The sequence below is a fragment of the Diceros bicornis genome, unplaced genomic scaffold (assembly GCF_020826845.1).
Source record: "Diceros bicornis minor isolate mBicDic1 unplaced genomic scaffold, mDicBic1.mat.cur scaffold_77_ctg1, whole genome shotgun sequence".
Lineage (NCBI taxonomy): Eukaryota > Metazoa > Chordata > Mammalia > Perissodactyla > Rhinocerotidae > Diceros > Diceros bicornis.
In genome coordinates, this window is record NW_026691656.1 from 2,469,384 (window position 1) to 2,541,472 (window position 72,089).

The following is a 72,089-nucleotide window of genomic DNA, read 5'->3' on the forward strand; positions in this document are numbered from 1 at the left end:
CTTTGATTACATAAGGCCCAGTGTCTACAAGGAAGGGGACTTGGTAGTCAGTGGGTTTTCCCCTTTTATACATTGTCCCAGGATTCAGAAATGCAACAGAAATTTCTTTGTGATTCGTCCAAGCAAAGATGTCACATTTTAGCTGTAAGTTCATGTGTGTGTGTGAATCCCTCAGACAGTTATGAAAGTTGAATATAAAAGCTGTGTTGAGAATCTCCCATAAACTGTGAATCATCAGCTCCTTTTTTTCCTTTAATAATTATTTGTGGCTTCCTTTCTTTTTCCCTTCTGGAATATTTTCCTTCCAAACAGAAGACAGAAATAAGCATCTTTTATTTTCTCCTGCCTTGGAATAATCTCCATTAGTGATTAATTTCTGAAAGCCTAAAGGATGCAAGTTGCAGGCAAAAAAAACCCAAGATCCCACTGCGGTTATCCTCATGCCATCCTGCTCCTGACCCACGAAGTGGGAGGGGAGAGAATCCTTGCGCACACCATATCTTGGCTAGAAGTTAGTGCTAAGAGCAAGTCTCATCAAATTATATAGATTATTCAAAAATGAACTTTTTATTGAGATGATATTCATTTTTCTTCAAAATGCGTTTACTAAGTATCCTTTATGGTCTAAAACAATTTGGAGTATTCTCTGAAAAAGATGTGTTGTTTTCCAGTTTAATGAGATATAATTGAAGTTCATCACTGTATAAATTTAAGGTGTACAGCATAATGGTTTGACTTGGATATTTGGCAAAATGATGACCACAATAAGTTTAGTTAGCATCTGTCTTCTCATATAAATATAATAAAAAGAAAAAACAAAAAAAAGAAAAGATATTTCTTTCCTTGTGATGAGAACTCAGGTTTTATCTCTTAACAACTTTATTTGTACTATAGAGCAGTGTTAACTATAGTCATGGTGTACATTATTTCCCTAGTACTTATGAAAGATCAAGTGTTTAACATATATATATGATGAAATTTTCTAGATGTCTTTTTATTAATTGCTAGGCTAATGATACTGTGGTCAGAGAATGCATTGTGTATAATTTCAATGTTCAAAAGCTTACTTGAGGGCCCAGTGCATGGTTAAATGTACGTATATTCTTTGGTGTTCATAGAATACTACCGTTATTGACATTTTTATGTAAATATCTGTTAAGCTTAAGTCTTCCATAACTTTGCATATTTTCTTCATCTTTAATTTGACCAGAGGTTGTGTTAAATCTCCAAATCTGGTTGTTCATATATGTACTTATGCACATGGATCTATAAATAATAGCTTTTTTTCACTTTGGGGGGTATGTATATTGACTGTTAGCACTCAATCTTCTCTTCCTTTCACCACATATGGTCACCACATATGTCAGATATGACATATGGTCACCACCTTTGATATTTCACATGTTTTTTGCTTTGAACTCGGATTTTATCTGATATTAACGAGGATACCCCTGCTTTCTTTTTGTTCATATTTAAATAGAATATCATTTCTATCTACTTTAATCTCTTCTGTGTTTTGCTTCAAATATTGGAAAGTATGTAGTTGGATCCTGTGGTAGGTGGAATGTGCCCCCAAAGGTGACCAAGTACTAATCCTTCGAATCTGTGAATATGTTACCTCACATAGATAGGAGACTTTGCAAGTGTGATAAAGTCAAGGATCTTCAGATGAGGAGATAATCCTGAATTATCTGGATGGGTCCGATATAATCACAAGGGTCTTTACAAGTGAAAGAATAAGTCAAGAATGTCAGAGTCAGAGAAGGAGTTATGACAACGGAAACAGAGATTGAAGTGATATGAGGCTGTTACCTAGGCATGGGAGCAGCCTCTAGAAGCTAGAAAATGCAAAGAAATGGACTCTTGTCTAGAGCCTCCAGAAGGAATGCAGTCCTGCTGACACATTGATTTTCACCAGTGAGACTCATTTTAGATTTCTGACCTCCCAAAGTATAAGATAATAAATTTGTCTTGTTTTAGGCCTCTAAATCGGTGGTAGTTTCGCAGAGTAGCAATAGGAAATTAATAAAAGTCCTATTTGTAATGCAATCTGGGTTTTCTGTGTGACTCAGAATTACAGTATCTCAACATTTTGGTTTTTAAAGCTGTATTCAACAATGAAAATAATATTTTAATATTAGAGCAACAAATGCCTATGTTCTACTCTGCAATCTTCTGGAATTGCATGCTGTACCTTGTCAATTAATTTGTTTGAAAATTAAAGTTGGACTGAACTTAGATGTGCAAGAGAGGAATCAACCCAAAGATAAGCTCTAAAGCTCACTGCCTATGATGGTTTTCTAATCTGTAAAGAAATAGATGAAAAGCCGCAAGTTTGCCTTGCTCCTTGGACTCTGAATTGTTTTTAATCTTTTAAAAAAACATAGAGTCATAAATTGCTTCTTCCTCTTTATTTTCTCCCTAAGACTATCTCCTTATTTATGATGGTGCATTTCCCTGCTTCTGCTAGTGTGTGTTTCCTAAGTCTGTGAGGCAGGCAGTTTTAGAAAGATATATTGCAAGAGTTTTGATGACACAATTCTATATTCGACTTGCCCTTCCTCCAAGCTTTTCTTATGCACTTCCCTGACCTAGCTAGTTTCTTTGTATGGATCATGAACTTTTGCTTCATCTCATTATACCAGCACTTGGCCATGACCAACCTCATGTTGTTGGCCTGCATGAAGTAGCGCTTGACTAGTAAACAAATATGTAAATTGGTCCTTTCCACTTAAGCACCCTTCCAACTAACTCATTTTAGGACATTGGTCTATGTCTTTTGAGTGCAGAGCGGTAGTACTGGATCTTCCAAGGTTTTGGGAACAGCATGTACATGTGCTTTGGATTCCAATGTCATGAAGAGACAGTAATTGCTCTGGAATGTAAAAGTTGCTTGAGTCAAAATGCCATGCTTTTCCTCCTTTTTTTCCCACAGTAGTTACTCCTAAAGTGCATGACTTGATCATTATTTCTAATACTATGGCTTTGGTACAGACTGAACTACAAAAATTATCGTTATGTCCTGGTCTTTGTTTTTGCCTTCAAGGAGATCAACAGGAGCCCCCAGCTGCTCTCCAACCTGTCTCTGGGTTTCCATGTCTACAATTCCTTTCACAGTGATGTCAGCACCTTGGAGAGCACCATGAGGTAGTCATTGGGTGGGGGCCAGAAGATCCCTAATTACACCAGCCAGGCACAGAACAAGGATGTGGCTGTCACTGCAGGGACCACACCAGCATTCTCTGCCCAGATTGGGACACTGCTGGAGCTCTACAAATACCACAGGTATGAGCATGTTGGGGGCATGGATCTGGAGGGATTGAAGTTTTCCTCCTTGGTGAAATTCTGTGGCCACTCAAGTGGAAAAGAATAAAGTGCGTTTGAATATCTCCTTAATAGGAAAATACCTACCACAGATAGTTCTTGATATGGTGGATTCATTATTTTGGTGTGTGAAGCTGAGAAGGGATGAAGTAGCCTGAGGCTACCATCATTGGCTAAAGCAGACCACAGTAGCTTCTGGAAATGTAGTTGTCCAAATTCCCTCAAAGGAGTGGAAGCTGAATATTCTGAAATAACCACACCTTAATTATTTATCTTCTCGTTAGTAAAATTTTATATGTAAACATGTACTTAAAAACCATGTTAGTTGGGCAAAAATCTTGAACAGACATTTCTGCAAAGAAGATATACAGATGGCAAACAGACACATGAAAAGATGTTCAAAATCATTAACTATCAAGGAAATGCAAATCAAAACTAGCATGAGATATCACCTCCCGCCCGTCAGAACGGCTATAATAACAAGACAGGAAACAACATGTATTGGAGAAGATGTGGAGAGAAGGGAACTCTCATACACTGCTGGTGGGAGTGCAAACTGGTGCAGCCACTATGGAAAACAGTATTGAGATTGCTCCAAAAAATCAAGGATAGAACTAACATATGATCCAGCTATTCCACTGCTGGGTATTTATCCAAAGAACTTGAAAACACCATAGAGGCAGAGTTTGGATTGGTGTTTACCAGAGGGGAAGGTGGAAGGGAGGCGGGCGAAAGGGATAATTCGGCACAAGTGTGCGGTGATGGGTTGTAATTAGTATTTGGGTGGTGAACATGATGTAATCTATGCAGAAATAGAAATATAATGATGTACACCTGAAATTTATGCCATGTTATAAACCAATGTTACTGCAATAAAAAATTTTTTAAAAATGAAAAAATAAAAAAATTTTACACTCTTCAAATGCTTTACGAATAGTCACAAATTTAATCCTAATAAAAGGCAATGAAAAGGTACCATTATTATGGGAATTTTTAGAGATATAGAAACTAAGATGGATAGAGGTTATGTAACCTTCTCAAGATCTTGAAGCTAGTCATATTAGAGTCAGGATTTGAATCCAGGCAGTCTGGCTTCAAAGCCAAGCTTACACTCAATCACTTCTACCATCAGATAATACTGCTTCACATTCACAGTGTTATGGCCAAGAATATAAGTTTAGCTACCTGATCATACGAATTTTCTGAAATTCTGCTTATGTTGCTTCCAGAGAACTCAATACAGAACCTTTTAACTCTTTTGATTCAGATAACCTATGGAGATATTGATCCTGTACTGAAAGGTAAGGACTAGATTTCCTCTCTATCAGATGGCTTCCAAGGACATATCTTTAGTCTTCGGAAGGGTCTCGCTGTTGATACATTTTGGCTGGACCTGGGTGGGAAATTTAGTGTCAGTTGATATAAAAAGTGAGCAGTTCCTCTGGGTACTTAGAAGAGAGGTGACTATGAACGGTGCCTGCCTGTTACTAAGATACCTGTGACCAAGAGGACGTACACTTCAAAAGATTGGACCTTCATTGCCAGAATCATAGGCTCATCAGCCAATACGTTTATCATGGATGCTGACACAAGTATATTAATAAGTGTGAGCATTGCAGGAAACTATTATTTAACCACTCAGAAGGTGTGGATCACTACATGCACTATGGGATTCTACTTTTATTCCACTTCACCACTTTTTAGATACTTACCATGGGAGTCTTTCCTTTGCACACCAGAACTTTGAGATATCTGGATTTAAACACTCTCTATGGACAGTTAGCCCCTCTAAATACCAAGAAGACTTTTTCTTTACCAAATTATGGCTTGAAATTTTTAACTCCTCATTTGCAGAACCTGAATGTGGTAAATTTTGGAGTGTCCGCTCAATGCCTCCCTGGATTCTCTGCCAAAGGACAAATTAGACACGACCATGTCTGGATCCAGCTACTACATCTATCATGCTGTGGATGTGGTGGCCTGAGCCCTCCATGAAATGCTTTTGATAAAAGCAGAAGTGGTGTCCATAATGGATGCAGGCCAGCTCATGTTTCTCCCTTAGCAGGTAAAATTTCTCCCTTAAATGTGATCCCATTATTGTTTTTTTAGGAGCCGAGAGTTATTTTATTTGGATATAGAATTGTGATTGTGATATTGTGACAGATCAGCAGTGACTTGAGCATAATGAATTTCTGTTCTTTCTTTACAGGTTGCAAGTAAACCTCTAATAATTGTAGGGGCTAATTAGCAACAGTGTCAACTCTTTTAACTAGAAATAATCAATTAAAAACTTTCTCTGTGAGAGGTAAGTTTGTAAGATAAAACTTGATGACAATTCATCCCAGAGAATTTAAAAATTCAGGGATTTGCAAAATCTACTTCTGGCCCTATCCCATGATATCTTAAATGCCACTGGGGATAGGACAATTTATTTGAACTTCCTGCATTTTTCTAGAAAGGCTACTGATAGCTAAATGAGTATTTCCTCATTGAAATTTAAAATGACTTTTGGAAGCAAGGAGATTGATCCCCTTTTTACAGATGAGAACCCCAATACGTTGAAATATATTTTATTTATTTATTTATTTATTTATTTATTTATTTATTTATTTATTTATTTATTTATTTTTTATTGGTTTATAACATTGTAAAAATTTCAGGTGTACATCATTGTACTTCTATTTCTGCATGGACTACATCATGCTCACCACCAAAATACTAATTACAACCCATCACCACACACATGTACCAAATTATCCCCTCCACCCTCCTCCCTCCCTCCTTCCCCTCTGGTAACCACCAATCCAATCTCTGTCCCTATGTGTTTGTTTATTGTTGTTATTATCTACTACTTAATGAAGGAAATCATACGGTATTTGACCTTCTCCCTCTGACTTATTTCACTTTCATTATACCCTCAATGTCCATCCATGTTGTCACAAATGGCTGGATTTCATCGTTTCTTATGGCTGAGTAGTATTCCATTGTGTATATATAGCACAGCTTCTTTATCCATTCGTCCCTTGATGGGCACTTAGGTTGCTTCCAAGTCTTGGTTATTGTGAATAATGCTGCAATGAACACAGGGGTGCAAGTACCTTTGCAAATTGGTGTTTTCAAGTTCTTTGGATAAATACCCAACAGTGGAATAGCTGGATCATATGGTAGTTCTATCCTTGATTTTTTGAGGAATCTCCATACTGTTTTCCATAGTGGCTGCACCAGTTTGCACTCCCACCAGCAGTGTATGAGAGTTCCCTTTTCTCCACATCCTCTCCAACACATATTGTTTCCTGTCTTGTTAATGATAGCCATTCTGACGGGCGTGAGGTGATATCTCATTGTAGTTTTAATTTGCATTTCCCTGATACTTAGTGATTTTAAACATCTTTTCATGTGTCTGTGGGCCATCTGTATATATTCTTTGGAGAAATGTCTGTTCAGGTCTTTTGCCCATTTTTTAATTGGGTTGTTAGTTTTTTTGTTGTTGAGATGCATGAGTTCTTTATATATTTTGGAGATTAAGCCCTTATCAGATGTATGCATTTACAATTGCAACAAAAAGAATAAAATACCTAGGAATATACTTAACCAAAGAGGTGAAAGATCTGTACACCGAAAACTATAAAATATTTCTGAAAGAAATTGAAGAAGACACAAAGAAATGGAAAGATATTCCGTGCTCTTGGAGTGGAAGAATTAACATAGTTAAGATGTCCATACTTCATAAAGCCATCTATAGATTCAATGTAATCCCTATCAAAGTTCCAACAACATTTTTCACAGAAATAGAACAAAGAATCCTAAAATTTATATGGAACAACAAAAGACCCCGAATAGCTAAAGGAATCTTGAGAAAAAAGAACAAAGCTGGAGGTATCACACTCCCTGATTTCAAAATATACTACAAAGCTATAGTAACCAAAACAGCATGGTACTGGCACAAAAACAGACACACAGATAAATGGAATAGAATTGAAAGCACAGAAATAAACCCACACATCTATGGACAGCTAATCTTTGACAAAGGAGCCAAGAACATACAATGGGGAAAAGAAAGTCTCTTCAACAAATGGTGTTGGGAAAACTGGATAGCCACATGCAAAAAAAATGAAAGTAGACCTTTATCTTACACCATGCACAAAAATTAACTCCAAATGGATTAAAGACTTGAATGTAAGACCTGAAACTATGAAACTTCTAGAAGAAAACATAGGCAGCACGCTCTTCCACATCGGTCTTAGCAACATCTTTTCAAACACCACATCTGACTGGGCAAGAGGAACAATAGAAAAAATAAACAAATGGGACTACATCAAACTAAAAAGCTTCTGCACAGCAAAGGAAACCATCAACAAAACGAAAAGACAACCTAACAATTGGGAGAAGATATTTGAAATATATTTTAATTTCCCCAAGACCTTTTCAATTCTACTTAGATGAACCTAGACTTTTATAAATCCAAAACCTATGCATAATGTGTCTTGAAATACTTGCTCTTATGTACAAGGAAGTGAATGTGATGTCAGATCTAAATACACACATTTTATTGTGAATATACATTTATTTATGAATATAGAACTTTATATATATTTATGTAGTATATAAATATTAGTTATACATTTATATATAAATTATATCAATTAATGTATGCATATTCTTTACTAGTAGCTTTTATATCTTCTCTCTCATTTAATAAATTATTTTGTTCAACGTTAGTAAGGAGCAAGCTTTCTTTCTTTGTCTCTTCTTGACTTCAAGGAAACTCCCTAGCACCCCTAAAGCAAACATCATTCCTCAAGGTGCTCAGGTTTAGCTCTACAGCACTCCCTGGACATGGAATCTTCAGGAATGGTTTAAACAAATCACCATGTGCTCTCTGAGGGCAGACAAGAATGCCTTCTTCCTTAAGCATGCAGAATAGTAAACACTCCCCAAATTGAACGTATTCAGAAGATGACTAATATAGAGGGGAAAAAATCTAATTGCTGGGCAACTGAGTATCCCTACCAGTTCGTATCTGAGTTTTCTGTCCTCACTTTCCATGCTCATTTCATTTCAGAACTATGTCTCCCTTTCAGCTCCACCCATTCCTAAAAAACACCCAATTTAAAAACAGCACTGGAGCTCATGTGACATTTGATGAGAAAAGAAACTCTGTGTCATAGCATGAAATTCTGAACTATGTCATTTTCCTAAAGGTCTTGGACTTCAGGTGAAAGTAAGGGTGTTTGTTCCCCAGGATCCACGTGGTCCAGATTTCGTCATACATGAGGAGTTGATAGACTGGGCCGTCGGATTCAAAAAGGTTGCAGAAAACTCAATCTTGGATTAATTCTTCCTCTACATCACAAGATAGAGACCGTATATGAAAATAATGGTGAAATTATTTAACTCATAACAAAATTCTCATTTATTGATATAATTTTTCTTACTGTCCAAGAGATATTGAAAGTACACTTTTAATTAAGGAGAAATTCCCAAATTTTGAAATGCTTTCTATGCTACTGCAGGACAGTGAAGCTACCAATTTAGTAGGAGGAGCTGATAAAAAATTGATGATTTAAATTCCCACTTAAGTTGAAAAAGTGTCAATCTCATTGCTTGCAAATTCATTGCTGTCCATGCGTTGTGCCTTGAAGACATAACAGATGCTGACCCTCAAGACTTTTGATGACTTGTAGATACAATTCAAATTGTCTTTGGCCATCTGGTTTTCTTCCAGAAAACAGAATTTATTCTATTTAACTAGAATCAAAAGAATTGACATTAAGGTTTTTTTTTAATATTTAAATATTTTATTAATATTCCTTATATTTCCATCTCTTCATCCCACCTTTATACATTCTTGTAGAAAAATTCACCATCAGAAAAAAAGATTCCTTTTGCTCTTCCAGGAACTACATTCTTCCTCTTCATCAGATTTCCCTTTAAAACTCAGTCCTGTAAGTCGTCCCTCAAGATGCTATATTTATTATATCATTCAAGCCCGTCCCTGTGTCTTTGGTGTATAATCTACCTGATATTAAATATATTACTAAATAAATTCAATAATTGCAATTTGTACTAATCAAACAATTCTCATGTTAATGTATTGTATGAATTTAAATATTATTTATTATTAAAGTAAAATCTGCTTATAGCTCAAAAAAGTAATACAGAAATACCATATTCAGAATCACATTTGGCAATAACAAATATGATTCATGATCAGACGCCCCATTTGCTTAAAAGAAACAAGCGTCCTAGTCATTGAGATGGAAAATGTTTTAAATCATTATGTATCATCATGTTGGGAATTGTTTTCTGCAGATTGACCTCGATTTTATTTTGCTTTCCCTGGGTGCATCAATCATGTCACATCTTAGAGGTGATCTTTAAGAGAGTTTTTGAGATAATTTAAATAATATTATCAATTATTCAATATTATAAAATAATAAAATATTATCCAATTATATAGTATTGTTCAGTATTATCAATAATTCTCTTCTTTCAAACTCCTCCCTATGGGTGTAGCATGTTCTGTCAGCCAGGATTCAGGAAAATCCCTCAGGAAGAGAGCTACCTGCTGCTTTGACTGTATATTGTGCGGAGAGAGAGAAAAATGTAATCAGACAGGTATGAACTGGCAAAATTACACAATCACTTTCTCTCAGGTCTTCTTTGTCTCCAAATAAAATGTAAAGGGTCTGGGATTAACCAATAGCATCTCATTTATTCTTTATTTTCTATTATTTCATTCACTCATTCAATACATTCATTTAGGTAATCAATACATCATTTCCATGTTAGGAGTTACCTTGATCTGGCTTCTTTATACTCACATTGATAGGTTCTGCTGAAGCAGCTCTTCTCAAGGGAATACAGCGCTTAAACTACATGTTGTGTTAGGCAAACACTTAAGGATTCCGTAGCACCATATACTAATCTTGATCACAGAATAACACACATGGTATTAAGATGTAAGTAAGTGTGGGTGTCTTTAGGACATGCTTCCTATTCATATCTTTACACCCAAGGTGACGAGCACTGTGTCTTACAAATAGTAGGTGTGCAAAAACCGGAACTAAAAATTCAATAAATGAATGGATATATTATATTATTATTGCTCTGGTAGAAGATATAAACAGTGAACCGAGCATGCAAACTTGATAAGATAAAGGGTCTGCTTTCCAAGAAATCATAGTGAGGTACATGTGAAAAAAGAATAGCAGGGCAATTTGAAAAGTGCCATAATAAATGTAGTTAGAAGTTAGCAGAGTCAACAAGAATAGATAGCCTTACTTGGATGAATCAGATAATTCTTCATGGAAAGCTGATGTTTGAGTTGAGTTTTTAAAAACATATGGGGATTTGTCAGTTCAAGATGAAAAGGGATTCTTGGCAATAGAAATTTGGACAACAAAAGTTATGCAAGATGAATAAGTTCTGGCAACCTACGGTCCAACATGGGCCTATAGTTAACAATAATGTATTGTAGAGTTAAAAATTTACTAGGAGGGTAGATTTATGTTAAGTGTTCCTACCTCAAAAGGAAAAAAGTATTTTCAAAAAGGAGGTTAAAATAAAAAAATAAAGAGGACAGGAGGAAGCATTTGGAGGTGATGAATAGGTTTAAGGACTTGATTGTAGTGATAGATTCACGGGTGTATATTATCTCCAAACACATTAAGTTGTGTACATTAAGTATGTACACCTATTTGTATGTCTGTCATACCTCATTAAAGTGTTTTTAAAATGTTTTTATGTGGTATATGCAGACATATGGAATAAGACTAGTATGGCTGGAATGAGATGATAAAAGACTGATCGTGGATGATGATGGAATAAGTAAATAATGAAAAAAAAAGCCCATCATATTTAAAGTACAATATTCCAGTCTTAACAAACAAAACAGCAAGGAATTCATACGTACTAATTACCAAAGTTATCTCTTGACATTGCTAAATGTTCTGTCCAGTAAAATAATACATGAAATAACATATTACAGAAATAAATAAGGGCTGGGGGAGAGAGCATGTTTACAAATTATGTTTGTTGTTAGAATGCATCTGGCTATAAATGAAAAAGAAAACAAACTAAATGTGTCTTTTAAAAAATATTTATTATATCCCATAAAAAATTCCAGAGTAATTTACTATGATGATTCTTTGTGCCAGAAAAAATAAAAACACAGTGTTGTATTATAAAGATGGAGAGGGAAATATGTTTTGTTCCATTTGTTATTTACTTAATGAATATTGTCATAAATATCACTTTTCAAAAATAAAAAAAAGTGAAACAATTAAAAAAAATGGCCAAAGATAGAATGACTCCAGGATTAGAGAATTCAGCAGCTCAAAACTATAATCAAGCACAGATGATATTCTCATATTTTGTTCTATCATCTTGGGTTCCCAGCTTTCTCTTCAGGCTGGGCTTCTTGTGTTCTCAAAGGCTGAGCTGTTTAAAGTATTATATCATAGTAATCGAACAGAAAGATGAAAAAGAGTGGGCATCTACTCCCCCTGACTTTGTAAGAGTAACTCCAAAACACATCCTGCAAGTGGGGCCAATTATAATTGATTTAGAGCTGTCAGCCTCCCCTCAATCACACGGCCTCATGGAAGAAGTTGAATGTCAAAGCACAACTGAGCTGCTGGTAGAAAGGGGATAGATGGGTCATGAAGAGGCAACCAGTGGAATCTGCTTCAACGTTTACTTACATAATGCAAAAAATATTTTAAATTAGAATGCAAAAATGTCTAATCAATTAATGGGATCCAAAGTAACGTATCAGGCCGGCCCTGAGGTGTAGTGGTTAAAATTCAGCATGCACCACTTTGGTGGCCCGGGTTCATGGGTTCAAATTACAGGCATAGACCTACACCGCATATCAAACATGCTGTGGTGGCCACTCACATACAAAATAGAGGAAGACTGGCACAGATGTTAGCTCAAGGCTAATCTTCCTCAATCAAAAGATAAATAAATAAATGAATAAATGATTAACTAAATAAATAAAAGATGAAATTAATGTATCAATAGTAATGATTTTCCCACTTATCAATAGTAAAGTGATAGATAATGCAGTATTAAAGTCTCATTTCTCACTCTCAAAAACACAAAAACGTAATGCACAAAATACATTAGTTAGAATGTGTTCAGCTCAAAGTGATAGAGAACCTTATAGTGGCCTTAAATCATGACATTTGTTATTTATGTTACAAGAATTTCAGAAATAGACAGATGAAAATCTTTTTTTTTTTCTATCAACCTTTTGATAACAAAGACTCAGGCTCCATATAACTTTTGCTTCAATATGCTTAGTGTGTTGGATTTTATTTTTACAAGTGTCTGCCACTGCTCATCATCCACAGGGTAAAGAAAGAGGAAGAGTGAGCTATAGCATCCTATTAGATACAGGTTTTATTTAGTGCAAGAAAGAGACCATACAATAGGATTGTCATTGATTTAGGCCCATGGCGCATAGCTGACAAGTGAGGTGGAGCACACTCTGGCAAAAATTAGCTTAGATCTGCCACAATTGGCTTAAGTCACTCAAAATTGGGGTTCTAATAGCTAGGTATAATGGAGGAAGTGTACTTCTAGGTAGTTGCTGTGTTATGCGAAGCATAGTTTTAATTTTTGCTAAAAATGTGTTTGGGAAATGCAAAAGAAAATGAATACATTTAGCGCCACTAAATTTCCCAAATGGAATGTCTGAATATTACAAGTCTGTATCCTTTTCTAAATAATCTTTAGCTTTAACGCAATTCAAACCACTTTATCAATGGAATTTACTTTGAAAGTTAAGAATTTTACTACATTTTTTATCAAACAAAAATTGAGTTAGAAAAATTGAGAAACAAGATTTATATAGAAAAGTGAGTCAAAAAGAAAAGCTGTAATTATGGTAATTGCATTGTTCTAATATTATTTGTAGAAATAGGGACGAGAAAATAATGCCCACTTTCAACAATAAGAATGGCTGCTTCATGCCCTGAGGTCAGAGATGAGTAGTTGTGGCAGAGACCCTATGGCCCACAAAGCCTAAAATATTTGTTCTCTGTCAGTTTACAGTAAAAGTTTGCCAAATACAAATTCATAGGCCAGGGCGTAGCCCTTGAATGATGGCTGATGGGCATGCCTGCATATGTGTTGCAGCTGCCTCATCCTCAGCTGAGATGACTTGTTCCCATGTGTTCTTCTTGCATCACAGTGCTCCCCAGAGCGATTGAGATCTAGGTGAGCACAGTGGTAAAGCACTTGATGTCCCTGATGCCCTGCCTTCCTTTCCCTGCCTCACTTTCCCGGTACCTCACTGGTGTGTTGCAAAATCCCCACCACCTAAAATATTCGCCCTTAAACCCTTAAGTTTATGGAAACATCCAACTAACACAAGACCCAAACTTGGAACTTCTGGAGGTGGATTATCACCTACTTGAAACTAAAAGCATTCTGGATAGAACGGAACTCTTTAATGTGAATATTATTAACGTCAGTCTCTGCAACTTTGTGTCTCAAAACCAAATAAGGTGTGGGCGATGGGCCCTATAATGCCAATGAGACTTTTGTTTTTTGTCTTGGGAATGTGGAAGAGTGGCTGACTGAAACACCAAGACTTTCCTTTGCTTTTCAAATAGAGATCAATGTATAGGGCGTCCAGGAAACCAGTATGCAAACAATGAGAGAAATTGCAGCCTACTGAAAGTTGTGACATTTCTGGCATTTGAAGATTCTTTAGGGAAGACTCTGGCTTGTACAGCTCCTTGCTTCTCTGTTGTCACAGCAGTGGTCCTTGGGGTCTTTGTGAAGCACCGAGACACTCCTGTAATCAAGGCCAAGAGTTGGACTTTCAGCTACATCCTTCTCATCTCCCTCACCCTCTGCTTTCTCTGCTCCTTACACTTCATCGGCTGACCCAACACAACCACCTACATTATTCAACAAATCACATTTAGATTTGTTTTTACTGTGGCTGTTTCCACTGTCTTCGCCACAACCATTACTGTTGTGGTGGCATCCAAGGTCACTGCACCAGGGAGAGCGATGTGGCAGTGGTTGGTGTCAGGGGCACCTAACTTCATCATTCCCATCTGCTCCTTTATCCAGCTGTGTCTCTGTGTGATCTTGCTGGAACCTCTCCTTCTTCATTGACACAGTTGCACACTCTGAACACAGCCACATCCTCATCATGTGCAACAAGGGCTCAGTCACTGCCTTCTACTGTGTCTTGGGATACCTGTGATCCTTGGCCCTGGGCAGCTTCACTGTGGCTTTCCTGGCCTGGAACCTGCCTGACAGCTTTAATGAAGCCAAGTTCCTGACTTTCAGCATGCTGGTGTTCTGCAGTGTCTGGGACACTTTCCTCCCTGCCTGCCACTGCACCAAGGGCAAGGTCATGGTGGCCGTGGAAAGCCTCTCCATCTTGGCCTCAAGTGTGGGGTTATTAGGCTACATTTTTGCCCCCAAGTGCTACATTATCTTCCTAAGGCCAGAAAGAAACCCATCAAGAGGGTTAAGGAATACAACTGGTTCAGGTGAAAATAATCAACATATATATTTTTTTCACTAGAATTTGCATATACCTGAAAAATAAACTACCAAATTTTTGCAAGCAGACTTTAAGTACCACGTAAAGGGCCGGCCCTGTGGCTTAGTGGTTAAGTGTGTGGGCTCTGCTACTGGTGGCCCGGGTTCGAATCCCGGGCGTGCACCGACGCACGGCCTGTCAGGCCATGCTGAGGCCGCATCCCACATACAGCAATCAGAAGCATGTGCAACTATCACATACAACTATCTACTGGGGCTTTGGGGAAAAAAAAAAAGGAGGAGGATTGGCAATAGATGCTAGCTCAGAGCCGGTCTTCCTCAGCAAACAGAGGAGCATTTGCATGAATGTTAGCTCAGGGTTGATCTTCCTCACACACACACACACACACAAAAATAGTACAAAGTAAATTTACCTTAGATCTCCAATTAATTTATTGCTTTACTTTCTTTCAGTTTTGTACAATGATTCTCGGCATTCAAATGCACAAATACACAAATATGAATATCACCTCAGATTAATTTTCCTCTAAAATTATCTTTGGTAGATTGCATAAATGTCCACACATGAATTCTCTCCCTCTATCTGTGTGTTTTGGTAGAAACCTGCCACTTTGACTCTGTGTGGACTTGGCCTTTTAACTTGTTTTCGTCAATTGGACACTAGTAAATGACAACAACACATCTTTAAGAATATATATTAAGAATAACTTTACTAATTTTACGATCATGGATATTCTCCTGTATTGTCATCCAGCACTGTTATGCACTGAGTATTTCTACTTTTAATTTTAGCCCTATAATCCATTTGGAGTGATTTACTTGTGAATAATGTTAGTCGATGGTCCAGTGTTTTATTTTGCAAAGGGATATCTTATTGTCTATAAAACAATTACTGTATCATTTTAAAAGTTGATTATAAATAGAGTGAATCTGAATGATGTTTGGAAAATGGATATTATTTTCATTCATAATTGTAGTATATCTCTCCATTTCTTCAGAGCTTTTATGTCCTGTGGTAAATCTCTATAATCTTCTTCATTTATCTTACATAACTTATAAATTATATAACCACATATGGCATCATGTTGCATAAATCCAATTATTTCAAATATTTTATTTCTCCTAAGACTAGAATAATTACTTATATGTTTAAAATAGTTCTTGATAATAAAATGATATTTTTATATGGTTATCTAGTATCTTTTCACATTAGTAAACTTATTTAAAATTCTAAATTTTATAAGTTATTTCCCACTAAAATAATAGATTTTTCTCTTTTTCTTTCATATTATTTACCTTATTCTTTCTATTCTCATTTTTAAATGACTGGGCTCTCTGGTGCCACACTGAATCACAATAATGTTTGCCAGGAGCATTTTCCTCTTCTGAAGTGTAGCATAAACACCAGATAAATTCTTTGTCAGGGCAAAGCAGTCATCTAAGAGAGAGAAAACAAAAACGTGAAAGGGAACCATTTCTACCTGGAAGTCAACAGACTTCCCTCTCTTGGTTATTTAATGCTAGATATGTTATGACAATGTACTCACTGAGAATTAGAGGATCTCACTCTAGTTCCAGGAATTAATCTTGGTCAAATAGTTTAACCTCTTTAGACTTTCTTCATCCTTATTATGAAGAGCTTGAAAAGTGTTTATGAGTTTTAATGTCCTATGATTCCAAGGTATCCTTTACCCAGATACACCTGACAAAGAACAGAGTGAATTTTCAGTTATCTACTTTTCCATCAACATTATCACTTAGGGAAGAAGAATGCCCCTGAGCTAACATCTGAGCCAATTCTTCTCTAATTTTTCTCTGTGGGATGCACCACTCCTCAAGAATGGCTTGAGGAGTGGTGCATTAAGTGTCTGGTGGTACATAGGCATGTGCCCGGAATCAGAACTAGTGAACCCCGGGCCACGAAAGCAGAACACGGGAACTTGACCACTACGCAACTTGGCCAGGCCCCAATATTATTTTTGTCTGAGGAAATGGATGTATGGAAACACTTAACTATGGTTTGTAAATAGATACTTCATAGGGGAGTTTTGTCTGCAAGAATGCAAAGAGAGGGTACATAGTTGCAATATGTCTTTGTACGTAAATATCTAGATGGAAACTTAACGTGGCTGCGCCAACGAAGGACATGACAACATGATACATCTAGAACTAATACATCTACACATACAAAAAAGAAAAAAAACCCACTATGTATTCAATCGGGATACATAGCATTAGGCTAGACTTGTTCAAAGACATTGAAACACTGACCCCAAATTCTCACTTCCTCCACCCTACAAGGGATCCAGGTTTGGGTCATTCCGGCGACCCAGAAGTCCCAGGTCCAGCTGTTGCCCAACCTGGAGGGCCTCACAAAGTCCCTTGACTTGTCATCATGAGGTTAAGGGTAGGAGTGTGCTAGACTTCGGACTAGGGGGATAGGTATGGAGACATTGGATCTCAAAAAGTTAGCAGTTGTCCTAGCATCTTTTCGATGGACTAGATGCTGGACTTCCTGGTGGTTCAGAGTCAGGCCGTCAGTGGAGCACTTGTGGCTGCACCAGAAGTGAACCAAGACGTGCACTGGAAGTGGACCGAAATCAGCAACAGAAGGTGAACACAGGCTTGCAAGTGGGAAGTGGAACGTGGCTCCCACCAGGATGAATTGTGTGGGAAGTGGTAGCATCTTAATGTAGAATGTGTGTGTGCCAGCAGTTGGCAGGAAACTGGAGTGGTGGGTTTGATGTAAGGGCTGAGTGGAGGGGATTTTTGAGGCCTGGGGGGACCAAATCAACCCATAACAGTAGCCTTGTCTCAAGTCAGAGGAGGTGGGTTTCAGTGTGGTAAGTCATAATTTGATGTGGTGGTTGCAAAACGTAGAAGCCCTTGCCTCTGCCAGAGTCTCATGTCTGTGTGTATTGGATGCATTTTGCAATTCCCAACTCAGTAGTCATGTATACTTTAATATTTTTATCTTAAGAATATATTTTACTTGACCCAGTATGTCAAGAAATATTATGGTCTCAATGTATAATCAGTATAAACATTATTATTGAGATGTTCTATATTCACTTTTGTCGTACAAATTTTTTTTAAATCCATGCATATTTTACACTCATAACATATCTGAATTTAGACTAACCATATTTTAAATGCTCAATAATGACATATGACCAGTGGCTACCAGATTGGCTAACAAAATAATTAATAAATATTATGTTTTTGGAGCTGTTTTAGATTTATGGAAAAATTGAGATGAGAGTATAGAGTCCCCGTATACTCTTCCTCCCTGCACACACGCACGGTTTCCATTATTATTAACATCATGCATTAGCGTGGTATATTAGCTATAATTCAGGAACCAAGATTGATACATTATTATTAACCAAGAACTATAGTTTACGTTAGGGTTCACTCTTTGTCTTGTACATTCTGTGGGTTTTGGGAAAGTATCCTGTGCCCACCGTTAGAGTATCATACAGAATAATCATTTTCCTGCCATAAAAATGCACTGTGCTCCAGGGCCAGTAGATGTATAGATGTGGCCCTTGTCATTGATGTTTGGGGTGATGGGAACATAGGTGTTTTCCAGCATGTATCCTCCACTTTAGGATGAAAAAATAAAGGAATTTCCCACATAGTCCCATGTTCTCACAACAGCATAAATAGTGGAGGAAACTAATCCTGAAGGTGTGGAAGTGGATCATCACACCATATTGATTCCTGGAATTAACAAGGTTAAAAGAACTGAGGAAGAGGAAAGGAGGAAGATTTTTAAGAATAAAAAATGTAGCTTTATTTCTGCATTGATCTCGAGCTATGGATATGGAATTTTCTGAATTCAGCATGACTATTGCTTCCCCAGGCAGGGACTCACGTGCTTATGGTGTTTCTGCACTCATGATTGGTGTGCAGTCCTGCATTGGTCACACATGGAATGTTCAGTGGCTGCCCTGGGCCCTGGGTGTATGAAGCTGTCCCTCCCTATCTTGGACTTTGGAGGGAGAGATGCTGGAACGTTCTTGGCTAAGGCTTGACTGACATGGATACTTTCTGAACCTTTCACCTTACACTTGATATCACATCCTCTGATGCAGTTATTTTGCAGCATCACAAATGGCATTCATGTGGATGGCTTCTTGACAAAGGTTTGGGACCCCATCTGCCCAAGAAGAGGTGGTCCCTGAAGCCTTGTTATCCATGGACCTGGATGAAATCATAGTGCCTAAGGCTGGAAAGGATGTTCCTCAAACATGTTTTCCAAGTGGTGTTTTTCACCTGGACACAAGACCTCAGATGCAGAGCCCCTGGGCAGAGAGGGGTCTGGATCTCACCAGGGGAGAGGAAGAGACTGCTGAAAGGAGTCAGAGAGCATTAGAATTGCTTTTCCAGTCCACAAAAACCACATATACACATGTGTGTGTCTGTGTGTGTGTGTATGTGTTACTATACTAAACATGTGTAGATATCTCCTTAGGCTGCATGTTCCACCTCTGCTTCTGCTGTCTCAGACCTCACACAGAAACAGGGCTTTGCAGAGGCTTCTAAGATGTTCCTTTTGATTTTCTTCTTCTTGTTCCTGCAGTTTCCTCTCTTTGTCTGTTGTTTGGCTTATCCTGACTGCTTTTTGTGAAAAGAACCCAGTGCATACAAGGATGGAAATGTGGTTATTGGTGGGTTTTTCCCCTTGTATACGTATTTCTTACACAGAGGGATCAAGAAGCCTAGCAAAGATGTCACTTTGCAGTGGTAAGTGCCTCTTTATTTATATTCTGCTTGATTATTATGATGAATGATGCCTATGGGATCGGTGGAGGGATAGACCAAGGCACTGTGCATCACCTGTCCTGTCTTTCTCCGGCATCCCCACCTTCCCAGAATCGTCCATTATTATCTGTATCACTTTCCGCTGACTTGTTGCTTCCTTCAAAGAAGAGAACACTGTTTTTATATTTTCCAGTTTTCTTCCTTTTAGTGTCCTATTTTCAGGGCTAAAAGCTTAGTGAGACAGCACTCTCCACCAACATACTCCACGAAATCTGCCCTTCCTCCTGCCTCAGCTGCCGCTGCATAGTGTTCTACCTTCTGCTCTTTTGGGGGGAGAATTCCAGCCTGTACAGAGGAGCCCTTGGGTGCGGGTGATTCTGTGTGCCTGCCCCTCACACGTCTTTAGTTGTGACTTATTGTCTTTGTTTTAAGCAATGGCTCGAGAGCGCTTTTTTGTGGTGTTTGTTAGCTATTTTAACAAAAGCATGTTAAGGAAGTGCCATCCAAAAAGAATGTGTTTTAGAGAAGTGGATCCTGAATTTTATCAAATGCTTTATACACTTCATGAGCATATTGTGTTTTTTTCCTGGCAGAACGGTGAGGACATTAAATGTGAGGATATTAAAAGATTATCTAATTTTCTAATAGTCTGTTTAAGATGATTCCTTGTTCACATTTTCTTTTTGGTCCTGGTAACAGGCTTATGTTAATTTCATAATTAATAGAGATATACCTTCTTATTCTATATTCTGGAAGGGTTTCCTGGTAGAGTAAATATCTATTCTTAAGTTTTAGAAACAATTCATCTGTAAATACATCTAATCCACCATATATTTGGAATTTTCTTTCTTAAAAACTCTCTTGAAACCATAAAGAACATTTGTAAAATTTTCTATTTTCTATTTGAGCCAGTTTTGAGTAATTCCAGTTTCATTTAAAAATCAGCTTTATCACTGAGATCCCAAAAGGCATCTCCATGTGCAGATGCACAACATTCTCTCTGATTTCGCTCCTTGTCAGATTTTCTCACCTAATGTTGTTGATGTTTTCCTTCCCCAAATAGTTTTTCTTTATCAGACTTGTCTGTATGATGCCTATTTTATTGAGCTTCCCAAAGAATCAGAGTGACGGATTACTTTTCCTCTGGAATTATTTTATACTTTTTTATACTCTTATTTCTGCTTCTATCTCTCTTTCTATATTAGTTTTTTTATGTTTTCTTTCTCCGTTCTCCTAGTTTTGAGTTGAGAGTTTAATTCACTCTTTTTCATTTTTATTTACTATTCAAGATATTTAATGCTCAGATATTTTCTTTCAGAACAGACAGTTTTCTTCTCTTCTTCCTTTCTCTCTCCTCTCTCTCCAGGGCTCCTTGCTAATCAATGGTTTGATTTCCTGTTTCACCAAAGAGTTATTCATGAGAGTGATTAGTGGCTTATAAATTGTTTGATTTGTTTAACATATGTTGGCATTTAATGAACATTTTTGCGTGGAAGTTGGTTAAGGAACTGGATTTCAAATCTGCCTGTTCCTCTGATGAGCTACTGAGTCAGAATTTCTGTGGTTGACCATGTATCTCTCTTCTGGTGGCTTCAGGAATTGATTAATATGTAGAAATTTCTTGCTGGACGAGGATAGGGCCTAACTTTATAATAATATTATTTCTTTGCTTCGGAGTAGGAAGTTTGAGATTTATATGCAGGCATATGTGTGTGTGTGTGCTCCAAAAATAATTAATGATAAATCAAGATTAACAATATATACGATTCCTATATTGATTTTTTTTTCGACAAAGTCTGAGAAGTTAGTTGTATACTCTTACTATGGTTGTAGTTAGGTTCACTTTACTTCATATTTTTAAAATCCTTTTTTTAATATATGATTGAACATATACTTTTTGACTGCTAACCACCTTTTAGTCCCTAAATATTTTGCCTTCAGATATGTGTACCATTATACACATTCATATATAAAAGTTTCATATTAGTTGTGGCTTTACTTTTGTGAGCACGTGTATGGACTATTACTGACAATCCCCTTTCTTTCAGCGTCTACGTTCAGTGTTAGTTTCTTGTGTCTTCGTGGAATGTAGAATAACATTCAATATTGAAAAAATGATTTAAGTAACTTCAGTATAGTATAACTGATATACGTAGAATTATCTCTGTGGTCCTATTTTTTTGTACTTTGCTTTTTTTCTTTTTTCCTAGTTTTGTTCTGTTAAAAGCAATTTTCCTTATTAAATTTTTCTCCACTGTGTTGGATATACAGATCATTCTCACATTCTATTTTAGATTTTTTTTTTTTTTTGCTGAGGAAAATTGGCCCTGGGCTAAGATCCATGCCCATCTTCCTCTACTTTATATGGGACACCGCCACAGCATGGCTTGATAAGCGGTGCATAGGTCTGCACCAGGGATCCGAACTCATGAACCTTAGGCCACCAAAGCAGAGTGTGCAAACTTAACCACTACACCACCAGGATGGCCCCTATTTTACAATATTTTTAATTTGAGAAATAAGAAGAACCCAGAATCTGATGTCTTGCACACTGACTCCTCAATGTTAGATGAAAAATTAATTAGTATTTTACTTCTTTTCTTTTTCTCCAAATCCAATGTCTCTAGGTATATATTAAGCACTTGGGTCAAGATGGTTTTAAATTTTATGGACATTCTTTAAAGTTGTTTGTATTTTGAATTTTTTATAAATCACATTAACACAAAGTACTTAGACAATTGTTTTACATTTTTCAGTGTTCACTTCTTTGGTGTGGTGCTTTTTTTTGAAACCCGTCATCCTCAAGCTTGATTAAGGATCTGAATGATCTGCAGGGCTTGTTAAAACACAGAAGGAGTGCTGGACCCCACCACAGATATTCTGATTCAGTAGGTTTCGGGTGGGGCTGAAGGACTGGCATCTCCATATTGTGATTGGAAGCTCCCCTGCTTAATATTCCTTATTTTTTTTCATTTCACAGGCAGTAAAATCCGTGTCTCAGTGTGGGGCTGGCCCTCCCCAATCCTTTGATTCTTCACAGGTGTTATGCCACAATAAACTTCTTGTACTCCTAACTCCACCTCAGCAATTGGAGGCCCCATCTGACATGCAAAAGTTCTTCATTTATCCTCAGAAAGAGGTACTTTATTTTCAGAGAACTCACACAATCTGCAATAAGTTTAATATGGATTCTGCTCTCTGCTCTTTAGAGATTGCAATGTATTTTTACAACATCTGCACCATTCTTCCTTGTTCTCAGCATTTACCGTTCTAATATTGGAAACACATGGGGCTTCTGGACATTCTGGACATTCTCCTTTCTTCAAGTTTAATTGATCATATGACATCTGAACTAAGTTGAACTACATTTGGCCATATCATGGCTTGTCACATGACCATCAGTTATATATATAGTATGTGTGCATCTCACAGAAACAGAATGTTCCTGGAGTGTGTCTCTCAATGATTCTTCTCCTAAAATTTGATTAAATATGTTCTAAATAGAGGTTTTCAGTTAAATGTACCTAATCCATACATACATTATTGGTCTGTAAAATGTTCTATATCATAAACTTATTTTGTTGAATAGCATGTAAATTATTTCTATGCAGCCAAGCTCACACATTTGATTGTAACATTTATTTTCTTTTCAACTTAAAGAAAGAATTTCTATTAAAAGAAAGAAATACACAGGAGTATCCTAAAGAATGAAATATTATGAGTATAGAGGACTGGATACCTTGAAGAGGTTTTCCTCCACATAACAATATCTTCCATAAAATATAATTTAATTGCATTCTTGAGTTCACATGAAGTAAGCCAAATCTCAAAGGACAGAAGAAGGAAACTGTAAGCACTAGACAAATTTGGATTCACCCAGAGGTTACAGGTCAGTACGATCCTCTAATGAAAGGATTTGTCTTTGTGTCACAAGTGACCTGAGGGAATGAATCTGGGAGTCACAGATTAGTTGTGAATCACACAAAAATGTCACTTAGCTTGGTGTCAATGCACGTGACTGTGAGCCGAAACCAGTGACATTCTTCTCTGGAGGAAAGGATCTAAACTAAAGCCTTACATTCTGTACACATTAAAATCATACAAAAATGAGCTCATATTCAAAGTTCACCAAACAAATAAGGAATATGTGTCATTGTCGATAACTGTCATCAACACATAAGAAAATTAAAAATAAAACAATAAATTTAAAGAGTAAAACCTCAAATATGAGATTTACCAACTTCAAGATATAAAATAACTGTGTATAAACTGTTTATAAAAAATGGAACCAGAAAAATGGGAATAACAAAATCAAACAGGAGACTCTAGAAATTATCTGACATATTTGCCAAAGGGCCTTATAGAACTTTAAGAGATGAAAAAGACTTAACTGTTCAGTTTCAGAACTCCACAGATAGGTTCTACAACAGAAGAGAGAATACAAAACTAATTTTGAATTCTGAAGGAAACAGAATGCAGCATAGAAAGACAAGGAAGTAGAAAACATGAAAGATAAGGTAGACATGGAGATGATGAGAGAGAGTAAAGAAAAAGCAGAAATATAATACTGTACAACAAAAACAAGTGAGTCATGAGGGTAAAACTGAAAGTTAAAGGGTCTATAAATTTCTCAGGAGATGAGAAATTATATCCACTTCAGGCAATGTGGGCTGGTGGTAAAATAGAAGCAGAGAATATAACTCTGACCCAAATAGAGGAGATACAATAGAATATGGAAGCAAGCATAAATCAATAAATTTTAAAGGGAAATAAAATAATAAATCTTGTGGAAAAAATAGAAGGAAAACATATAGATAATGGGGGCAAAACAAGGATATAAATGATCACAACAAATGTAAATGAAATAAATTCTGTAGTTAAATACAGATTGTTAAATTTGATGGGACAATGACAGACGTAACTGTATCTTGTTTACAAGACTTGTGAAAACTAAAAAACATGGAAAACTAGAAATTCAAAATAGAATAGAACATATAAACATACGCTAGTAAAATACCAATAAAAAATCAACCCAGGGTAACTATAATAATATGAGATAAAACAGATGAGGAAAAAACCATCATTAGGAAGTAAGTGGTAAATTCCCAATGGTATATAAGTTCAACTGATCATAAAGATATAGTCGTTGTTATACTACACACGATGTCATGTGAAGATAATATAGCCTCCACTAGGAAAGGAAGGAGGAGAAGGAAGAGGAGGAGAAGGAGAAGAAGGAGAAGACAAGAAGAAACAAAAGGAGGAGGAGGAGGAAGTATAGGAGAAGGAGGCAGAGGAAGAGGAGAGGTAGAAATAATATACCTTCATAGTGAAGAATTTCAACATTCCTCTGAGACAAAGAATAACACATATCTATTAATAGAGTATTTGAAAAATCAATTAGCAAGTTTGATTTAGTGGATACATATTGAACCCTATACCCAACAAGCAAAGAAAACCTATTCTTCACAAGGACACGGGGAGCATTAACAAGCAGTGAGCATGAACTAGGGTACTAATCAATCCTCAAATAATAGAACACTTGAAATAAGTACAAGTGACTGCTCTATTTTATTCTTGATGGTGTTACAGATCCCAAGCAATAGAAATGCAAAGAATTTTCTTTGGCTTAGGAGTTATTTGTATAGAAAGTCTGTAGAAAAGATGAATATAATATGGGCTATCAGGAATAGGTACTGTTAAAGATGTTAAGGATTAATTTTAGTTTAATATTTTTTTAAATAAGAAATGGATGAGAAGCTTTTTAAACTTTACAATGCTCTCTCTCTTAGATTCCAAAGTGTTTCTAGTCCTTTCAGTTCTTCTTGATTCTTTCAATTGTTCCTGCCTGTTGATGATTCCTCGTTCATTGGATCTCTGAAGTTCACCTTAGTTTCTTGGTTTTTGATGGTGGCAGATGCACAGGTTTGAGGGGGCAGAGGCTTAGGCAATTTGATTGACAGCTTTCTGTTGCACCATTCTCAACCTGCACATGTCATGCGTCTATGCTTGTCACGCACATGTCAGTTGCGATTATTCTTTCTCCCAAGGGCTATCCCCAATCTCATGCTAATATTGTTGCTCTTCTAGGAAGGATTTAATGGTGTGCTCATATAAACAAGCATTTTGCCTCCTGAACCAAAGAGTCATTTACAAATCTAATCTGAATGTGATCTGTTTTTCCATTCATTGTACTTTCTTTTGTGTACTTAACTAGTTACCTTCATGAGTGTGGAATTCAGTAAGGACGTTCCACAGCTGGAGTCATGTTATTTTCTTTAGTTATAAATTTTAAGGCTTCAGGAGAGCCATCTGTTGCCACAGACGTTCGAGTCAATAGCAAATTCATTTGAATGAAGTTATTGTATTGCATTTGAAGGAAATCATTTTGAGTATTTTCCCTAAGGATCCCTATCCTTCTATGCAGGTTTCAGTACAAGATCTACCAGTATGTTCTGGCCTTGGTTTTTGCCATTGAGGAAATCAACGGGAACCCTCGTATTTTGCCCAACATGTCTCTGGGATTTGATCTCTATAATGCCCTGACCAGTGAACGGAGGTCATTGGAGAGTTCCCTGATTTGACTCTTGGGGTTGGGAAAGGACATCCCTAATTACAACTGCAGGAGAGAGAGCAAGTCTCTATCGGTCCTTACAGGAACCACATGGGCAATTTCTGCCCAGATTGGAACACTGCTGGATCTGTACAAATTTCCACAAGTAAGACTGGGTGGGATGGGGAGAGATGAAACCATGTCTCCTTTGGTGCCATTCTCAGGTGCCTAAATAGGAGCAGAGGAGAAGACTGGGTTTGTGCATCTCTCAAAGGATATGATCTCAAAGGGCACATGTACAGGACCTTGGTGGGGTATGACATTTCCTTTCTTTGGAGTAGAGAGAAGGCTGAGGGGGAAGGAGATAAAGCAGTTTCCTGGAAGTCTACTGATCTTATTTTCTAGAAAGCTTTCAGGGAGTGGAAAATGATTAGAAAATGAAATGAGCTATTGTCCCCTTCTACCACCTCCAAGTGTTGTTGAACAGCCTTCAGGACTGAGAGTGTGGTTTTTACCAATCCTCATCCTCATATTGCTTCCAATTGTCTTTTCCTTTTAGCTTATATATGGTCCTTTTGATCTTATCCTGAATGATGAAGAGTAGCTTCCATCTCTCTATCAGATGGCCCCCAGGGACACATCTCTAGCCATTGGCATGGTCTCTTTGCTGCTTCATTTCAGTTGGAGCTGGGTGGGGCTGGTCATCTCAGAAGACAAGAAAGATGTTGAGTTTCTCTCAGACTTGAGAGGAGAGATGGACAAGAATGGAATCCGTGCAGCCTTTGTGGAAATGATACCTGTCGCTGAAAGTTCATATTCCTCAATGACCTGGCCATATGATTTACAAGTAGAGGAAACAGAAAGGAGTGTGATTATCATTTATGGTGATGCCGACTCTCTCGTAAGCTTGAGCTTTTCTACTTGGGAATATTTAGTGATATGGAAAGTCTGGGTCATGACATCAGAGTGGGATTTTATCCACAGTGAGAGAGATTTCATCCTTGACTCATTCCATGGGACTCTCATTTTTTGACGCCACCCTAGTGAGGTCTATGTCTTTTAAAATTTTATCCACATAGTTAACGCTACCAAATATCCAGAAGACATTTACCTCACTAGATCGTGGTACCCCTTTATTCCTTGCACCGTTTCTGAGCCTGACTGTAAAACACTGGAGAATTGTTCACCCAATGCCTCCTTGGGATGGTTACCTTGGCAGATTTTTGACACGACCATGACTGAATGGAGTTACAATGTGTACAATGCTGTGTATGCTGTGGCCTGGAGCCTTCATGAGATGCTTCTTCAACGTGCAGAAATTCAGCCAATGGCAAGTGGGGAAGATCTGGTGTTTTCTCCCTAGCAGGTAAAGTCTCTTCCACTTAACAGCATGTACCCTTGTAAAAGTGACTTTCTTATGGGTTTCCACAGGTGTTCAAACCAGGAAGTTAGGATTCTTTCTCCATGAAAAGCAGAGGAGTTTCTGTACTTGTTTCACTCTCTAGGATGTAAAACTAGTCCTGGGTAGTAAGTTATCAACAAGAAGGTTCTAGTGACAACGAGGAAGTGAGCTATGAGTCAAAATCAATGTTTTGTGTTACAAAGGATCCCAACATCCTGCTTGCCTAATGTTTCAATAGGGATTATCCAGCCTTCTCCCATGCAGCTCCTCAATGACAAGAAGAAGAGAACTTGTCCTTTACGTGACTCTCTGGTGCTGAACATCATGGTGAATACTTTACATAAATGATCTCATTTAATTCTGCAACCACTTTAGGTATTGCCAACATCATTTTGCAGATTGATGGTCTGGGAAAATTCAGAGAGTGCATGAGGGTGGCTAGATTAGACTTTGTACTTGAGATTTGTCTGAATCCTATCACCACTGGTCATCTTGATATTCTTGTCTTTAGGCATTTTTCTCTTGAAACTACCTGATATTTTAGAAATATTATGATATTGTAGTTCTCCATATGCTTTCATTTGTTTTACTTCATTGGATACTTGTAATAAAGTTACATTATGAAGCAAGGATTACAGACAATGAAAGGCTGTCCCCAATTCAAGGTTTTTCTCTTTAACACCTGGGCGTACATCACCGCAGGATGATGTGTCACTTCTAGCTGCACCCCCTTCTGAGGAACATAGAATTTAACAATCCTGCTGGTGACTCAGTGAATTTGGCTGAAGGAAGAAAATCAGATTAAGAGTACACCATTCTCAACTTTTGGAATTTTCAGAAGGTCATAGACTTATGGTGAAAGTAGGAGAATATTCCCAACTTGCCTCACATGGTCAAGAAGTGTCTGTATCTGAGGAGGTGATTGAGTGTGCCAAAGAAATTACTGAGATGGGTTGATCCCAATCACAATTACTTACACCACACATGAATAACCATAATCTTGTTGGGGTTTTGTACCCCCTCAGAGCTTCATAAAAGGCCACATATGGGAATTTAACAATTCACTTCCAACTGAAGTAATTTTTTCTTTTACCAATAATCCAAGATCGAAGCAAGACCTTCATAAGCAAAAGATTGCAAGTTGTTGAAGGTTCAGAAGGTGGTTAGTAATTTTCAGGAATAATTTTTTTAAAAAAAATTAAGTTATGTACATGATTTCTAGAGATAATGTTATTGCACACTTATTACAATACAGTATAGTGTAAACATAACTTCTTTATGCACTAGGAAATCAAAAAACTGGTGTGACTCACTTTATTACAATATTTGATTTATTGCAGTGCTCTGCAAACAAACCCACAGTATTTCTGAGGTGTACTAGTGTTTTATCTCATACAATAAGCATGGCGTTCAACCAATGAATTGGATTTAGATATTTCAAGATTAAGTTTGTTAGGGCCCAATACTCTAAAGTACTCTAGTTACTTGAAAATTTGGTAAAAGTCACAGCTGTTACCAAGTGTTATCTGATTTTCTCCAGACTCCACACTCTGTATGCAGTGAGAGTTGCAGTCCGGGATTCAGGAAGAGCCCTCAGGAGAGCAAGGCTGCCTGTTGTTTTGATTGCATTCCTTGCCCAGAGAATGAGATTTCCAATGAGATAAGTGAGGATATGCCTTGCAGTGACATTCTCCACTTCTATTTTTTTTTTGTAGGGAAACATTTGTCCTGAGCTAACATCTGTTGCCAATCTTCCTCTTTTATTATTGTCCCCAAAACTGTAGTACATAGTTGTATATCCTAGCTGTAAATCATTCTAGTTCTTCTATGTGAGCCATCACCACAGCATGGCAATTCACAGAGAGATGGTGTGGCTCCATTACCAGGAAAACAAGCGGAGCCAACAAAGTGGTGAGCACTGAACTTTCATCACTAGGTCATCAGGCCTGGCTCTCCACCGCACTTTTGTATGCACCGTTCTCCCAAAGAAACGGAAAAGTTCTGGATGAGGACTGCAGGGTCCAAATGTTTCCTTCCTCCATTTAGTAATTTAACTTTTATAGCCAAAAAAGCCAACATTTTAATCATTTCCATCCAAAAAGATACACTCTGTCTCTACATTGAATTAGCTTGCTTGACTCATTTTAGCATCATTGCAGGCATTATCATCTCAAGGAAACCCTTTTTGACCACTCCACAGGAACCTAACTTAAATCTCTCTCATGGAATCTAACACATGGTATCGTAAGTCCTTACTTTTCATCTTCTTTAAATCTACATTTAGATCACATTGAACAAATCCTTATTTTTCCAGAGTCTGGTGCTGTTCTTAGCACACAGCAGGAGCTCAGAAACGCTGTGTTTGATTTAAGGGGTAAGTATTTACATGGTATGCAACGTGCTTAGGGTACAGCTTCCTTCAATGAGTACATACATCTTTTCTCTGATGTCCTAGAGTTCCAAGGTGAGTATGGGAGACAACATGCAGTGAAGTGAATTCAAGGTGGTGACATAGGGCTGCAATATAGGTAAGCAGAGACCCATGGGATGCAATAAGTGATAGTATATATATTCGTGGGGAGGGAACTGTCATGGACTTCTTCATAGAGGCAGTAGCATTAGTATCATGTCAGACTAATGAAGGCGGATTAAATTCTTGGTGGAATTCTTAGAAATGGCAGAAACTGGCAAATTAGCCTTGCATTTAATATTCTAGGGAGCTGAGTAAAGGTTCAACATGACTAGAACCCAGACAATGTGGGTTTGGGTGTTGGGTCATGAAGTAGAAGAGGAACAGAAAACCAACACTGAACATTTTTCATACCATAATTGACATCTTGGAATTACTCAGATTTATGGTATTAAATGGTGTAATGCTGGAATCCCCTCAATGGTGGCATTATCTAATTTTATTTTTGTGATTGATATGAAGCTTAATTTCACAACATCTTTTGTATAATTTCAATTTTTTTGAAATATACTGAGATTGATTATATAGTCTGGCATATCATCAATTTGGATAAAGCTTCCACGTGCATATTTGTCGTGTGGTAAGTTTTGGTATACGTTCCATATGCACATCTAAAGAACACTACGTCCATTAACTTCAATTCCTACATGCTTAGAGATTAATAAATACACTTGTAAACAACCGCTGATTAATGAATAAACTATCATGGAAATTAGAATGTATTTCCAATTAAAAATACTATTCATCAAATCTTATGGGTTGGAGTTAAAACTATCCTTAGAGAGAAATGTATAATCCTAGATTATATATATTTATATATTATTTTGCATATTTAAATAAAGAAAGGTTGAATTTCTAAGTTCTAAGCATTCATCACAAGCTAGAAAAAGAGCAGAAAATTAAACACAAGGAAAATAGCACAAAATGATAACTATTAGAGGAAGTGTTAACAAAATAAAAGATAAACATCAGAAGGATAAATAAAACTAAATTAGATTCTAATAAATGACAAATATACTCAATAAAATCCTAGTACTAGTGTTCAACAAAACAGAAAAATTGCAACAAAAACATACCAAGGCTGAAAAAGAATAATCTGTGCAGATCATATGGAAAATTTTTAACATGAAGTAAACATAAATAACATCATGTTGATACAATGAAAATTGAGAGGAAACTCACAAATTTCCAGGCAAATAAAAGTTACCAATCCGTCTCAAGAAAAAATGAAAAATCTGAATATTGCCATACCTATTAGAGAAATTGAGACCATCCTTTAAAACATTTCTACAAAATTTTATTGTAGGCTATTTATTTGGTACAAAGCTGATGAATCTTCCCAAATATTCGAGAAAGAAATAATATACATCTACTCAAACTCTTCCAGAGGATAGGAAAAACAGAAAACTTTTTGACTCACTGTGAGAGACTAGCTTAACATTGGCACCAAAATCTAATAAATTCATTGCAGGAAAGGAAATTACAGGCCACTCTTTTTCTTGGCTTAAATTCATTTATCCTAAAAAAAAAAAAACAATCAATGTTCCAAATCTAGCTATATTTTATAAGAAGGACATATCATGACAAAATTAGGTTCATGCAATGTAATTCAGTACAATAATCTCTGAAAAAAGAGAAATAATAATCGCAATAACTGTAAGAAAAACTCGTAAAATTAAACACCTATTCATATTTTAAAACAAACAACAACAACAGAACAACACTTACCAAATCAGGAACAGAAGGAAACTCTCTTACTCCCATACACAGTAGTCACAGAATGAAACTTTAAGGTGCACTGTTGAAAGCAAGGGTAAGAGAAGAATGTTCAACATCACTGCCTCTATTAGACGTTACACTGGAGGTCCTGCCTGATACAATATTGGCAGGAAAATAAATAAAAGGAATAATTTACTTCAAAGGAAGAAGTAAAATTGATGTTATCTTCAGATGATATTATGGTATATATGTAAAATCCATGTAAATTAATGTATTAACTGAGCTTAGTGGTGGCTGAATACAAGGTTAATATAGAAAATTTTGCTTCCATCTACCCGTCATAAGGCATCCAAAATTTAAATTTTAAAAAATGACATTTACAACATCTTAAAGTATGAAATACTTAGAAATAACTTTAATGAGACTTTCAAAAGATTTCTGTCCATAAATTTATAGAACAGCATTTAGAAAAATAGAGGAAGACTGAAAGAAGTGGAGGGATAAACCAAGTTCGTGACTGAACAGACTCAAAAGTCAACAGATATCAAAACTGTCCAAATTAATCTATAACTTCCACAAAATTGCAGCGAAAATGCTGACCGTTCTGTGGAAATTACACTTGATACAATTCTTATGGAAATGATAAAGGAAAAACTTACCTAAGAAAATCTTGAAGAAAAGAATAGAGTGGGAATACTTACTCTACCTGACATCAACTATTATAGCATCACAATAGAGGAGGTTCATCAAAAGGATAAAGAAGAAAATCAAAGGAACCAAATGGTAAGTTCAGATACAAGCTGCTCATATAGGGACTCATGTATAGACTTCTGATTTACAAGGAAACACTGAGGAGGAGTGGGAAAATGAAAGACTTTTCAATAAAGCATGTTGGGTAACTTGGCTGTCTTCATGGAGAAGACAATGACTCGCCAACCCGAACTCACACCATCCACAGAAATCATTATCAGGCAGATTGTAGCTCTAAACATGAAAAGTGAGAAAATTTAAAGGGATATAAAGAGGAAGGAGCAATGCCCCTGTAGAAGTAAAAACATGTATTTATACCTGCAGGGATGAAGGGGCAGGGAACACTTTCAGAACCACAGGAAGATTTGGGAATCTTAAAAATCAGGGCAGAGGTATTAGAGGTAGGCAAGACCAAGTTTATACAGTCTTTTTTGTCTTCCTAAGAGTTTGTCGGATGTTTTAATGGAGGCTAAACATGATTCCACTTACATGTAGAAGTATCACTTGTGATGCAGGACAAGGGCAGGGAACCAGAGTAAAAAGATCTTATGATAACATAGGAGAGAAGTGACTAAAATCTTAACAGAAGTGGTGGAAGTGAAATCAAGATGAAATGTATTGGAGATCATTTTAGATGGTAGAAAGGGTCTCATTTTGAAACTCCTTAGGAGTGAGGTCTATGACTTGGTCATTTCTGTTTCCCTAGAATGTAGGATATTATCTGCCTCATGGAGGTTTTCCAATAACTGCTTGCTCATGGAATGAGTAAATCTAGGCCATAGCTTACAGGGGTATAGCTCAGAGAGACAGGGAGCACTTTTGGTTTTCTGCTGAGAAAAAAGTGCTTTCATGATTATGCAAGATAAATACTGAGAAGCATAAGAGCTTTGTTTACTTAACCATAAAGAAGATGGGCACTATTAACTGGGAACAGATCTCTGCAGAGTATTCTGTTATTTGGTGCATGGAGCAACAAAGGAAGACAATTTTCTAAACTGACCCAATGCCTTCTTTGGGGGCATGCGAATAAGAGAGAGTGACTGAACCTGGGCTGAAAACACTTTGCATCTCTCCCCAGACATGGATCAGTGTGTGAAGTGTCCAGATCATCATTAGGCCAAGAGAGAGCAAGATCGCTGCCTCCAAAATGCTGTGATCTTTCTGGCTTATGAGGACCCCTTGGGGATGGCCCTGGCTTGCACAGCTCTGTGCTTCTCTGTCCTCACAGCTGTGGTCCTGGGGGTCTTTGTGAAGCACCAAGACATTCCCATAGTCAAGGCCAATAATCAGATTGTCAGCTACATCCTGCTCATCTCCCTCACCCTCTGATTTCTATGCTCTTTACTCTTCATTAGTCGTCCCAACACAGGCACCTGCCTTCTTCAACAAATCACATTTGGAGTTGTTTTTACTGTGGCTGTTTCCAGTGTCTTGGTCAAAAATATGATTGTGGTTGTGGCTTTCAAAGTCACTGCACCAGGGAGAAGGATCAGGCAGTGGTTGGTGTCAGAGGCACCTAACTTCATCATTCCCATTTGCTCCTTTATCAAGCTGAGTCTCTGTGGAATGTGGCTGGGAACATCTCCTCCCTTCATTGACACAGATGCACACTCTGAACACCGCCACATCTTCATCGTGTGCAACAAGGGCTCGGTCACTGCTTTCTACTGTGTCCTGGGATACCTGGGCTCCTTGGCCCTGGGCAGCTTCACTGTGGCTTTCCTGGCCTGGAACCTGTCTGACACCTTTCATGAGGCCAAGTTCCTGACGTTCAGCATGCTGGTGTTCTGCAGTATCTGGGTCAACTTCCTCCCCGTCTACCACAGCACCAAGGGCAAGGGCATGGTGGCCGTGGTGGTCTTCTCCATCTTGGCCTCAAGTGTGGGGATATTAGGCTGCATCTTTGCTCCCAAGTGCTATGTTATTTTCCTAAGGTCAGAGAGAAACACATCAAAAGTGTTAACGAATAAAACACATTCAGGGAGAAAATAATCCAAATATAAGTTATTTTCATAGGTCACAAGAACTCGCATATACTTGACAACAAAACTACCACATTTTTTACAGACCCACTTTAAGTATCAACTAAACTTACCTTATATCTCCAGTTAACTATTTGCTTTACGTTTCTTTTGGCTTTGTACAATCTTCCCCCGGCATTCAAATGAACAAATACAAAAACATTCATACTAATTCTCCTCTAAAATTATGTGGGAGAGATTGCAAAAATGGCCACACATTAGTCCTCTTCCTCTGTCTGTTTGGTCATAGCATCCCACGTTGACTCTGGGTAGACTTGGCCTTGTAACTTGCTTTGGCCAATGGGACATTAACAAATGACATGAGCAAAGGCTTGAAAAATACTTGTTCATTGTTGGTACTTGTCCTTCTCTGGCTGCCCTTGGGAAGCCTAAGGCCATCAATATGTGAATGAGTCTAGATAGACTGCACATCTCCATCACTCCAGGTGACTTCAAGTCAACAATCAGATATGTGAGTAAGGCCATCCTAGACTATCCAATCCCAGCTGAGCCACCAATTGGTCCAGATAAAAATAACTGCCCAGTTAACCCACAGAATCTTGAGAAAAAATAAACTATTCTTATTTGAAGCCACCAAATTTTCAGATGTTTTTTTTTACAGCAGAAGCTAACTGATACCTTATGCTACCATTTATATATGTCCTCTCATTATTTGTGTAATTATCACAGATTTCTATTTCTTTATCCAATATCGTAGACTGGAATATCCTTCTCTAGATTAAGTCTCTGAAAGAAAATCAGAGACCATATCACGTTCCATTTTACTTTTTCTCCTTCCTCTTTTCAAACAGACATCTTTAAGCATATATATTAAGAATATCTTCACTAATTTTAAGATTATGGATATTATTCTATATTGTCATCCACCACAGTTATACATGGGGGATTTTTACTTTTAATTGTAGCCCTATAATCCATTTGGAATGATTTACTTGTGAATAATGTTAGGTGATGGTCCAGTGTTTTATTTTACAAATGGATATCATTTAGTCTATAAAATAAATACAGCATCATTTTAAAAGTTGATTTGAAGCATATGGAATCTGTATAATGTTTGGAAAACTGATATCTTTGAAACACTGTTTTCAGTCACAAGTATAGCATATCTCTCCATTTAATCAGAGCTTTTACACTCTTTGTATCTCTTTATAATCTTCTTCATATAACTAATGTGCAGTTCCAATTATTTTAACTACTTATCTTAAAGAATTCATTGCTCTTGTGAATGGAATGATTATTTACATGTTTAAACGAATTCTTGCTCATGTAACAGTATTGTTGATGTTTCATATAGGAATCTAGCTTCCTTTCACATTACTCCACTTATTTACCAGTTCTAAACTTTTAAGTTATGTTCCACTAAAATAATAGATTTTCTCTTCTTCTCTAGTATTATTTACCTCTTATTCTTTTGATTCTCATTTTTTCATGACTGTGCTCTCCAGTGCCACACTGAATCACACTAGTGTTTGCCAGGAGCATTTTCCTCTTCTTAAGTGTATTGCAAACATCAGATAATTTCCTTGTCAGGGCAGAGCAGGCATCGAAGAGAGAGAAAGTGAAAAAGTGAAGGGGAATCATTGCTAGCTGGAAATCAACAGACTTGCTTCTCTTGGCTGTTTGGAACTGGAGTTGTTATTACAATGAGGCCAGCTGAGAATCAGAGGATCTCTCTCTAGTCCCAGGAATTAGTTTTGGTCAAATCACTCAACCTCTTTAGACCTCATTTTCTTCACCTGTGACATGAAGAATTGGACGACTCTTTTTGAGTTCTGAAATCCAGTGACAACAAGATAACCTTCACCCACATGCCCTTGACAAAGACCAGAGAGAATTTTTAGTTGTCTTGCCCTGCATCAACATTATTATCCATATCACCACTTAAAGACATATCAAATGTCTACTTTTACATGACACTGATAAAACAGATTCCGTACCAAATCGCTGTTCATTGGGATAACAAATCTATAGTTAATTGTTTAGAGGTAAGTATAGAGATGGGCCCTGCTGGAACCAGCAATTAATGTGCCAAAAAGTCTTGTTTTATTTTAAAGTGATGCTGTGGAAACATTCCTTAATACACCAGAATTCCTCTGTACTTACATGTAGGAAACAAATGGTAGCCTTGAATCCATGATTACGAGCTAATAAGAATATGATTTTTAAAATTTTGTTAATGATGCCATTTGCCTGCTATGGGGCTGTTCTCTGGTGAGTAAAGAGCAGATGTATTCAAGGCCACTTTCATTCCTTTAATAAATATTTACTCAGCGCCTACCCCTTGCTTCAAGATAGCAGTGATCTACGTTAAGAGCATTTGTATTCTAGTAGGGTGACACAGACCATAAACAAAAAGAGAACCTTGAGGTGATCAATAAAGTTACATATAGGACAACCTTTTTTCATTCTGGACTGTTTTTCATCCTTTCCCTTCTTTGACTGTTTCCCAGAACTCTAAGCATGGACTTGAAAACACAGAAAGCATGGGTCCCAAGTTTCTTCTCGCAACACCCCTGTTTCAAAGACATAGTGTTGATCATCTGAGAGTATGTCTCTTTAAGACTAAGTTCCTATGAATCAGCATTATTTCATCACTTTCTTGAGAGGACGGATGATATTATGAAGGTGAAACAAAATATGAGATTTATACTCGAAATGATCTTTCCACTCTAATTGTGTTATTTAATGTGGTGTGATTTGGGGCAAGTCAGTTACTCCTTCAAAGACAGTGGTAATAATACACTGAAAAGTATTCTATGGAGATTAAATGAAAGAAAGTATGAGAAACTGCTTTGTAAATTGCAAAGCAATTTATTTCAGCTTATTTTTTCTAATAATATTTTCATTTATCCAATCCTTTTTGACTCTACGCAACCCACCTAGACTGAGTTTTATCATTTATTCAATAAAATGGGTCAAAATGGTTAAATATTAGAAATTTCATATGGTTCAACTTAATTAATAGGCCATCACAATATTTAATTTGGTTATAATTACAGCTAAATTTTTCATGTTGCCTTACCATGTGCCAGGCACTCTAAGCATCTGACATGTACTCCCTCATTTAATCCTCACAACGATGCTATGGAGACAATACTATTCACCCCTATTGTATGGATGAGGAATATTAGAGGTTATATAATTGTCCAAGTTCACACAGCTGGTACCCAGGCAGTCTACCTCCAAAATGTCTTTTAGGGATCCATTAGAGGTCATGGTGCTTACATTGTAAAAGGATCACCCTGGTTCCTGGTTGGCGAATGGACCATAGGGTACAAAGCAAGAAAACACATGGCTACTGAAATGATCCGGTCAAGCAATTCTAAATACAGGATTTCCTCCCTTTTTAAGGCTGAATAATATTCCATTGTACAGATGCCTCAGATTTTCTTCATCCTTTCACCCACGGATTCACAATTAGGTAGTTTCCATCTCTTTGCTATTGTGAATAATATTGCAGTGCATTTTGTCAAACGATTTCCTGGCACTTAGTGAGTTTGAAAAAATTTTTCTTATACACATTAGTTACTGTAATGAACTACCTTTCCAAATGTCTAAAGTTTAAATATTTGTCATTCTACAGAAATACCTTGCCTAATCATGATTTGTGTTGTTATCAGTTCATGGATGATCTAAGATTTTTGTACAAAAATTTGCTATAATGCCTTTTTTCATGTATTCAGGAACTTTGCGTAATATGGGTATTCCCTGATTCTTGATTTTTAGTAGAGTTTTCTAGTAAGCCTTTAGGATAGGAAGTGTCTTCGTAGATGTGAGGCAGAGAGCAGAAAAATAATAAAGTGATTGCTGTATTTAATTGTATCAAAGAAAACTGTCATTTTGCTAAATTGTTTTTACACATCCTTTGCTTATTTGTAAGAATGGCAAATATCATTTTATTAATGAAAAGAAAATTCAATAAACAATTTTAACATAAAACAAGATCTATTGAGAACTTATATGAAAATTTTAGCAATATGCTGTCACCAATTTCCTCATCTGCAAAATGGAGATAGATAATACCATCTTCCTTATGGGTTGCTGTGAAAATACTCAAGAGTAATGTATGTAAAAGGCTTATCACCATGTCGGGGGGAAAGTGATGTCCCATTCATTTTTAAACCGGGATGATGACAGCTTTTTTTATGCTTGAAGTCTGTAGTTTTCAAAATACGTTCTATGGTTATAAAGTGAATCCTTTTTACAAATTCTTTGTAGAGTTAAATGATCCCTTTGGAATACAAATTCAGGCTCCCCTGTGTGTGCGTGTATGTGTGTCTATATGCACATCTCTCAAATAATACTTTAAGCCTTATAATGAAAAGCTACCTTCCCCACTCTTGACTCTGGTTCCAAAAACAACTTCTTTAATTTTCTGGTTGAAAATCTATATTTCTAAATTAGCTACTCATACAGCTTTTTCATTTTTCAGCTTTTGACTATTTATATTTTCTTCCTTATTTGAAAAATCCAGCATAAAGTGTTCTTACATATGTTAAAAACATAATTCCCCTTGCCCAATATAACTATTTAATGAATTAGGATAAATCAAAATTCAATGTCTACTGTTTTATGACATAAGTGTTTACCATTTTATAGTATACGGATCTTATCCAAAGATGTGCTACTTCAGATATTATGAATAGATTTTCTTTCTCACTTTTTCCTTTGACCGTGTAAATGGTAAAATTCTCTTGTTTCTTTGCTGTCTTCCTATGGATTCATCACTGGTTCATCTCCTTCCACCAGAAACTTAAATCTCTTCTCAGTAACTTCTGACGCATGAGACAAGTCATGCGCTTCAGGTTTTGCTTGGGGACATTCCTCTTGGTCTTGAACATATACACAGGCCCACATATACACAGTACGTCTGGAAGGATAGAGGATAAAAGTATGTTTATCTCTGTGAAAAAGGACTGGGAGACAGTGGTAGAGTTTTCCTAAATGTGCATCTTCGACGTATAGGCCTTCCTCCCCCCAGATTTTTAAAAGTGAAATAGCGTTATATCCTTATCTTCTGGCTTGGGACTGCAAGCTGTAGAGAAATGTGAATATATGATCCAATTTTCAAACGAAATTAAGAACAACAAACACGCACAAAAATTTAGAATTCTAAATATGGGCACATCATTCTATTAGGCTGTTAAACGTGGGGAAAGGATTGAAGAACATCTGTTCAACATCCAGCTACCTGTACAGTTTAGGAGTCCACGGAAAGCCCCGCCTCCAGCCCCGCCCCTGGAGCTGATTTCCTCCCCCTGTGAAGTCTGCCTGACTTATTCCAGCCCAACCCCCGCCTCTTCTCGCCCCTGGAACTGGTCTCCGCCCACAACGTTCGGGCCTGGCTCCGCCCACAGCCTGGTCCTGGTTCATTGCCCCGCCCGTACCCTTGTTCCCGCCCACAGAACCGCCCCCCCGGGCCTGGTGTCACTCACACCCTTGTCCCGGCCCAGAGCCCACCCTTAGAACTGGTTCCCACACACAGCCCCGCCCCTAGATTTTGTCCCTGTCCCTGGTGCTCACCCAGCCCTCTTTCCAGCTTCACACTCACTCTAGAAACTAGACACCTCCCCCGAGGCTGGGGTGCCCGGCCCGACCCGCCTGCCGCCTCAACTCACAGCCCCCAAACTTCCATCCTCCGCGAATGCCCGCCCGAGACCAGAAGCGGAAGCGCTGGCGGCGCCTTGGATGCATGGGGCTTGTTTGCGTGGTGTGTCCCATCTTCTGGGCTCTAACCAGTTTCCCGTGGACGTTCGCCCTCAGGGGCGAGGTGCGGTGAGCGGCGGGCGATCACGGCTGGTAGGGGTCCAGGGAGGGGCCTGGGCCATGGACAGCCCAGTCAGGGCCCAGCGTACCTCCGTCCCCCCATAGCCCCGTTTCCCCCTGGGCTGTTTGCTCAGGGCGCCAGAGGCTGCTGTTCCTCCTGGCTCCGGGTGCCGCCGTCCCCTCCTCAGAGTCCCCGTCACCGTCCTCCTTGTGATTTTGTCCCCAGGGGGCTTTAGCTGCTTCTGGAGGCGGTGTTTTGGTTGTTACTAATGGGGGCGCTCCTGGCGTCTAGAGGGGGAGGAAGGAATGCTGCTCAGCGTCCTCCAGGGCCCAGGATGGCCCCACAGAGAATTATCCATCCCCAAATGTCAGTTATGCCAAGGTTGGGAAATCTGCTCCAGGGCCTGAAAATCTCCTGAGCCCTGAGTGAAGTGTGGAAAATGTTGACAAGTCAGCGAGTCACTTACAGGGTCCCTAAATGACAAGCTTGTTTAAAGGGTCCAGAGTCACCAAAATGTCTCTGTCCAGCCAAGTGAGTTGAGCGACTCAAGTGCACACAGCACGAAGCTGCTTTCTCCCATCTTGGGCCGCAGGTGGCTGGATAGGAATCGGGAAAATCCAGTCACAGCCAAGAGTTACAATTAAATCAATAAATGCAAAAAAAGAAAAGTGAATGGGGTGGCCTTTCCATCCAACACCCTATAAAAGGCCTCAAAAGTTTGTATGCACATTTTTCCCCCTTAGACACGAAAAGCATCCGTGGAGCTCAAGTTTGAGGTGAAACCAGGCTCAGGGTCCACCTGTCCTCGCTGATCCATGGATTTCTGTGTGACCAGGTGAGTACCCTGTGGACCTGGTACCAACAGGTTCCGGCAGCCTCCGCTGTGCAGAAGACCTGCCAGTGGGCTTTCCTGTGCTCGGGTTGTCACCACATGGAGTCACTGAGAGTGAGGGTATCTTGAGAAAAATTATTGATGTTTGATGGATGGAAAGATGGTAAGCTGTGTGTGGTTCTGTGTGGTAATTATTTCAGTAAGTACAGTTATATGCAAATAAGAACACATGAAACAAACGTAAATAACTGCAAATGTGTATTATAGTAGAAAATATAGATTTACTTGCATAATATTCAAAAGTAAGAATTTATATATAATTTAAATACAGAAATGTTTTGCGTGTGTATGTAGTATTAGAAGACATCCCATGAAATATTAGCAGGGATACTCAGCAACATTCCTTAGACCCATTCAATTTGACTTCTAAAGTCCTATAAATCCTCCACAAAAATTTGAAATAAAGGAGCATTCAGGGAAAAAGATGATTGGAACTTTGTATTAATAACAAATTTAAAATTGAATTTGCCAGTAGTTAGATTTATTTTGAGCATTTTTTTCTTTATGACATTTCAAATCATTTGGAGGAATACTAAGCAACACTGTAGATTGAAGGGAAGGGCACTAGTCTCCAAAAAGACTGTCCTCTCCACCTTGACTTCTAAAGGGAATTAACTTTGTTTCTTGAATCTTTTCTGGAATAACAGTCTGGTGATTCATGTTGCAGAGAATCTTGTTAAATGATTTTGTATTTAGTTGTTGGCCTCTACTAATTGTGTTTGTGTGTGTGTGCCTTTGTCATTCTAGCTTTCCTGTGATGTTCTTGAGGGGAATGTGTGCTTGTCATGCAATAGATAGTCTTTGAGTGTATAATTTATGGTGACCCACCATCCTCGTTTATTCAGAACGGATGGGTTTTCCAGGATACAGGATATTTAGTGTTCAAACCAGGGCAGTCCTAGACAAACCAGGATGTTTCCTCATCTCATAAGCCAGGCCCTGGGCCACATGCATGGGGTCATGGAGAACCAGAGAGACCTTGTCCCACCTCCATGGAATTTATATTGTATTTGGGAATTTGGATTTTAGACAGTAAATGATGAGAGTGATGTGGGAGTTTGGCACAAGGGGACTCAACCTGAGGGGGCAGGGAAGCCCTCTTGAGAAGGACTGATTTTTACCTTGAGAGCTAGAGTTGGGACTGGATTTAGCTGGTCTGAAGGGTAGACTGGAGTGAGGGTGTGGGAGTGTGTTCAAGAAAGTGTTTCAGGCAGAGGGACGCACATGAGGACACCCCTGAAGCAGAGAGCCTGGAGTGTCCATGAACTGAGAAGAGGGATGGATGAGTGGAGTCAACACAGGGGTAGAGGTGGGAACCAGACCAGCGAGGGGAACATGCTGGACCAGGTCAGGCGTGACTTGGGACTCTGTTCTAAGACCAATGGGAACACTCTGCAGAGATGTGAACAGATGGCTGATGTGATTGGCGTTTGGTCTAAGCACTTTGGTTAAAATGGACCTGAGGGTTAAGATTGAATACTTAAGAGGCAGGAGGTGTTGGGAAGAAGATTACGAGTGAGATGATTGTTCCATAGGTCTGAGTGATGTCTGTGGAGTAAGAAAGAAATAGAAAGAAAAGACCTTGGAGTGTAGAACCAAGAGAATGTAACGGTACTTTCTTGCCTGCTTGTGTCAGATGTCACAGGGCACTGACTTTTCTCCTCGTTGCTGTCCGTGTAGACCTGCAGGCGCCCCCTCACCCAGGTCTGTGTGTTCACCCCACTTGGCCACTCACAGGCCCCCTTCCACATCCTAAAGGAAGTCAGGCCTTATTGTGAGGGGGTTGTCTCAGACGGGAGACACCGAGGAGAGCCGCTCCACACATCAGAGCAGCCCATTCAGCCTCTCCCTCAGACTCCTGCCTTCCTCTCTCCCACTTTCCACACCCAGAAGGACACCTGCTCAGTATTGCACAGCCCCATGTTCTCCCTCCACCAGGCTTGATAAGGGTGGGGCAGCCAGCGGGGTGGACACCGTCTGCATCTTCCACTCTGAGCCCCGCAGGTCCCGGGCTGGACAGAGAGCGACTCTACTGGGAGCTGAGCGATGAAAACCTGGGCGTCACCCACTTAGTTTCCCTCACCCTGGACGGGGACAGCCTCTAGGTCAGTGGTGAGGGGCTGGGCTACAGCCATGCTCTCTCTGCCAGTGAAAGTTCTGTGTTGCCTCCGTTGCTCTAAAGTGAGTTTTGATACATCTCTCTCTCCTTCTGGTTTGGGTTCAGTCTTCTCATCACGGTGTGACTGCTGAGTTCAGCCACCTTCCACTTCGTTGCCACCTCCCTGAACACCCCTTCCCTCTTCCCCTCTGCTTTTCCCACAAACGTCCCTACATCCTCCCTCACCCTTAATCCTTTATGTTCACCCCAACCCTCGCTCAGCTCCTCTCGCCTTCTCTCCACAGGTTATACCTATGGAGCCGCAGCCCTGACTACCACCAGTGAGTATTCCTGGCCCTGATGTCCTGGGTCCCATCGCATTTGGGGTTGGGGAGCACTTGTTCTACTTCACCCGCTGTCCTTGGTGAGGGAAGGACCTGGAAGGGCCCTAACTCATCCCTTCTCTCTCTCTTGGGTTCTGGTGGAGAGTCCCAGCCCAGGGTGAGAAAGCCTTAGACACAGACATGTTCTCCACCACATTCTGACCCCACGTGGATTTCATTTTTATTCTCTTGAAGCCCCGCCCTTAGTCTCCCTTTTCCAGGTATCCCATCCGTCTGTCCAGTTTTCTGCCCGTCCATCTCTCTCTCCTCTGTGTTCAGTCTCTCTTATTCACCCACCTCACTCTCTTGGGCTCCTCTCATCCACAGGCTTGCTCATCCCTCTACTCACACAGGGACCCGTCCCCTCACTCTCATTTATGCTTCACCTGTGAATGGTGGTCCTAGGACAGCCACTGCTGGATTCCAGGTGAGCCTGGAAGCTCCTGCCACTCTGTCCCTCCCTGATGACAGCCCTCTCCACAGCTCCCTAGCCGGCCACCACATCCCTGCATACTTGATAATCACCTGTGTCACAAGAAGCCACCACAGGTATCTGGGGGTGGCTTTTCCTTCCCAAGAGAAGCTCTACAGCCCCAACCAGCCAGTTGTGATCCAGGAGCTGGGAAGCCAGGGTGTGAAATTCTGATTTTAGGACAATCATGCTGATCTCAAAGATTATACCAACGATTCAGTCTAAGGCCAGCCCTCAGAGAGCCCCTAGTCTTGTGAATTAACACACCATTATAACACAATGTGGGAGGTTTCGGGGAGTGGCACCTGGCTTAATTTGGAGGGGAAGAGCTTGCTAGAGAAAGTTTCACCTGAATTGAGTCTTTAAGAATGAGTAGGATGGACCCTGGCAAATAGAGGATGAAGAGTTTTCCTGGCAGAGGGGATTCCATGAGCAAAGACTCCAGCCAGAAACAACATGCCTTATGGGGAGAATTGAAACTAATTTGGGTTGCGTGAAGCATGAAGTTTAACTCGCAGTAGATGGATAAAATGAGACTGAAAGGTCAGCAGGAGCCAGATTGAGTAGAGCCTTGAGTGCCAGGTCAAGAATGTTGAACTAAACACTGAAGGCCATAGGGAGCCATGGGTGGTACTAGAGCAGTGGTGGCCCTAGTGAGGTATTCATTTCAGAAAGATTCTTCTAGTAGTCCATGTAGAACATCCTTTAGACAGAGCATCCAGTGTGCCTGCTGGGGTGTTGGTCTGGGTGAAGGAAGTTAAGACTTCAGTTGGGACAGGGATGGATGGATGAGTGTGCAAGGTGAATGGGTGTTACTGGGAGGGAGGAGGAGCTGAGCAGATATGCTGGTTCTGACTTGGGTGACCACAGGGGTGGGTGGTGGTGCCACTGTGAGAGAAGACGACAGATGATAAAGAGTGCAGGACTCTGGTGTGGTCTCAGGCCAGCTCTCAGTGATGGCCATCGTTTTCCCTCTCGTCTTGCAGCTTTGGGGCACAACCTGAAGACCCTCACAGTCAATGGCACCATCTCCACCTTCTGGTATTCATCAGACAGGAGCAACAGCTCAGCCACGTTCAACTCCACTGAGAGGGTCCTGAAGAGCCTGGTGAGACCCTGGTCCCAGCAGCTCCTGGTGAGTTAAATCCCAACCAGCCCCTCCGCCAACCCCTGTCCCTCCTGCTCATCTTCCTTTCCTTCCTCCACAGCTGGATCCTTGTTCAAGAAGAGCAGCCTGGGCCCCTTCTCCTTGAGTGGCAGACTGGTCTCCTTCAGGTAATGCCCTCCCTTGAGCACTTGCCCCTAATGACCACTTTTGTGGCCACCCCTCTCTCAGTTTCCCCACTCACCTACCATTTCCTCCTTCCTGTTCTGGCCAAAACCCCAGAGGTTTCAGGACCTCTCTCTAGATTCCCCACGTCCCTCTCTCCCAAGGCCTGAGAAGGATGGGGCAGCCACCAGTGTGGACGCTGTCTGCACCCACCACCCTGACCCCGTGGTCCACCGCGCCTCTGTGCTTGGAGCTGAGAGTTTCCACCTGTCTGCTCTTCCTCTCAGTGGCTCCAGGCTCTGCACCCTGGAGTTTATGCATGCAGAGAGAGCACCAACTACATTTCCGCAGCATCAGCTGGAACATCAGCAACATGGAGCCCACATCCTCGGAGTACACTGCCCTGCAGAGACACACCCAGGACCAGCTTGGGTCTCCCCTCTCCCGTCTCTCCTTGCCCTGAGAGCACCCTCATTCCTCTGCCTGACTTACATCTGTTACATTATTGTTTCAATCCTTCACTTTCCCTGCGTGTCTTGGTTCTCTCACTTTCCAGAGGTGATGTCCTAGCTGCCTTCCCCATTTCTCATGTGGGTAAACTGAAGCTCAGAAAGGGGAGTATTTTGCCTAAGGTCACACAATGACTTAGGGGCAGAGCCAGGATTTGAAGTCAGGTCTCCCTTGCCCCAAGGTCTGTGATCTTTCACTGGCTCCAGTGGCCCACTGCATCCCCAGGAGACATCCATCTCACCCACTCTCCCTCCCATTTGTTCTAGGTCACCAAGCTCTACAGAGGCAGCCAGCTGTGAGACATATTCCACTCCTGCCTGGTCACCGACTTGATGTAGGTTGAGGAGATTGGAAACATTGGTTGAGCTGATGGCTGATGGCTCTGAGCTCCCGTGACACATCCTTGATCTGGAAGTCACTTACATGGTGCCCATTCTCCCCCACATCCCTGTCAGCTAATCCTGCCATATCCATCCATAGGTTTCCGGGGGTTGAGAAAAGCATTAACATTTGAGGCCACCAACCTCCAGCATCCTCCTCCTCCTCCTCTTCTGGAGACTTTCAACAAATATCAGCAGTCTAACTATGCTCTCCAATAGTGACCACTAACCACATGGGGCAATTTAAATTTTTTAAACACCATGGGATACTATTCACATATTGTGTATGTGGGGGGTTGTATTTTTTAGGTTTTTGTATATACAATGTCTTCTCCTCTGCAAAACAGTTTTACCTCTTCCCGTCCAATCAGAGTTTCTTTTATTCCTTTTTCTTGCCTAATTGCCCTCATTAGAACCTCTAGTACCTGTTATTACCATATGAGATGAGGGAAGACATCATTGTCTTGTCCCTGGTCTTAGGGGGAAATTTTCAGACTTTCACATTGAATATGGTGTTAGCCTTGTGTTTTTCATCGATGCTATTGATAAGTTGAGAAAGTTTTTTTCTATTCCTAATTTGTTGAGTGTTTTCATTTTTAGGCATGAAGGGCGTTGTATTTTGTGAAATTCTTTTCTATATACATGGTTGAAAATACGTGGTATTGGCCCTTATTCTATTAATATGATGTATTACATAATCAAGTTTTCAGATATTAAGCCAACCCTTCAACTAGAGGTGAGAGATTAAGATGTTCTCAAGTCTGTCCTGGGCCTGCCACAGCCCTGAGCCCTTGTGGCCTTCTAGATGCCCACAAATTCACTGCCGCTTTTCAAAGCCCCCTGTGGACATCTCATTCCCTCAATTTTTCTTCTAAGTTTTTGGCTCACCTCTTACCTGCCTCAGCTGGAATCACTCCCTCAGGCCACTACAATAGAAAACAATTAGCACTGATTGTTTTTACCAAGTGCTTTGGGGACTGACTTTCCACCCTGGGCAAGCTCTGAGTCAAGTAAGGACAAGCCCTGAACATGGGGCTTTTTCAAGGAGCTGCCAGGCAGGTCAGCTAGTGACAGTTCGATGGGGATGGTTCTTTTCAGAGCTCCAAACCCATTATGGCTGCTTGGCTGCTGGTTGTCTCAGCTACCATGGTTCTAAGACTGATGGTTTTCAAAGTTATGGAGGATATTGTGAGAGCAGGATGTGAATAGTGAAAGTTATAGTGCCACAAATTTTGCTACCTTTATCAAGGTTCCACCGTGTGTCTTCACTAAACCCTCCTCAGATTCTTACAAGCCTTTGAAAAATTTCTAGGCTCTGAAAAGTTGATTTTGACCATTTTTACCAGTGTTCTCATTGTTTTTATGCATTTTCAAAAGTCCTTACTCCAAAGTTTCAAAAATGTTCTCCCTGTGGTTATTTATTTATAAATTACGTACTTGAAATTAAATTACATGAGAAATTCAGTTCCTCTATCACACACACTAACAACATTAAGTGCTTGATAACAACATGGGGCTAATAATGAGTGTATTTGGTAGTGCAGACAAATATTTACATTACTGCAGAAAGTTCTCTTGGACAGAACCCAAAAGCAGGGTATCTAGAATCACGGTAGAATTCCAGACACCCTTGTTCATCCTTTGTGCCCTTCCAGGTCTGTCCCCCACAGTAACCACACTGTAGTGGACTCCCTGTGTACCTTGCCACCGAGACTGGACAGAGTTGCCATCTATGAGGAATTCCTGTGGCTGACCCAGAATGGTACCCAGCTGCAGAAATTGACCCTGGACAGGAAGAGTGTCCTTGGGGATGGTAAGGCTTCCTGGTCATTGTGAAAGGAAGTGAGGCCTTTCTGGGAACTCTGGATGCCTGGGGTTGAGAGAGCATTGAACTTTCTCAGGCTGGCAGGTGGTGGCACAGTCCCCCAGTCTATCCCCACCATTGAGAGAGAAAAGAACACCAGTGTAATATTGGTGGCCCTCACCTTCTCCTAGACAGCTCTGTGACCTCAAACTAGTCACCGCCCCTCTCTGGACATTTGTTTCCTTATCTCTGCACTGAAAGCCACTGGGCCAGATGGTCAGTGAGGGCCTCCAGCTGTGTGTGAAGCAGACTTACAGGTTTGGGGGTGGATGTGTTTCCTGATCCACAGGCTATAGTTTGCCAAGTCCCACTCTAGATGAGCACCAATGTTCTAGAACTTTCTGCAGTGGTGGAATGTTCTATATCTGTGCTGTCCAGTGCATAGCCGCATATGGCTGTTGAGTGCTCGAAGGATGGTATTGTGACTCGTCTTTATTGTTACTGATTTTTAATGTTACTGAGGTACTAGAATTTTTATTTTATTTAACTAAAGTTAATTTTAACTCAAAAAGAGACTTGTTGTTGCTGCATATCAGACAGCACACCTCTAAGTGGTTGTCTGGATAGATGTACACGTAGGGGGACCTGCACCCCTCCCCACATGGCCACTGGGTGCTGTGTGTCCTCCCTTTCTGGAGTTTACGTTGCAGCTGACAATAACAAGAATAGAGAATTGAAACTTATGAATTATTTGATGTGAACAAACTCATACTTGCAGGTGGAAATCAGAAAAGACTTCCTACAGGAAATTACATTGTAGGTTAATCCTAGAAAATGAATATTAAGCAAATAGATAAAGGAGAAGGGGATGATGTGTTTCTAGGCACGGAAGAACACTTTTCAGTGTGAATTTACAAAGTTAGAGAGATCCCATAGGCTTGCCAACTGTGATGACCCATTCTCCCCCTGGCCGTCGTAAGAAAGTCCATTCAAATTCACTCATCTGTGCCCAGAGGTATGAATTTGGTTTAATTTATTACACTTTTGTTCTGTGACAATGGCCTTGGCTTTTGTAGCAAAGTGTGCTCACTTTTTAGGGATGGAACTAAAATTGGGTGAAACATCATGATGTCTACTTGACTTTAATATTTCATTGAATACGTGGGATGAATCAAGAGTGGAAAGTGTTAATAATTTATATATTGATGAAATATTGTTTTAATTCGATGGAATATACTTTGTTAAATCTAGATGATGGATGTTTATGAGACTGTTCCCTTTACTTTTCTGTGTATCTAAAAAGTTATATTAAAAAGAGTGAAACACACTCACATGCATTCTCCATTTCATTCACTTCCAGAATATTCTCCCAACAGAGATGACACCTTGATTGTGAAGTCTGGTAAGCCTGCAGGAAGCCCCAGCCCAGGGTAGGAGGCGAGTATCTTGATGTTGTGCCTCATCGAAGAGAACCATGTGAACAGGTTTTTGGATGATGAGGAAAGTTGGCCAAACCTTGTCAAGGATGGTTGAGGCACAGTGGGGTCAGCAGGAGTCCTGGGGCGATGACAGGAGGTGGTTCACCCCACCATTTGTCTCCCCAGACCTCCTTTTCTGGGACCTCATCCTCATCTTCTTGGCGGGACTCCTGATACTTATACAGTCCTGACCTGCTGTCTCCTGGTAAGACATGACGTGTTGTTTGTCTTCTTCCTGTTGGGTTGTAAGAGCTCTTTATATAACATAAATACACGTCCTTTTCTAGGGATATGTTTTGCAGATGTTTTCTCCCAGTCTGTGTGTAGCTTGCCTTCTCCTTCACAACATGAGTCATTGGGAAAATGTAAGTGACAGTCATCATGAGATTCCACCACACTTGAGAATGGCTATAATTAAAAAGACTGACTATAGCAAGTGTTGTTGAAGATGTCAAGTCACTGAAACTCTCATCGAGTGCTGGTGAAAAATAGCTTGGATGCATCTTTAATAATTCCATACGTCTACCCAGCCATTCCTCTCCTAGGAATCCATCCAAGGGAAATAAGCCCATATGTCTATACACAGACTTGTATACACGTGTTGATAACAACCTATTTATAGTAGACAAAAACGGAAAACAGCACAAATGTCCATCTACTGGTGAACGGATACGCAAAGTGTGGTATATCCCCACCTTGGAATACTATTCAACATAAAAAATAATGAATTATTTTTTCTTTTTTAATTATTTTATTGAAATTATAAAGGGTTTTAACATTGTGTAATTTCGGGTGTTCATTATTATTTGTGAATTTCTGTATAGACTACATCGTGCTCAGCACCGGTAGTCTAACTTTTATCCATCACCATGCATATGTGTCCATTTAACACTTTCACTCAACACTCAGCCCCCTTCCCCTCTGGAAACCACTAATCTGTTCTCTTCATTCCTGTGCATGTTTATCTTCTACATATGAGTGAAATCATGCATATTTGCCTTTGTCTGGCTTATTTCATTTAACATCATGTCCTCAAGGTCCATCCAGGTTGTTGCAAACAGGACAATCTTGTCTTTTTTTCTGGCTGAGTAGTATTCCATTGTATATAATACATACCACATCTTCTTTATCCATTCATCTGTAGCAGGGCACTTGGGTTACTTCCATGTCTTGGCTATTGTGACTAATGCTGCAGTGAATGCAGGGGTGCATAAATCTCTTTGAATTGTTGATTTCAATTTCTTAGGATAAATACCCAGTAAAGGGATAGCTGGAAGGTATGGTATTTCTATTTTTATTTTTTTGAGAAATCTCCACACTGTTTTCCCTGGTGGCTGCACCAGTTTGCACTCCCACCAGCAGTGTGTGAGGGTGCGCTTTTCTCCTTATCCTCTCCAACATTTGTTATTTTTTGTCTTGGGAATTATGGCCATTCTGACAGGTGTAAGGTGAACTCTCATTGTAGTTTTGATTTGAATATCCCTAATAATTAGTGATGTTATACATCTTTTCATGTGTCTGATGGCCTTCCATATATCTTCTTTGGAAAAATGTCTGTTCATATCCTCAGCCCATTTTTAGATTGTATATCATAGTTGCAAATCCTTCTGGTTTCTGTATGTGGGACGTGGCCTCAGCATAGCCAGACAAGTGGTGAGTCTGTGCGCGTCCGGGACCCGAACCTGGGCCACCAGTAGAGGAGCGCACGCACTTAACCATTAAACCACGGGGCCGGCCCTGTCTTTTCGTTTTGTTCATCATTTCCTTTGCCTTGCAGAAGCCTTTTAGTCTCATGTAGTCCCATTTGTATATTTTTTCTTTTCTTTCCCTTGCCTGAGTAGACATGGTATTGGGAAGTGTGCAGCAAAGACCGATGTCAAAGACTGTACTGCGTATATTTTCTTCTAAGAGTTTTATGGTTTCAAGTGTTAGATTCAAGATTTTTATCCATTTCGAGTTTATTTTTGTTTATGGTGGAAGATAATGATCTACTTTCATTCTTTTGCTTGTGTCTGTCCCGTTTTACCAACAGCATTTATTGAAGAGACCTTCCTTTCTCCATTGTATGATCTTGGCTTCTTTGTGAGAGACTAACTGACTACAGATGTGTGGTTTTCTGTCTGGGCTTTCAGTTCTGTTCCATTCATCTATGAGTCTGCTTTTGTGCCAGTACCATGGCATTTTCATTACTATAGCTATGTAATATATTTTCAAGTTAGGATTGTGATGCCTCCAGCTTTGTTCTTTCTTCTCAGGATTGCTTTGGCTGTTTGAGGCCTTTTGTTATTCCATATATATTTTAGGATTCTGTGTTCTATTTCTATGAAGAATGTCATTGGGATTCTGATAGGGATTACATTGGATCTGTAGATTACTTTAGGTAATATGGACATTTTAACTGTGTTTATTCTTCCAATGCATGTGTATGGAATATCTTCCCATTACTTTGGATCATCATTGATTTCTTTCAATAATGTCTTATAGTTTTCATTGTATAGGTCTTTAACCTCTTTGGTTAAATTTATCTCTAGAAACTTTTTTCTTTTTGTTGCAATTGTAAATGAGATTGTATTCTTGAGTTCTGTTTCTGTTAGTTCATTAGTAGAGTATAGAAATGCAACTGATTGGGGTAAGTTGATTTTGTATGCTGCAACTTTGCTGTAATTGTTGAGTATTTCTAATAGTTTTCTGATGGATTCTTTAGGGTTTTCTATATTTACAATCATGTCATCTGCAAACAGCAAGAGATTCCTTTCTTCCTTTCCAATTTGGATTCCTTTTTTTTTTTTTCCAGCCTAATTGCTCTGGCCAAAACCTCCAGTACTATGTTGAATGGGAGTGGCGAGAGTGGCCACATTCGTCTTCTTCCTGTTCTCAGAGGAAGGGCTTTAAGTTTTTCACCATTAAGTATAATGTTGGCTGTGGGTTTGTGATATATGACCTTTGTTGTGTTGAGGTACTTTCCTTCTATACCCAATTTATTGAGAGTTTTTATAATAAATGGATGTTGGATCTTGTCAAATCCTTTCTCTACATCTGTGGAGAGGATCATGTGATTTTTATTCCTCATTTTGTTAATGTGGTGTATCACATTGATTTGCGGATGTTGAACCATCCCTGCATCCCTGGTATAAATTCCACTTGATCATCTTATATGATCCTTTTAATATATTGCTGTGTTCGATTTGCTGATATTTAGCTGAGGATTTTTGCGTCTGTGTTCATCAGTGATATTGGCCTGTTATATACCTTCTTTGTGCTGTCCTAGGCTGCTTTTGCTCTCAGGGTGATGTTGGGCCTCATAGAATGAATTAAGAAGTGTTCCATCTTCTTCAACTGTTTGGAATAGTTTGAGAAGCATAGGTATTAAATCTTGTTTGAATATTTGGTAGAATTCTCCAGAGAAGACATCTGGTCCTGGACTTTTGTTTTTTGGGAAGGATTTTGATGAGCGTTTCGATCTCTTTACTTGTGATTGGTCTGTTCATTTATTCTATTTCTTCTTGAGTCAGTTTTGGGAGGTTGTATGAATTTATCTATTTCTTTTAGGTTATCCAATTTGGTGGCATGTAAGTTGTTCGGTGTATTCTCTTACTGTCCTTTGGATTTCTGTGCTATCTGTTGTAATTTCTCCTCTTTCATTTCTAATTTTATGTCTTTGAGCCTTCTCTCTTTTTTTCTTAGTGAGTCTGGTTAAGAGTCTGTCAATTTTGTTTCAATCTTCTCAAAGAACTAGCTCTTTGTTTCATTGATCCTTTCTACAGTTTTTTTTAGTCTCTATTTCATTTATTTCTGCTCTAATTTTTATTATTTCCCTCATTCTGCTGACTTTGGGCTTCATTTGTTCTTCATTTTCTGGTTCTATTAGGTGTAGTTTAAGGTTACTTATTTGGTATTTTTCTTGTTTGTTGAGGTGCGCTTGTATTGCTATGAATTTCCTTCTTAGAACTGCTTTTGCTGCATCCCATAAGAGTTGTTTTGTTGTCTTTTCATTTTCATTTGTCTTCAGGTATTTTTTGGTTTCTCCTTTCATTGGTTCATTGATCCAATGTTTCTTCAGTCGTGTGTTCTTTAGTATCTACATATTTGTGACTTCCCCATCTTTTTTCTTGTAGTTGATTTCAAGTGTCATAGCATTGTGGTCAGAAAAGAAGCTTGATATGATTTCAATCTTAAATTTATTCAGGCTTGCCTTGTTTCACAACATATGGTTTATCGTTGAGAATGTTCCATGTGCACTTAAGAAGAATGTGTATTCTGCTGTTTTGGGAGGGTATGCTCTCTCTATATCCATTAAGATCATCTGATCATATTTTTTATTTAATTCCACTATTGTTTCCTTTCTCTGCATGATCTATCCATGGATGTAAGTGGGGTGTTCAGGTCCCCTGCAATTATTGTGTTGCTGTTAATTTCTCCCTTTAAGTCTATTAATAGTTACTTTATATTCCTTTATGCTGCTGTGTTAGGTGCATACATCTTTATAAGTGTTATGTCCTCTTGGTGGAAAGTCCCCTTTATCATTATATACTGCCCCTCTTTGTCTCTCATAGTCTTTTTTATCTTGATGTATGCTTCGTCGGATATAAGTATGGCAACACCTACTTTCTTTTATTTGCCATTTGCTTGGAGCATTGTCTCCCATCCCTTCATTCTGAGCCTGTTTGTTTTTAGAGCTGAGATGTGTTTCCTGGAGGAGGCATATTGTTGGGTCTTGTTTTCTAATCCACCCCACCACTCTGTGTCTGTTGATTGGAGAATTCAATCGATTTACATTTAGAGTGATTACTGATACATGAGGACTTAGTCCCACCTAATCTATATTTCCATTGTTTCTCTTGCTTTGTGTTTCTGACTACTATTTCATTTTGGGGGTTTTCTGTGGAGGTTTTCTCTTTTTTTATGGTTTATGGCTCTGCCCTGATTTTTTGTTTGCTGGTTACTGTGAGGTTTGTATGAAGATCTCATAGATTAGATAGTTCATCTTCTGATAGCCTCTTATCTCCATTAGTCTAAGCAGGTTCCATCCCTTTCCTCTTCTCCTTCTGAGTTATTGTTGTCACAAGTTATTTATTTTTGAGTTGTGCATTTGTGACTAAGTTGAAGTGTTTATAGTTACTTTTGATGTTTTCCTTCTCTTCTTCTTTTAAGTTATAATTAAGTATTTGTTACCTTGTTGTGAAACACAGTTGTAGCTTTCTGATTTTGTCTGTCTATTTATCAGTCTGGTCAAAGATTTGTAGACATTTGCCTTCTTTTTGTTTCAGGTATGAGGGCGATCTTGATCATTGCTTGTATGGGAGATCTAGTGGCTATGAAATCCCTCAGCCTTTGTTTATTTGGGAAAACTTTTATTTCTCCATTGTATCAAAAGGATCATTTCACTGGATACAGTATTCTTGGCTGAAAGTTTCTGTTTTTCAGTATTTTTAATATATCATTCCATTCTTTCCTTGCTTGTAAAGTTTCTGCCAAGAAATATGCTGAAAGCATGATAGGGGTTCCTATGTAGGTTATTGTCTTCCGTCTTGCTTCCCTTAATATTTTTTCTTTGTCATTGGCTTTTGCCAATTTTACTATTATATACCTTAGAGAATGTCTTATAGCATTGATGTAATTAGGCGTTGTCTTGGCTTCATGTACTTTTAGGTCTGGTTCTTCCCCAGGTTTGGGAAGTTCTCAGCTATTATTTGTTTGAACAAGCTCTCTGCTCCTTTATCCCTCTTTTCTCCCTCTGGAATACGTATAATTCTTATGTTGCTTTTATAATTGAGTCAAATATTTCTCCAAGAATTCCTTTAATTTTTAAAAATCTGACTTCTCTCTCCTCATCCACTGGGAGCATTTCTATATTTCTATCCTCTAAATCACTAATTCTTTCATCCATAATATCAGCTCTATTTTTTAAGGATTCTAGATTCTTTTTTATCTCAATTATGTTCTTCACATCCAGAATTTCTGCTTGTTTTTTTTTTAATAGTTTCAGTTTCTTTAATGAAGTATTCATTTTCCTCATTAATTGTATTTCTGAGTTCATCGAAATGTCTGAACATTCTTGTAACTTGCTGAGTTTCGTTATGACAGTTATTTTGAATTTTCTGTCATTTAGATTGTAAATTTCTGTGACTTCAAGGTTCATTTCTGGAGATTTGTCATTTCCTTCTGCTCTGAATTGTTAGTGTAGTTTCTTATGGTGTTTGATGAAATAATCTTTTGCCTGCATATTTGTGGTAGTATCAGGTCACAGATTCCACCTGCTACCGCTGTGGGGGAAGCATGAGCTGTGTCTCTGGTACCACCCCATATGCTGGAAGTTGTGTGGGTACAGTGGCTGTTCCCACCCACTGGGAAAGCATTCACAATGGGCTCAGAGCTGCCACCACACAGAGAAACGTACCCAGTTGTGAGACCACAGCACTACTATGGGTATTTGTGCCATCTCAGAAAGCATTTGCATGTGTGCGTATATCTGCTGCTGCCTTTTCTTATGCTTATGCCAGCCTCGGTGCTTGGCGGGTGGGACTTCTTCACGGGTTCTGAGCATTCCCCAATCATTGAGACTGCAGTGGCACGGTAGGCTTTCCAACTATCCAGGAAAACATTCATGTGCAGGCCCAGGGCTGACGCCAACCCCTCCCAGAGTTGCACAAAGACGCATTCCTACTTTTGGGGATGCAGCAGTACTATTGGTTCTCACGCCAACCTGGGAAGCACTCAGGCGTGTGTACAGTGTTGCCAGGGAAGTCTTGGGGATAGGAATGAATTCATAGTACATGCAATGACAAGCATAAATCTCAGAATAATTATGCTGAGTGAAAGAAGCCAGTAAAAAATGAGTACATAGTATATGATCCCATTTATAAAAATTCTTGGAAAATACAGGAAAATCTATAGGGACATATATCAGATCAATGGTTGCCTGGGAATGAGAATATGTTTGAAAACGGCAGGGAAGGAGGAATTAAAATGAGCATGAGGAAATTTGGGATGGATGGGTGTTCCTTTTCCTGATTGTGGTGATGGTTCAATAAGTTATAATCAAAATGTATCAAATTGTTCACTTTAAATGTATGCAGTTTACTGTATGTCGTTAATACCTCAATTATGCTAGAACATGTAGGGGAAAGAGAGAGAGAGAGAGCCAAAAGAGGGAAAAGGGGAGGACAAGAGGACTGAGGGTGAAAATTAAGTGGAAAACAAAGAGGGAGACATAGGAGGCATCGGGTCTCTGTGGCTTTGGCATCTCCTTACCCTGGAGTCTCCCATACTTGGCAGCTGACTGGACCATTCTGATGCGCTCTCCTCACCTCACAAGTCACTGTCTGTCAGCGGAAGAAGGAGGGCAACTGTGAGGTCCAGTGACGATGTCTGGGCTATTACCTGCCTCATGGCTACCTACGGAAGCTGCGATGAGTAGATCTAACTAAGTCTGATGTCCCGTTTTCCCAGCTGGTGTCCAGAGGAACTTGGCCTGAACACAACAAACCTACATTGGACGGACACAGGCTCCGAGCCTTTCTAGACTTGGCCCCTAACTGGCTTACAGGGGACTATGCTGAAAGATTTCACCTTCCTTAAGTCCTGAAAATGACTACAAATTCTGTCCTATGGTGTCACACCAGTTCATCCCTCAGGGACACCAGAATTGGTGAAACCAGCACAGATATTGCCATCGTGTAAAATCGAATCCCCACTTCAGTGCAAGTTTTCCCTTCTTAGGAAACTTTGAAACATCCCTCCCCTTGACTCTGTGCAGCCATCACACTCCTCTCAGTTCCTCCATATTCCTCCCCCACTGAAGGCCTGGCAGTCTCAGGTTCCCCTTTTCTGCTTCATTCTCTGAAGCTCAGATTCACCAGGACTTCCAGATCAATCTCCCTTGATGGCTCCTCTCCCCACTCATGGGTCCTCCATGATGGCAAACAGGCCAAGTTGGGAGGAGTGGGTGAGACATGACTCTGCAGTCACCTTGGGCCTTGGGAGCTGAAATGACTAGGTGTCTGGGAAGGCTGAATCCCAGAGTAACACCAAGGCTCTGGGAAGAGAGTATCTGCTCTGGATGTAAAATTAATAAAACTCGGGGGGAGAAAACTGAGGGAAAAGAAAGAGTCTTTTTTCATCTTTCTCTGTATGGAGTCCAATTAGCCTCACAGCAGAGGCTCCCCAACAAGCAGTATAGAGCATCCCAGGCATGAGGCAGGCTGCGCTGTTCTTCTGTGGGTCTGTGGGAAAAGATTACATTATCTGTACACACTGTGCAGACGACCACAGCTGAAGATATCCAAGGGCTGAGAATTAAATTCACAGACATGCCACTCTCTCATACTTTTTGTGTGTGAGCTTCACATTCTCAATCTAATCAGTGATTCTCTGAGAATGCACACTTCAAGAGTATAATGATTAATAATATTATTAATCATTGCATACATTATATGTTATACATTGTACATTATAATTATAAATTAATGTGTAATTATTATTATACATTAATATATTATTACATATTACATTATTATAATAATATCAATATAATGATTAATAATAGTTATAATTATTGACTAATTTCTGCTAAGCAACATGACTGGCAAGCTCTGCGTGTATTATCTCAGTTACAGTCACTATTTTTAGGGTTTTATTCCCATTTTAAGCTAAAGGTATGGAGGCTCAGATATATTAAATAACTTGACAAAGAAGGAAAATAATTACTACAAAGCTTAAATAAACACCTATTCAAACTATGTGTCAAAGAAAGAAAGACGTTATCTGACCTACAAACAGACTCAAAGTTGACCTCCCACAGGCCCGCAGTGAAAGAAGCGGTAAAGAATGTACATCAGGAAGAAGAAATGTGAACCCACGAAAACATAACAGGAGTCACGAGGAAAGGAAAAAACAGTCTGTCTAATTTAGTATTAGTTTTAAAACAAGACATGTAAAACACATTCGAAGCCAAATCCAGATGATTACCACATGGAAGAATAGAGGAGAGAAGATTTAGGTAAAAAATAACTCATTTATTAGGGAACATATAAATACTAAGATACTCTATTATTGTCTAACACATTGCTCTCAGAAACTGATAAATCTGTAGGACAAAAGTAAGTAATGATAAAGAGGATTTGAAGAGTGCAACATACTCGATCAGGCAAGTAGACAAATCCCAACACACTGGCTTATTGTGAGACTTGTGATGCTGAAAACAGTCGTGCTCCTGACAGCATGATACCGCAATGGCAGATCAATTTTCATGAATGAAATTTCCAACACATATAAATCTAAAAAAAGGGGAAATACAGTATTTCATTATGTGCGGCTGTGATTCATCATGCAACAAATACCAGAAAAATAGAGACCCAGAAGTAGATATAACAGCTCTTTAGTGAAATATTATTTTGGAATCTATTGGAATATTACACAAAAACGAAAATTCATTTGGACTATGTAGGTCTTCTCTGTGACTGTGAGGGCAAAACTTGAAAGAATCCCCTGACTGTGATAACTTTCTGTTAATCTTAAAATACAAATGCATAACACTCAGGAAAGGAAAATGAGAGAACAAAATGAGAAAGAAAGATCTCCTTTCTCTCCTCACCTGAAACCAAATCTCTCACCTCAGAAGGATCACTGTCTGTATCTTCTCTGTCATGCAAAGGAATCAAAGAAAAGAAAACTATTGGTATATAGTAAAGTTTCAAGAGCTCAAAGCAAGAAGACATCAGGACCCCTGCAGAGGCATTAATGTAGTGTGAGCTCCATGTCATCTGGACCATTTTGTCTTTTCTTCATCTTGTTTGTTGGGACGTCCTTCTTGGCCCCTCACTCTCCCTGCCTTGCTAGCAAGTCTGTCTGCATGAGTGCTACCGCCCGTCTCTCTCTTGCTGTCTTCACTTTCTCTTCCTGTTTCCTGATATCCTCCTCAGTCACCAGAAGTTGTTTGCAAAGGAGCTGTGGGATGTACAGACCAGCTCCTGGGATCGTCTCTGCTCAATCTGAAGACCAGGCAGGGGTGGGCATGGGACTGGAGTTCAGACCACCTGCGAGCACACCTGACAGTGATGCACCTGTGCAACTAGGTGCAAGATTCAGCAGGGCTTTGGCAAGGTCCAAAGGACTTAACAGTTCTCCAGCACTCTGCAGGCCTGGAGACCTTGCAGTCTCTTCTGCCAGCAGAGTTGTTGGGGCTGCTCCAAGGTTTCCTCCCTTTTATGACATCTGACCTCATTGCCAGGATAGGATGTAATTCTAGTAACTGGCCTCTTGAATATGTAACTGGACATCCTCAAAGTGATTTAGATGCTCAAACCAGGCTTTGGGTTGGATTGGTTTCCACAATCATGTCACTTCCTCTGTGATGATTTGACCATCATACTTCTTTTCCTCTTACCCTATAAAAATAAATTGTGAATGTGGATCAGAGCGAGAAACGAAGGCTGCCTTCCCAGGACAATTATGTCAGATGCCTTGTACTTCTACCCTCCCTCTCTCCCTGTGGGGATTAATCTGACCTGTGTCCTGGGACATCATCAACGAGATTTGGGTCAAGAACAGAAAGCTCGAGGTCAAAACTCAGGACTACGGCAGGTCATTTCTTCTCCCCCATGTTGTTAGACACTTATGAGTATGACTTTATTCTCATTTTGTCCTTGTCAGTCTCAACAACAAAATCCCTTGTGCTCCCTGTCAGGACACACTGTCCCCAGTCTTTTTCTATATCCCAAATCATACCATACTTCTGTAGTATATGACTATTCATTTGATTAGCTCATTGACCAGTTGGTGTTCATAGCTCCATTAGAGCTTAAGTCAGTAGTGAAATTATCATACACCCCACTTCTAGTGCCTGTTATTTGACAACTGTGAACATTAAATCTCAGTACAGAGAATATGTCTTCAAAAATTCAACTTACAAATGGAGATTGTGCTGTAAGTGGGAAGTACACACTGGATTTATGAAACCCAGGGAAAAAATGGAAACTCTCTCATTACGAAGTTTTGTGTAGAGTGCCCCCACATTGATGATATCTTGGTTATAGTGGGTTAAAATATACTATTAAATTAGTTTCACCTGTTGGCTTTCATTTTTTAAAATGTGGCTATTAAGAAAAAAATAAATTCTATAATATAGAGTGCTTAATGTTACTATTGGACAGTGCTGTTGAAGCCATCAGTGAAAATAAAGTCCAGAGACAGTGGTTAGGGAAATTTTATTCCCTAGAAAATGAGTCTACACTGACCCACACTGCAAGATGCAGCAAAAACTGTCATGCACACACACAGACACACACACACACTGACAAAATGAAAAAAACCTCTTCCTAGAGTCCCACCTCTTCTCACATGGCATGAGGTTGCACTCCTACTTAGTCCTAAGTGGACTACTCTCAAGAAAGAAGGCAGAAGTCAAGATAATTTACCAGTTAGGAAGATCTAAAACCAGAGACTAAAGCTCAAGATATGTGGTGAATTTCCTGTCCTGGCTTCTGTTATTAATTCAATATGTTAGAGAGACTTTTCCAAGGAGGGTTGTTTTAAAACTCACTTTTTCTTTACTATGTAAAAGTAGACAGGCTATGTAAAGAATAATTACTCTAGCCAATCAATGAAAAGGAGATGATAGAACACGAATCCCCTTATTATAAGTCACTGCTGGATTAGAGAGTTAGAGAACACCTGACATTGGGTTAATTTGGTCTTAATTAGGCTGATTCTGAGTTCATGACCGTCATATTGATTGTATTATGCTAGAACCTAGGAAACTTCCCAGCCCCCCTACTATTTAACCACCAAGGCCCACCAACCAAACCAGTCCCTGCTGACACATCCCCTGCCTCCATCCCTTCTGACAACACCTGGAGGATTTTCCCCAAATCCCACTCTGTCCCTGTGCTCTTCTACCTGCCCCAGGGCCAGGGAATCATTTTCTCCAAGGCTCAGGATCTGTGTGTGCCGAGCTCTGGGGATGGCACTTCTCCCTCTAGTGAAGACAAGGATCAGAGTGCATACCTGTGAGCTGCAGCAATTGGACAAAGCCTGGGGTTTGCTGGCAGAAAAGAACCTTTAGTGGGCACGGTTACGAGCGTCCAAGAAGCCCCAGTGATTCCTCCAGGGAATGTGATGCAAGACAGAGCAGGAATGTCTGCCTGTGGTTCGGCTTGGGAATGCCTATAGGTTGACCTAGGTTACATTGGTAATGCATTCACCAATGTTGTTCATTCATTTATTCATCTTATGTCATGGAGTGCTTTCTGCGTACATCCGAACAACAGGCTCACCCTCTGGGGCTCACAAGCAGTGTCAGAAGAATTTCTAAATTTTATTTCTAATATATAGGTACAGCACTGGTAATAAACTAGGTGTTCCAAACATTTTTCAAACATTAACTCCTTTTATACTCTCCATAAACCTACAAAATAGGTATGCTGATCATTATTGCCAACTGACAGATGAAGAAACTGAAGTACCAATCAGGTAAAGAACTCAGTCAATACAAATATCTAACAAGGGATTGAGATGGAATTTGGACGTGAGGAGTTAGCTCCGTAGTCTGTGCTCTTAACCATGACATTTACTCTCTAAAGACTTCACATCATGAAAAAATTTGATCAGTTATCCATTTTCTTGGTGCATTGAGTAGCCACACTATTTTATCTGTGTCTGAAAAATAGAATACCTGCATAGAAACTACTGCACATACACACTCAAATTACATCTATCAATGTCTCCAGTCCCTAAAAATTAATACAGAGAACATTTCAGAATGTTTCTTGCCCAGAATGGGAGGACTCTGAGGAAATCTCAGTGTTGCTATAAGAAGCTGAAGACAAGCTGGGAGTGGGTCTCAGGGGAAAGGTGTCCTCAGGAGTCACCATTGAATGACAACATTGATGAGAGGGTCTCAGAAGTGACTGAATTCAGGATCTGGTGGTGTTTTAACCTGGTGCTTATCTTCTGGCTGTGGGTTTATGGTGATGCAGCACAGGGAGAGGGGATGGTTCACTGTGTTCTTGGGTAAACCAGAATCATGAAAGAGAAGGAATGACGGTTTCCTTAAACAATGGACTCGTGGTGGGAAAAATTCGGCTTGGAAGAGACAGTCCTGTGCCTGGTATAAGCAGAAGGAGTTGCCTCTGCTTCAGCGAAAGCAGACAGCCCTTCCTCATACATTCATTTTATCTCAATGGGAGGAAGGAGGAGGAAATCATGTAATGCTCTTCTGGATGTGAGATTTGTGATGGTAGAGACTGTGCTAGGAGGTTCTGAAAGGCTGCCCTGAGGCATTTCGGACCTTTGCTGTGACAGAATGACAAGTGTAAGCACCCCTGCTTATGTCTGGGAAGAGTTACCCTCTTAAGGAGAAAGCTCCCTGGTGCAGAGCCGCACAGAAAGAAGCGAGTTTTACCAGGGAAGGTCAGAAATGTGACCAGTGTGGCTGGAGGGAGTCTGAGGAGAGAGAGGAGTGGAGAGAGGAGGGTGATCAGGCTGGATCCTGGGACATGGTAGACTGTTACTTTCTGTTCCTCTGTGACAACATTACTCCAAAACCTGCCACCTATAACGTACAAATATATAACATCTCACAATTTCTGTGAGCCAAGCATCAGGCATGGCTTAGCTGGGTGCCTCTGCCTCAAAGTTTCTGTGAAGCATGGGCTGTGGTCTCCACAGGGCTCCAATGGGAGAAGATTTCCACCCAAGATCACTCACATGGGTTTTGTCAGGTTCCATTTGGACCGAGAGTCTGAGCTCCTGTCTGTCTGTCTGTTGGCTGGACACTCCCTCAGTTCTCTCCTGTGGAGCCTCTACGTAGTGCAACTGACAATATCAGCACTTGCTTTCCCAGTTCTGGTGATTTGATAGCGATAGTAAGAGCGAGAGAGAGAGAGAGAGAGATGGAAACAGAAGGAGGGAAGTTAGTAGGGAACCCATGTAAGTCATTAAGTGGGAAGTGACAGACGTTTTGTAATTTAAACTTGGAAGTGACATCCCATCACCTTGATTGTGTTCTGTTGTTCAGAAGCCAGATACTGACCACTTAGTGGTGACACAAGGATGTGAACTCCAGGAGACAAGGAGCATTGGGAACATTGTGGAGGCTCACAGTACATAGGCCAACATGAGGCTCTTGGGACTGATTCTGAGTAAAACAGGGGTCCGTGGAAGAGTTAATGCCAGTGAATCACAATGTCTGAATTTCCTCTAATTTCAACCCCTTCAGGATGCAGACCTGAAAATGAGGCTCAGAGCGGCAGTGACTTACCAAATATCACACACTGGGACCCAGAGAAGTTCTGACTGGTATTCTATGTGATGTCCTACTCCTTGTACTTCCTCCATCTCTAAGTGTGTGCATTAGACACATGAGACACCAGCCCACAGGTGTTGTACGTATTATCGCATATACACCTGATGAGTTCCCTAGGAAGCTGTTTTTAGCGCAATCCTCATTGTGCAGCTTGGGAGACTGGGGAGATCTTGAGAGGCACAGCAGCTTTTCCAGGACACAGAACTGGTAGGAAAAAAGAGGTCTGACCTCAGCTCTGTCTCCTCAAAGCTGGGGTCTGGATCCACTCCCAAGGAGCTGTGGGGAGGGTGGTGATGTGTATTTGTGTACAGTGATGGAGATGACATGGGCAAGGAGGAAGAACAGCCAACAGCCTAGCGGGTGATTTGGGTGGGTCTCATTGAAGGAAGGGGTCAAGTAATAGAACCTTGAAGAAGTGACCTCACTTCCTTGGTAACAACCCCCAACAGAACTTAGAACTCTGGTTACCAGGCACCCACATTGTAATCACAGCCTCCTGTCGAGTTCATTTGAGTGGAGACACTCGACAGAGCAGGATGTTTTCATGTTGTCCCGTGACTTTCCGAGGCTCTGGCCCCCGGAAAGCCCAGAATGAGAGCGTATTAAGTCACTTTAGACGTTGGCTCAGCACTCACCTCGAATGTGTGTGGCATTTTGGCAGGAGGAACCATCAGGTAACAGTTTAGGCTAGGGCAGGCCACTCTAGGTCAGGCCAGAACTGTGATCACAAAAGGACAGCCCCACACCCTTTGACCTTCATTGTGTGTTTGTGGGGGGGAGGTGGAGTTAGGGAAGTTGGGGATGAGGAGGATCCAGGCTGTGCAGGAGCAGGAAGCTTCCTAGCAGGATGATGGTGGGAGTCAGGCAGTGTGTCATGTTCGTACTCAAGATGGTGGCTGCAGGAGAGGAAGGTGAGTGCTGGGGACCAAGCTCCTCCCTCCGCATGTGAATGCCAGGACATCAAGGTGCCTCGCATTCCTTCCCTGGTGGAGTCTGTGCAGATGCCCCTCTGTGCCTGATCTGTCGTGTGGTTTCAGACTGTGGCAAAGTCCAGGCAGGCCCCTGATCCCCCCTGGCCTGACTGCTGCGCACTGTCACTGCAGAGCTGCACCCAGGAGATGGTTGAGGAGCTGGTGGATGCTTTCCAGTTTGCCATCTCCCTGGAGTGGACACAGGTGCACCAGTCCATCAATGACCAGGGCTGCTCTGAGGTGAGCGTTGGTGCAGAGCAGTCTTCACACCCAGGACCTTGAGATGATCAAGGCAGTACTAGAATCCAGACTCAAATCCGAGATTCCACTGGGAACCGCTACCCCAGAATTTTCTCACTAGAGTGCCCCACAGTCACACTCCCAAAGGAATCTGGACCTCCACTCCTCCCCACAAGCTACCCAGGAGGGTAGAAAGTCACCTCAGTCCTCCTGGTGGTTCACCATCGTGTCACTGACTGTATGTCCCTCCTTCTATCCCCCAGTGTGAGCATGAATCCACTGTGAATTTAAAAGAGACCTGCAGGATGCGTGCCCTCCAGGCAGCATGATGGAGAAGCTGACAGAGTCCGTGGCACCAGCTTTCCTGAGTAGGAACATCTCCAGCTTCACCACCTTCATGGTCAACTAATCGGCCTCAGACACATCCCACCGGGTCCTGGACCAGCTGTTTACTAGGTGACTAGCCACTCCCTCCTCAGCACAGTGGTGACTCTGCCCACTGCCAGCTGTGTACCTTGGACAAATCCCGGCAACTCTCTGAGCCTCAGTTTGCTCTTCTGAAAAGTGGGGGGGGGGGTAAATTTCATGGTGATCTTGTAGGGACTAATGGGATCAGCAATGGCAGGTGCTTACCTGGATCCTGGACCTGCAGAGAGGGCTGTAGACATGCTGTGGTTGTTCATGGTTATTATTTCTCTCTTTGTCACAAAAAGTAGTCTGCCTCATCCTTTTCTGGGATGTGGCCTTTCTGAGTTTGGAAAAGCACATGGAAACCACCCTGTCAAGGAGATGGAGATACTGTCCAGGTGATCCTGGTCGTTTTCCTTGTGGTAGCCAATCAGGGATCTCTGTGACAGAAGAGGGGCCCCAGGCCCACTCAGGTGTCTGGGATGGTTCTGGTTGGACTTCACTCATTCAACCATGTAGATTAAGCACCTACTACATGCAGGACTTTTGGAGACACTTAGTAAAACTCACTGAATCAAGGAGTTATAATCGCTGGGCCTCAATTGTCGTCTGAGAGTCAGACAGTCACATTGTACATCATTCGCAGGTCCTGTCCTCCATCGTACATCCCAAGTGGTGCCCTGATAGCCTCCTTTACATCTAGAGGCATCTTTCCTTATTCCAGCCAGGAGGGCAGAGCGCAGGACCATCTGAAAACGTGAGTGGTCTTTGGGTCCCAAAGAAGGGCTTCCTGTCTCTACAGAACAAGGTGTGGAGGGAGAGATGGGGGCTGTGGCTGGGGCGGGCCTTTCAGAACCCACATCTCATGCATCTTTTGATTTCCATGGGAAGGCCGAGGTCTGGTGGCTTCCAATCCAAGACGACAAGACTCAAAGAGCTTGAATGGGTATCAGGACCCCTGGGAATCCGAGTGGTGGCTTGGCTGAGTTGTCCCCAAGAGACCCATTCCCACCACAGACCCATCAAAATCTGCCTCCCCACATCCACCTCTTCTGAAATCAACCTCCAGGCCCAAGATAGGAGATGTGTGAGCAACGTGCTCACAAATCTGCCTCAGTGCTCAGTCCAGTTGTACAAGTGCATGGAGGGCTGGGCTGGGCTGTGTCCCAGCCCTTTGGGAGAAGAGTGTCAGTGAGAAGAGAGCCACGACAGAATCTGTGTTCAACCTGCTGTATAAGCAGACCTGCCACTGCCAGGATAGCCTCACAGGGACCACTGCTGCCGTGGGGCTCTCCCTTGGATGGGAAGGGGCAGGCATAGGGGTCCAGTCCCAAGCCAGGTGCTTTGGGGGAGAAGTGTGGAGGGAAAGGCCAGGCCTCTGACTCTGTTGCCCACTTGCCTCCCCTAGTGCCATTTCTTCTCTGGTATGAACCTGCCTGGACCCAGGGCAGGATTTCTGGGAGCCCCTGCACTATCACTGCTTCAGGGTGAAGCTGGCCTCTCTGCATGTCAGCTTGCCTGGCTCGGGGCTGCAGGGCCACGCCTACCTCCTCCAGGTCCAGCTGTAGCATCCACGGCCCATTGAGGCAGAGCTGGAAGGTGAGGTGACTGCAGTCTGGGAAGAAAATTTGCTGAGTGTTCAGAGGCTTTGTTCCCTTCAAGGCAGTGGGGTCTTTCCTGTCTTTGACAGGCACAGGGGAAGTCAGCTACTTGTGTGAAACTGTTTCTTTCTCCTGCTGCAGTAGCATCTCAAGAGCTCCCCCAAGCTCCAGAGCCAGAGCAAGGGCCAGCTCCATGGCTAGATCCAGCTCCAGCTCTAGTTCCACCACTTGTGCCAAAGCTGGAGCCAGTGTCACCTCCATCAGTCCCTCCAGGCCCAGAGCCACCACCAACATCAGCTCCAACCCCAGTGCCAGCTCCTGAGCAGAAGTCAGATGGACCATTGGCTCCAGGGAGAATCCTCACTCCACCTGGAGAGATAACAACAGAGCCAGATCCAGCCACAGATCCCACCTGCCCCTGGGACGTGACCACCAAGAACCTTCTGAGGGAGGATCAGCCTGAGTTCTTGGAGTTCCCTCCCCGGCTGGTGGCAGAGGAGATGACACTGATGGATGTGGTGAGCAGTGGGGCACTCAGGGCAGGTGGGGCCGGCCTTCCCTGTGCCATGAGCTGCCCCACACATGCCATTTCCTGATCCAGAATCCCATGATCTCGGTCCAGCTTCCCTGCTCACCCTCATGTAACCTGAGCAGCCTTCTTAACTCCCAAGCCTTTGCTGTCCTCATGTGGACAGTAGAGATGGACACTGAGAGCGGCTGCCATGAAGAGTGGCTGTACAGATGGATGAGGTGGAGCAGAGAGGAAGTTGGGCATAGTCTGTGCTTTGGTGAGGGAGGGGAGCACACTGAAGTGCTGTCTGGCCCTTGGGTAGTTCACTCATTTGCCCAAGAGGCCTCAACAGGCTCAGCACTTATTAGGCACCTCATGTGTACATGACTACATGGCAGACAAACAAAGCCCATGGTTGTTGCTGCCTTGGGGGAATGTGCTTCTGAAAGAGGAGTCAGACCCCAGGATGATCAGAATGGTTGGAAGATGCCCCTGGAGATGGTCAAGCAGGAGCCAAGTTCTGGTGCTTGGACGAAGTGAGACTGGGCGGTGAGCAAAGGCCACTTCCCTGGGCCACAGTATCGGGTCCTGGGTCATCCTGTGCTGGGTACCCTCAGGGGACACTGGCAACACCCAGCGACTCCCACAAGCCTCAGGCCGCAATCTCAGCATCCTGAACTCCAGCTCTCATCACTTACCCGGCCTGGGACTGGGGGCTGCGGACGCTGAGGTGGGCTGTGGCAGGGCTGCGTGACACTCCCTGTCCTACCCAGGAGCTCTTCAAGAAATTGATGCCCCATGACTTCCTGGACTCCATCTGGTCCCAGTGGGACAACAGGGCCAATGAGCACCTTGCACCCACTATCCATGCCACCATGACTCACTTTAGCAGAGTGGTCAAATGTGTCATCACCACCTGCCTCGGGGTCCCGAGCATGACTGCCCATTACAGGGCCAGGGTGGTGGAGCTCTGGATCCAGGTGGCCAAGGTAAGATGTGCGAGGCCCTGGGAACCCCTCTCTAGAGTCGTGGGAACTGTTCCTTCTCCTTACTCAGTTCTCAGGATTGAAGTCTGTGGTCTGAGCCTTCGCACAATCCTTAGGCCCCTCCTGCCAGGGCCTCGATGACCTGACTCCTGGTCCCAGTCGTAGGAAGCTCACCCCATTCTGGGCTCCTTCCTTGGCTTGAGCTAAAATCCTCCTCCCTGGTAGTGTTCCTCATCAGGGTCCAGCTGTGCTCTTCCCGGGTTTCCTGAGCCTCTGTCTCATCCAGGACAGGAGACGTCAATGAGGGGACAGAAGCCAGAGGAAGCAGGGCTCCAGCTCCCCCTCACAACACATTCTCTTCCCTTCCCCAGAAGTGCCACGACCTGAGGAACTTGTCTTCACTCCATGCTATCCTCTGGGCAATGCAGATCCCCTCCATTCAGCGTTTAAAAAAGACATGGAGACGGGTGTCCAGGTGGGTAGACCTCTCTCCATGTGAGGCACCACTTGTGTGGACCAGACACCCCCTCACAGGGCTGCCATTGCCCTTCAGTAAGCTGGGACCTCCTGGGAGACAATGAACCCTGGGGACAGGGTCTGACCTGGTTGGGAGGCATGGAGTCTTTCTGAAAACTTAGGCCAGTGGTTCTGCTTCAGGAATCAGTTTCCCGAAGTGTCAGACCCTGGCTTGAACCAAATTGAAGATTTTCAAATGTTTGCTTTGCAGCAACAGAACTCTCTGTCCACCTGAAATCAAAACTCTTTGTTCAGTAGATAAGAGATTGAAGGCCCCAGGTGGCAACAAGAGAGACCCCTCCCCAGTCCCAGAGACCTCTGGGCTCAGAGGACACATTGAAAACGCTCATCCAGGCTGTCTGGATAATTCTGCATTTTCAAACAAAAGGGATTTACCTTTAAACCACCCTACAGTGTTTCATTCCTTTTTTCCCTCCTCAGGAGGAACTGCAAAAAATTTAAAACCTTGTGCAGAATGGACCAGCGGGAGAGGAGGAAACTGCTCACGGAGGTGAGTGGAGGCTCAAGATCTGGAAGGACGGAAGGTGAAGGGGGAGGAGGGACCAGGCAGGGTGTTCTTTGGTAAGTTTTTCACTTAAGGTTCCCTGAGAAATAACGGTGTGTCTTGTCAAGCTTGACAGGAAGCGGGGGGTGTGAGCTGCAGGGGCAGGTGGGGACTGTTTGGGGTAGGAGGCCTTTGTCATGGCGTAGAGTGGTGTTGGTTGGACTGTTCCAGGAGGTGAGGAGCTGGCAGAATGAGCAGGTCTCTGGCCTCCATGCGGGCCCATCAGCTGGCCCTCATCTTCCTCCAGGCTGCTGGGTGGATGGAGTGGGTGGGGTTCCTTTCTTCCTAAAGCAGCCCAGGCTGTCCTCAGGCAGCTAGGCCCCTGCTGCTCCTTCGGTCTTCACTGCACCTCCCAGGGAAGAGCACGCTGCCTGCCCCAGGGACGGGCACTGTGTGGTCACACAGGCCAAGTGGACACACGGACTGCCCAGCCTTGGAACGTATGGTGGATCTGGGACAGAACTGTGTGCTCTCTGGGACTGTGCACTCTATCCCGATAGTGGTCATTGCTGACAACCCAGTGAGCGTCTACCCCGGTGCCTTGTTGACAAGGATACTCCCCAGATGGCAATGAGAATTATCGGGGAACCTACAGATTCTGAGTGGACCTTCCTGGCAGGACATTAGAAGTTTCCAAGTAAAAAAGGATGCAAATGTCACCATTACACAGCGCCCTGGTCACCCCCTACACTGTCACTCAGATGTGGCTGAAAGGGGTCCTCTTCCTGAGTGAATGAAGGAGGAGTTCTGTGCAGGGACAATCCTGAGGGGATCCTAGGGAGCTGAGGCATTTGGCATGGCCTCAGGTCCAGCCTGGAGTCAGAAAATCCCAGGGGCTGGGACAGGCAGAAGCCACTTGGATATGCCCCATGAGACACCTTTTGCCTCCCCATCCATGCCTCAGCCTGACTAAGCGCCTAGACACACCCCGAGAGTCCAGAGGACAGGACCTTGGTCAGAGGTTTGTCTCGAGGAGGAGTGAAGGCCGGGGGACAGGGCCTCTGGCTGGAAGGGGGAGCGGTCTCTCCTCTGTGGGACCCTGAGCAAGTCACCGCCCCTCTGTGGGCCTCGGTCTCCTCATCTGGGAAATGGAGAGAGATGATCTGTGGTGCAGGCCTCACAGGGGTGATGAGGTACAAGGGGGAGAGGAATGTGGAAGAGCTTTGTGCTCCTTCTCCTCGAGGGGCGAGTGGAGAGTACTGGTGACAGTCAGATGACACTGAGTCCTCAGGGAACCCTGAGAGGCATGGGGAGTCCTCCTCACACTTTCCTGATGAGGAGAGAGGCTTAGGGGTCTGGGGAGGCCTGAGGGCACAGAGGAGGGAGTGTTGGAGCTGGGATTGACTAGAATCAGAGCACTCTAGAATGGGAACAGCCATAGACACCAGATGTCCAGGGTCCAAGATCAGGGGCCTGGGAGACTCGGGGAAGGGTGCATGGCCTCCGGAGCCTGTCCTTGAACCTGCAGGATGTGACCTCTGTGAGGGCCACCCTGCATATGGACCCCCAGGGAGCCCAGGAGAGGTAGCAGCAGGTGAGGGGGCCTGAGGGGAAGGGTCCAGGTGTCAGAGGAGGGGGTCTCCTCCCTCACGGCTGGAGGCCTCCCCAAGAGAGGGGTCCCTCCTCCTCCAGCCCAGCTCCTAGAGCCCCAGAGCTTGAAATGCCTGCCCTGGAAGTGACCAGGATGAGGCCTGGAATGGCTGGGCCGAGGGTGGATTTAGGGGGGGAGTAGCAGGGACCGCACAACCTGGGATTTGCCAAAAGCTGCCCCTGGTAGCTGACGGGGGACGTTGGGTGGTCCTGGAGGGGGCAACTGGGGGGAGGCTGCTGAGGGTCCTAGGCTGCTCTCTGTGGGAGTCTGTGGTGGGCAGGAGGATGGGGTGAAGTGATTTGGGGGAGGGTTCATGGGGGCACCTGAGAGGTGGGACTCATCACCCCTCCCACCCTGATTTCACAGGGTGTCATCCCCTTCCTGGGCATGTATCTCTATCACCTGAAGCTGCTAAATATTGGGATGGAGGATGATCTGGAAGTGAGTGAACCTGGAGTTGGGCCAGGGAGCAGGAACCTGAGGTTTGGGATGAGAAAGCCCTGCACTGGCCCCTGAGCTCTCAGTACCTGGCAAACCTCCTCTCATGAGAGCCCCACGGCCACCCCTGGGAGCTGGGGAGTCAGGCTCATCTTAGCGATGCGGGAACGGAGGCTCCACGTAAGCCCCCCGTGAGGCTCCCCAGCCTGGGGAAGCTCAGAACTGCCTACCTGCAGAGCTTCAGGAGGCTGTGTCTGAGCTGCACTCAGCCTCCCCATCAGGCCCTGCCCCTGGGGGAGTGCCATCAGTCCCTGCAAGTCAGGAAGCACACCTGTGGTCCAGCT

General features: G+C 41.4%; 2 long non-coding RNA genes across 2 annotated transcripts; both read left to right on the forward strand.

The window, feature by feature from the left end:
• The first annotated feature begins 40,302 nt into the window (after nt 1–40,302).
• LOC131403679 (uncharacterized) lies at nt 40,303–43,273 on the forward strand. Its single transcript, XR_009219475.1, has 3 exons — nt 40,303–40,337; nt 41,073–41,164; nt 43,226–43,273. It is a non-coding gene; the product is annotated as an uncharacterized LOC131403679 (long non-coding RNA).
• A 2,001-nt stretch (nt 43,274–45,274) lies between these two features.
• On the forward strand, nt 45,275–45,672 carry LOC131403680 (uncharacterized). Its single transcript, XR_009219476.1, has 3 exons — nt 45,275–45,309; nt 45,383–45,449; nt 45,609–45,672. It is a non-coding gene; the product is annotated as an uncharacterized LOC131403680 (long non-coding RNA).
• The last annotated feature ends 26,417 nt before the right edge of the window (nt 45,673–72,089 follow it).